This window comes from the organism of the source record quoted next, unplaced genomic scaffold (genome assembly GCF_019419815.1).
Source record: "Pyrus x bretschneideri cultivar Hongxiangsu unplaced genomic scaffold, Pyrus_bretschneideri_v1 Contig104, whole genome shotgun sequence".
Taxonomy (NCBI): Eukaryota; Viridiplantae; Streptophyta; class Magnoliopsida; order Rosales; family Rosaceae; genus Pyrus; species Pyrus x bretschneideri.
Window position 1 is genome coordinate 1060031 of NW_025999396.1, and position 72089 is coordinate 1132119.

At 37.7% G+C, this 72089-nt stretch overlaps 5 protein-coding genes across 12 annotated transcripts in view; 1 reads left to right on the top strand and 4 right to left on the bottom strand.

The window, feature by feature from the left end:
* LOC103960050 (EPIDERMAL PATTERNING FACTOR-like protein 1) overlaps nt 1-1549 on the bottom strand; it is a 10176-nt gene extending 8627 nt beyond the window's left edge. Inside the window, exons 1-2 of the mRNA XM_048571271.1 lie at nt 743-1549; nt 327-507 (exon numbers count right to left, since the gene is read on the bottom strand). Coding sequence (XP_048427228.1) covers nt 327-507; nt 743-862 — 301 coding nt within the window. The 5' untranslated portion in view covers nt 863-1549. The remainder of the gene's footprint in view (nt 1-326; nt 508-742) is intronic.
* Nucleotides 1550-24764: 23215 nt separating this feature from the next.
* Nucleotides 24765-29118, top strand: LOC103960053 (F-box protein FBW2). 2 transcript variants are annotated; one of them, XM_009372442.3, is made up of 3 exons: nt 24765-24940; nt 25261-25575; nt 28284-29118. In XM_009372442.3, exons 2-3 carry the CDS (start codon nt 25268-25270, stop codon nt 28912-28914), a joined length of 939 nt encoding a protein of 312 aa, XP_009370717.2. In that variant the 5' UTR covers nt 24765-24940; nt 25261-25267; the 3' UTR covers nt 28915-29118. The 2 variants fall into 2 exon arrangements, with proteins under 2 accessions (XP_009370717.2, XP_009370716.2); XM_009372441.3 differs by having other exon boundaries at nt 24767-24940; nt 25257-25575.
* Nucleotides 29119-29784: 666 nt separating this feature from the next.
* On the bottom strand, nt 29785-36723 carry LOC103960052 (receptor-like protein EIX1). 2 transcript variants are annotated; one of them, XM_048571275.1, is made up of 3 exons: nt 35619-36723; nt 30981-33538; nt 29785-30782 (listed from the first exon to the last, which is right to left on the bottom strand). In XM_048571275.1, the coding sequence occupies exons 1-2, from the start codon at nt 36073-36075 to the stop codon at nt 30984-30986; spliced, it is 3012 nt and encodes a 1003-aa protein (XP_048427232.1). In that variant the 5' UTR covers nt 36076-36723; the 3' UTR covers nt 29785-30782; nt 30981-30983. The 2 variants fall into 2 exon arrangements, with proteins under 2 accessions (XP_048427232.1, XP_009370715.3); XM_009372440.3 differs by lacking the exon at nt 35619-36723 and having other exon boundaries at nt 30981-33995.
* Nucleotides 36724-39819: 3096 nt separating this feature from the next.
* Nucleotides 39820-46723, bottom strand: LOC103960051. Of its 6 annotated transcripts, none has more exons than XM_048571297.1 (15): nt 46473-46722; nt 46243-46308; nt 46108-46156; nt 45396-45538; nt 44547-44648; nt 44103-44177; nt 43910-44010; nt 43730-43811; nt 42740-42832; nt 42045-42109; nt 41635-41647; nt 41443-41520; nt 40478-40586; nt 40235-40379; nt 39820-40028 (listed from the first exon to the last, which is right to left on the bottom strand). In XM_048571297.1, exons 1-14 carry the CDS (start codon nt 46596-46598, stop codon nt 40282-40284), a joined length of 1200 nt encoding a protein of 399 aa, XP_048427254.1. In that variant the 5' UTR covers nt 46599-46722; the 3' UTR covers nt 39820-40028; nt 40235-40281. The 6 variants fall into 6 exon arrangements, with proteins under 6 accessions (XP_048427254.1, XP_009370711.2, XP_048427257.1 ...); XM_009372436.3 differs by lacking the exon at nt 39820-40028 and adding an exon at nt 40035-40130; XM_048571300.1 differs by lacking the exon at nt 39820-40028 and having other exon boundaries at nt 40035-40379; nt 44106-44177.
* A 933-nt stretch (nt 46724-47656) lies between these two features.
* LOC103960069 lies at nt 47657-53250 on the bottom strand (the record flags this gene model as incomplete). The annotated part of the gene is given in 5 exon segments (XM_048570994.1): nt 47657-47737; nt 47962-48033; nt 48435-48545; nt 50696-50735; nt 52857-53250. Coding segments are annotated over 5 exon segments (698 nt in total), but the record flags the coding sequence as incomplete, so codon positions are not given.
* Between the last annotated feature and the right edge of the window lie 18839 nt (nt 53251-72089).

Sequence of the window (72089 nt, forward strand, 5' to 3'; positions counted from 1 at the left end):
CTCTCAAACTTTAACCCTTTTATAACAGAAAAGAGATAGAGTTACAATTTTACGTACATTGTAGAATATTAATATTTTTCTAAAGTGAATTTAATTTCTAAAGAATCCCATGAACCCTCTAAAGCAAATTTACAAAATCACATGTCACGAACTAAAAGAAGAAAACTCAGAGTGTACAAATTAAAATCAAACCCATCTCTTTTAATTTCGACATGAAAATTTCCAATTAATTAATTTAACTTTGAATTATATCTAGGGGTTGAAGAAGTTGTCACCACAGTGGCATTTCCAACCCAGAGGCTTGTAATTGGAGTACTTGTTGGTACCTGGATGAGATGGGTCAAAGAACATCATGGACATGGTTCGGGTCATGCCCGGTTCGATCTGCCGGTCGTGGCTGGGCATGGTGGGCACTTGAACCGCCATGCATGGGTGGCACTCGTTGCACTTGTTGTGGCAGCTTGGTGGTTTGGATCCTAGCCTGGTTTTCTCCTCAAATAACATTCCCTGCACAATAATTTGCACAACATTAATTAAATAGTTATTAATTAAGTATGACTTTATTTTGTTTCAATTCAAAATAATATCAAAATAAAAGGTTGTTTGATAATTATTTCGTTTTCAATTTTTTCTTTCGTAACTGAAATGAAAACTAAAAATTTTGTCGGTTTTCAAACAAATGAAAAGTGAAACAATATTCAAACGGGCCAAAGTTAACTGGAGGGTAAATATTTATGCTTACCCGAAGAGAAGGCAGATGAGTAGTAAAACAAGAGGCGGCTGGAATTGAAGAGATAAGAAAATGCAGAAGCATGATGGCTCTGGGGACTTTGAAAAGAAGATAAAGGGAGTAATTATTCATGGTAGTTAAAATATTTTATGCATATCATGTCACCATGAAGTCGTCACCCAGATTAGAACCCTAGCTTCCAGGAATACAATATAATGTTGAATTCCCACTAGCTAATTTCTGAGAAATTAACTTCCAACACAACAAGCAAATGAGAGAGAGAGAGAGAGGGAGAGAGGGAGGTTTTGGGTTAAATTTGTGATGGGGGTGGATAAAAGGAATGAGCAGGAGGTGAATAAATGGGGGGTGGTGGCGGTGGTGGTGGAGGTCAGTTATGGGGGGTTCTGACCACAACGTGAGAGAGAGAGAGAGAGAGAGAGAGAGAGAGAGAGAGAGAGAGAGAGAGAGAAAGGCGCAGAGGGGAGGCAGAGTAGTGAAAGGAACAATACGAAAAGGAAAACAAATTTGGGAGAATCAACATTAGAATCAAGGACCCTTTATTTACTGTGGTATCAGGTCTAACTGGTTTTATTCGCAGCTGGGAAGTGAGTAGGAGTGACTTGCAGTAAATACAAACTAGGGTTGTGGGTTAAAAACAAAAAGAAAGGAGGCAGTAGTTATACCAGTTACATTGAACATTTAATGAGGTTTGACTGCTGTTAAAACTCAGCTGGGTGAGGTTCATAAGAGGAACTCCACCGTTACTTGTTGTCTTGAAGATAGACAACTCACTTCACTCTCTTCCCTCCTTAAAACACTCTAGTCACTCAGGCAATTGATCCAAGGCGAGTCCTATAGAGAAGTCAAACAATAATCATCTAATCCAGTGCCCTGCTTATGTGACGTAAAGTTGACATCATCATGACATCATCCACAATTTAAAATATTAAAAATTATAGAAATTATAAATAAAATGAAATAAAAAAATAATAAATAATAAAAAAATAACAAATTTGATTAAAAATAGGGTTCTTTAGATATAGACCCTTAGAACATTTATTTTATGGACAAAAACTCACCTAGTTATAAACTTCCAAATAAAACCCAAATTTGAAAATGATTGCTAAGTAGAAAAGTAATTGACCTATTATTACAAGATAATTACAATTTGTACCACAATATTCAAAATAAATCAATAAATTTAATTACTCACCTTAATTACAATGAATAAATAGTTATTACACATATTATTACCCTTAATATATATATATATATGTGGATACAAATTTCCACCTTCTTCTTGGACAAAATTGCACCTACGAAACAATTAACACCTTAGGTCAAGTGACACATCTCGACCGAGCTCAGGACATGCTGGCCGTCACGTGGAAGTGACGTAACCATGTGCACAGTGCGGAAGCTAATAAATAATAATAAAAGTACGAATAAATAAATACCAGCTATACACAAAGTAAGAACATACATGTGCAAGCGAAAGTGTGAAAACAAAGTTCAGAGCACGAAGACCTAATGCAATCCAGGAGAAACAACACTACATAAACACACCCAAAGGTGGTCCTACACTGGTGATATTCTGTCAGATATGCCAGGAAAATCCTCTGGGGAGCCACCGCAAGTGCTAACCAACTAAAACCTGGAGGGGCGCAAAACAAAAAGTGTGAGTGGGCAAAAACAAAGCTTTTCAAAAACCATTTCAAAAACAAAGTTCTAACCCCTCGCCGTAAAACCTGTATACTTCCCAGAAAATAGAATATACACATATATATAAATCATGCTCGGAAATATGCCATGCCAAATGCCTCGATATAAAATGCAAGTACTCAGGTAATGCCAAACAATGCCATGTAATCTGTCAGCCGAAGTCACCTAACGTGACCTGTACGGCTGAATCTAGAGCTCAAATCTCCAACTCACTAACTATACCTGCACACGAGTCGGAACCACCTAAAGTGGTCTGTACGACAGGACTGGGTGTATAATAAGTACTCTCAAGTGCTATGATCATGTGAAGGCTGGGCGAATAATCGCGGGTCACCTACGAGTCGGAACCACCTAAAGTGGTCTGTACGACAGGACTGTGCACCTAACTTGGATCCAAGATGAGTGTGTGGTGCGGGAGGTGAACATCACGTGAAGGACTGTGCCCAACTCTTGGCGGGAGCACTAACACCTGGGGTGCAAGTTATAAGCTCTCTAAGCATCTCAAATCACTACTGAACATAAACATAAACCATAACTCACCTGGTACTTACATGTGCGTTTGTAGCACCAACATATATATCTATACCTATGCAACTAATAATGCATAATTAAATGGCAAACACAATGCATGGCATAAAAGCGTATAAATGTTTCATGTCACTTTCTAGGAAAAACATAAGTATATAGGTATATACGGAAAACCAAAAGCCCACTCACTGATATGTAAAAGGGTGGCAACCCCCTTGCCTCGAGTGACCGCGCTTGTCCTTGGGATAGGTCTTACCTTTATGCGAAACAACTATAAATACGTTAATTTTAAAACACATAACCAACCATACGAAATAACTTCTCATACAAAGCTCAAATGGGGTGTATGAATACACCAACATGATCTACTCAACCTCAGGAACATCCCCATATTTTTAGAAAAATTTTCCGACGCCGCACGCGCCCCCACGCGCAGGCACGTGCCTAGCACACTAATGGCGTCAGTTAACGCCGTCAGGAATATTCCGTTAAATCTGATGGAATCCGTTAACGCCGTTAGAAATATTCCGTCCAAACTGACGGAATATTCCATTGTCTTCTTCGGCCAAACTCCGGTGCCGGAAAACCGAGAAATTTTTAAAACCTTGTATCTTCTTCGTTTTTCAACCAAATTTCACAAAATTGGTACCAAAATGAAGCTTACAACAAGAGGAACAAATCCATACCACTTTCAAGTACTAAAACCCACGGAATTTTGCCGGGAAAACACCACCAACTCCGGCCAACCTTGTAACTCACGATCCCGACATCCAAAACCTTCAAACGAACCACCCCGAGCTTCCTAAGGACCTCACCAAGCTTCCTACAAGCTTGAAATTCCCAAAAACACAAGAATTAACGTGTGCATGAACAGTGACCAAAATCGGGGATCCCGAGTTCGACGTGAAAACAAAGGTATCCTTACCTGAAATGGGTATGGTTGAACTCTTAAGGACCTCACGAGCACGAATATGTAGTTTGTTTCCTCGATCTGCGAAGGTTTCAATGGTTTTGGTTGTCGTCCGTACAAAAGGATAGGAAAGGGAGAGTAAGAGAGAGGGTGAATGTGGGGGTGTGTGTGTGGTCCAAACTCCACCAACCAAGCCCAAAAATGACCACACAACGAAACAAACATACCAGGGGCAAAAACATCATTTCACCCCTATGGTACGAAAAGTCCGAGATGGGCTGTCACAACCTACCCACCTTAATAAAATTTCATCCCGAAATTCAAAACAACCACTCACAGCAACCACTAACGATCAAAGAACAACTGAGGATACAAATCTCTCATCTGATCTTCAGTTTCCCAAGTAGCCTCCTCCACGAAATGATTCCTCCACAAAACTTTCACCACATTCACTGTCTTGTTCCTTAGAACCTTTTCTTTCCAATCTAGAATCGTCACTGGTTCCTCATCATAAGTCAGATCCAGATTAATTTCCAAGGGTTGAGGAGGGATCACATGAGACGGATCTGCAACATAATGTCGAATCATGGACATGTGAAAAACATTATGTACTTTAGCCAGCTCAGTAGGCAACTTCAGCCTGTAAGCTACCTCACCAACTCGCTCGGTGATCATGTACGGTCCAATATACCTGGGGCTCAGCTTACCTTTCTTTCCAAACCGTACAACACCTCTCCATGATGAAAGCTTCAGAAATACCCAATCGCCAACCTCATACACTCTGTTAGTAGCATGCCGATCTGCTAAACTTTTTTGCCGATCATGGGCCGCCTTCAAGTTAGACTTGATTACCTGAACATTTTGAGTAGTCTCCTCAACAATATCTGGGTCCACCAAAACTCTTTCTCCGACCTCTGACCAACACAAGGGTGTGCGACAAGATCTACCATATAACGCCTCAAATGGTGCTATGCCGATACTCGAATGAAAGCTGTTGTTGTAGGCAATTTCCATTAAATCCAACCGCTTTTGCCAAGCATCACCAAACTGTAACACCGAAGATCACAACATATCCTCCAACGTCTGAATGGTTCTCTCTGACTGTTTGTCCGTCTGAGGATGATATGCCGTACTATAAAGTAGTCTCGTACCCAACGCTTCTTGAAACGCTAACCAAAATTTAGATGTAAATCTTGGATCACGATCCGAGACAATACTCACAGGGACACCATGGTACTTCACGATCTTCGAGATGAACAACTCAGCTAATCGACCCAAAGAATACTTCTCCCTCACTGGAATGAAATGTGCTGACTTAGTAAGCCGATCAACAATCACCCAAATGCCTTCAAAACCATTATGTGTACGCGGAAGCTTGTACACAAAATCCATAGTAATGTTTTCCCATTTCCACTCTGGAACGGGAAGCGGCTGCAACAACCCAAACGACTTTTTCCTTTCCGCTTTAACTTGCTGGCAAATAGCACACCTACTCACATACTCAGCTATCTCCCTCTTCATACCCGACCAATAATAAAATGGTCGAATGGTATGATACATTTTAGTACCTCCTGGATGCATAGCATAAGCCGAGATATGTGCTTTATCGAGAATTGCTTTCTTTAAATCCAAATTATTAGGCACAAACATCCTATCCTCCTGCATCAACATGCCATCCGAATCACGAACTCTGAGGTCTCTCCTCCTCCCATGATCTCGAGCTTGGATTAATTCTTGAGTTTCCTCATCAGCTACCTGAGCTTCAAGCACCCGATCAACTAAAATTGGCCTAACTTGAAAATTAGCAAGTAAAGCCACCTCTCGATCTTCTGCCTCCAAACTCACTCCCGTAGATCTTAAATCTGCCAGAAAAGGAATGCGACTAGCATACAACGCATTGATACGGCCCTGAGACTTCCTGCTAAGTGCATCAGCCACTACATTTGCATAACCAGGGTGATAATCAATCGTGCAGTCATAATCACTAAGCAGCTCCATCCACCTCCGCTGACGAAAATTAGGATCCCTCTGCGTAAAAAGATACTGAAGACTCTTATGATCTGTAAAGATCTTACATTTCTCTCCATAAAGGTAATGTCTCCACAACTTCAACGCAAAAATAATGGCTGCTAACTCCAAATTATGTGTAGGGTAATTCAACTCATGAGGTTTCAATTGTCGTGAAGCGTAAGCAATTACCCTGCCATGCTGCATCAACACACATCCCAGACTATTCAAAAAAGCATCACTATAGACCTCGAAATCACCACTATCGTTCGAGAGCGCCAAAACAGGTGCATGAGTGAGACGATACTTCAACTGCTGGAAACTCTGCTTACACTTATCATCCCACTCAAATTTAACGTTTTTCCTCATTAACCTCGTCAGTGGTAAAGCAATCACAGAAAAATCTTTAACAAACCGTCGATAATACCCTGCTAAACCAAGGAAACTCCTCACCTCAGTGACGGTTTGCAGTTGCTCCCATTTCTCCACAGCTACCACCTTTTGAGGATCCACCAAAATACCCTGAACTGAAATGACGTGCCCCAAAAATGCAACTTGGTCTAACCAAAACTGGCACTTGCTAAACTTAGCATACAATTGGTGTTCCCTCAACCTTTTCAACACCAAAGTAAGATGTCGAACATGCTCCGCTTTAGATTTAGAGTACACCAGAATGTCGTCAATGAAAACAATAACAAACCTATCCAAATATGGCTGGAATACTCGGTTCATCAAATCCATAAAAGCAGCTAGTGCATTCGTCAAACCAAATGGCATAACCAGAAACTCGTAATGACCATAACGAGTCCTGAAAGTCGTCTTAGGAACATCATCCCTACTAATCTTCAGCTGATACTATCTAGACCTCAAGTCAATCTTGGAGAATACACAAGCACCTCTAAGCTGATCAAATAAATCATCAATACGCGGCAACGGATAACGGTTCTTAATCGTTACCTGATTCAATTGCCGGTAATCAATACATAGCCTCAAAGTTTCGTCTTTCTTCCTCATAAACAACACTGGAGCTCCCCAAGGTGAAGTACTAGGCTGAATAAAACCCTTATCCACTAATTCCTACAACTGAACTTTCAATTCCCTCAACTCAGTAGGAGCCATACAATAAGGAGTCAGGGAAATAGGATTAGTACCTGGAAGCAAATCAATGGTGAACTCTATGTCTCGATCTGGCGGCAAACCAAGTAAATCCTCAGGGAAAACATCAGGAAAATGTTTGACTACTCTTACATCCTCCACACTACTAGGAACAACATCATCCAACACCACATGAGCCAAGTACCCCTGGCAACCTTTAGATAACAACTTTTTCGCTCGTATAGCAGAAATAACACCATGTCTCACCCCACTCTGCTCGCCCACAAAAGTAACCACAGGTAATCCAGGACAATGGAAAGTAACTATTTTCCCATAACAATCAATATTGGCACGATTGAAATGCAACCAATTCGTGCCCAGAATCACATCAAAGTCAATAATATCCAACGGGATAAGATCAGCTGGCATAATAACATCCTCCACCCTCACTGGACATCCTGGGTACACACAATTTACAATACATCTCTCCCCTCTAGGCATAGCAAACTCTAAATCATACCCTAGAGGTGTAGGGTAAGATTGCGTCACTTGAGCAAATGTATGAGAAATCACAGAATGTGTAGCACCATAGTCAATTAATACTCTAGCAAAATAACCAAGGATATTTAACATACGCATGATTAAGTCTGGATTGTTTCGAGCGTCCTGCAGAGAAATGTTATGAATACGCCCCTGGGTCTGCTACCGTCCACCACGACCTCTACTCATTTGGCCACCACGACTCTGTGTACCACGCCCTTGACTGGGCTGACCAGACTGCCTCGAAGACCCTGCACTACTCGTAGCAATCTCCCCCTGCTGAGACTGCCCTCCCTGAAACCACTCAGACCCACCTGCTGGAATTGGAGGATACAGCATATAGCCACCAGAATACTGGGGATAACCACCCTAAGCATATGGATCCTGGGGATATTGATACTGTCCCGGGGCATAAGGAACAGCATCGCCCTGAGAGTAATAGGCACCACCTCGACCCGTCTGCCCATAACTACCAGGACCAGGAACCTGTTGGATCGGTGCAGGTGATGGCAAAAAAGTCTGTTGGGGCCTCTGCTGACTCTGGGGACAATTTGCAGCCCGATGTCCCATCTACCCACAAGTAAAGCAACCACCACTGCCTCGCCTACACTCACCAAAATGTCGATTATTACACCTGAGGCAAACTGGGGCCTTACCTCTACCAGCATCACCCTGTCTCTGACCTCTAACACCACCAGCAAACCTACCACCATGACCCTGACCAGTGGCACTAAAACCACCGCTAGAAGAGTTAGAACTAGTGCCACCCCTCTTAAAGTTCTAGGTCCTACGAGGTCCGAGCAATGCCTGACCCTTGCCCTTATTATCTTTCCTCTGGTTACCGTCTTTCTCTTCCTCCTCACTCTCGCTAGGCATGTTCTCTGAATCCTCAATTCTTAACAGAATCTCATAAAACTCCTGGTAGGTGTCACAAGGGGTAGTGGTTGCCATCGAACGCCACTTCTTCTTAGTGCCCAACCGGAAATGACGAAGCATCTCCGCTGGATTGCCAGCAACATTCGGATGATAGCGAGACAGGTCAGTAAACCTCTGATAGTAATCGTTTGCTGTCAACTTCCCCTGTCTCAACTCAGTGAATTCCTGCTTTTTGCGGTCAATATACTCAGGAGGCACAAACCTTCTCTTGAACAACTCTCTGAATACATCTCATTTAGTCCTCTCCGCTGGAGATAAACGACGAACCTCCTGCTCTCACCAGCATGCAAAATCTTTACCCAAAAACCACAATGTCATCTCAACCCACTTCTCAACAGGGAGATTCCCTGATTATGCAGAACACGAAAGGTCTTCTCAATATGTTCTAGCCACCGTTCTGCACCCTCAAAGCCCTCGTGGCCCTCGAATTTATCCAACTTCAGATTGTACATAGTCTCCAGAAGAGTCCTCTGGGGAGGGCGGAGCACCGACTGAATAGCTGTAGTGATAACTTCCCCCAGCTGAGCTACATCGGGGAAACTAGGCCCAGCCGAGCGACGTGGTTCCCGACGAGGCGGCATAATTCTGACAAAAGACACCAAAACCATTAGAATACTCACAAAAGTACAGGACTGCCAAATCTAGGTTCTGATACCAAACTGACACATCCCGACCAAGATCAGGGCATGCTGGTCGTCACGTTGGTCGTCACGTGGAAGTGACGTAACCATATGCACAATGCGGAAGCTAATAAATAATAATAAAAGTACGAATAAATAAAAACCAGCTATACACAAAGTAAAAACATACATGTGCAAGCAAAAGTGTGAAAACAAAGTTCACAGCATGAAGACCTAATGCAGTCTGGGAGAAACAACACTACATAAACACATCCAAAGGTAGTCCTACACTGGTGATAATCTGTCAGATATGCCAGGAAAATCCTCTGGGGAGCCACCGCAAGTGTTAGCCAACTAGAACCTGGAGGGGCGCAAAACAGAAAGCGTGAGTGGGCAAAAACAAAGCTTTTCAAAAACCATTTCAAAAACAAAGTTCTAACCCCTCGCCGAAAATATGCCATGCCAAATGCCTCGATATAAAATGCAAGTACTCAGGTAATGCCAAACAATGCCATGTAATCTGTCAGCCGGAGTCACCTAACGTGACCTGTACGGCTGAATCTAGAGCTCAAATCTCCAACTCACTAACTATACCTGCACACGAGTCAGAACCACCTAAAGTGGTCTGTACGACAAGACTGGGTGTATAATAAGTACGCTCAAGTGCTACGATCACGTGAAGGCTGGGCGAATAATCGCGGGTCACCTACGAGTCGGAACCACCTAAAGTGGTATGTACGACAGGACTGTGCACCTAACTTGGATCTAAGATGAGCGTGTGGTGCGGGAGGTGAACATCACGTGAAGGACTATGCCCAACTCTGGGCGGGAGCACTAATACCGGGGGTGCAGGTTATGAGCTCTCTAAGCATCTCAAATCACTACTGAACATAAATATAAACCATAACTCACCTGGTACTTACCTGTGCGTCCGCAGCACCAACATATATATCTATACCTATGCAACTAATAATGCATAATTAAATGGCAAACACAATGCATGGCATAAAAGCGTATAAACGTTTCATGTCACTTTCTGGGAAAAACATAAGTATATAGGTATATACGGAAAACCAAAAGCCCACTCACTGATATGTAGAAGGGTCGTAACCCCCTTGCCTCGAGTGAGTGCACTCGTCCTCGGGATAGGTCTCACCTATATGCGAAACAACTATAAATACATTAATTTTAAAGTACATAACCAACCATACGAGATAACTTCTCATACAAAGCTTAAATGGGGTGTATGAATACACCAACATGATCTACTCAACCTCAGGAACATCCCCATATTTTTAGAAAAATTTTCCGACGTCGCACGCACCCCCACGTGCAGGCCAAGGCACGGCCACACGCGCCGCCCACGCGCAGGCACGTGCCTGGCACACTGACGGCGTCAGTTAACGCCGTCAGGAATATTCCGTTAACTCTGACGGAATCCGTTAACGCCGTTAGGAATATTCCATCCAAACTGACAGAATATTCCGTCTTCTTCTCCGGCCAAACTCCGGCATCGTCGCCGATGCCGGAAAATCGGAAAATTTTTAAAACCTTGTACCTTCTTTGTTTTTCAACCAAATTTCACAAAATTGGTACAAAAATGAAGCTTACAACAAGAGAAACAAATCCATACCACTTTCAAGTACTAAAACCCACAGAATCTCGCCGCGAAAACACCACCAACTCCAGCCAAACTTGTAACTCACGATCCCGACGTCCAAAACCTTCAAACGAACCACCCCGAGCCTCCTAAGAACCTCACCAAGCTTCCTACAAGCTTGAAATTCCCAAAAACACAAGAATTAATGTGTGTATGAACAGTGACCAAAATCGGGGATCCCGAGTTCGACGTGAAAACGAAGGTATCCTTACCTGAAATGGGTATGGTTGAACTACTAAGGACCTCAGGAGCACGAATATGTAATTTGTTTCCTCGATCTGTGAAGGTTTCAATGGTTTTGGTTGTCGTCCGTACAAAAGGATAGGAAAGGGAGTGAGAGAGACTCGGGATAGGGCAGAAAGAGAGGGTGAGTGTGGGGGTGTGTGTGTGGTCCAAACTCCATCAACCAAGCCCAAAAATGACCACACAATGAAACAAACATACTAGGGGCAAAACCATCATTTCACCCTTATGGTACGAAAAGTCCAGGACGGGCTGTCACATCAAGACCAATAGCTTCACACGCCCATGATGAATAAGGGTGGGGGGGGCTTTGGTCGAAGAACCTCTGATACCAAAGTTAGAATTTTGAGGGAAAAGTGTTTCGAGAATTTAGAGAATTTTGCAAGAGTTGAACTTGTGTAACTCACAATTCATTAGCTAATTAATGAATTAATTGAGTAATAAATCAATTAATTAGCCAATTAATATAATTTGAAATAAATAATTTGGGACTTACTTTGTGGGGAGGATTTGATAAGGATGGATGAAAGAGGTTTTGAATAATTACATATTTTGATCACTTTTGACCTTGATTGAATTGTGATTATCCGCTACTTGCGTGTACAAGCTTTGGTATGCCTCGAGGGTAATTTTATCTTTTTCATCCAAGAGTCCACGTGTCGCCTCTGTAATTTTCTTGATTATTTCTTACTCCACAATATACACACGTTCAAATGTATATAGTACTACCATAAGCTCTCTCTCTCTCTCTCTCTCTCTCTCTATGTATATATGTTCACACACACACACACACGTACACACATATGCACAGTACTGGATATATGTTCAAACATATTATACTAATTAATCTACCTATATGTAAATTTATCATGAGCAACTAACATATATTTTGTAGGTAAATTAATGTTGAATCAAATAACATTCTTTTTTGGCACATATTATTATTATAAGATATATGTACAAATAATAGGTAAATTAATTTTGAATCAAATAAAATTTCTTTATTTTGTAAGTAAATTAATTTTGAATCAAATAACATTCTTCATTATGTAGATATTTTATTTTGTATGTATCATCTATTGGGCACATTTTATTATTATATGTACAAATAATAGGTAAACTAGTATTGAATAAAAAAATATTATCTTTTATGTAGGTACATTATTTTGCATGTATTTTGCATTTAGGTTTGCTTTATTATATAGGTAAATTATTTTGCTTTTTTTAAGCTTCTAACATTTTTAATTTTGAATAGTAGGTGCACTGAATCAAAAAGCATTTTTTTTGTTGGTAAATTGTTTCGCATGAATTTTTACGATATCAGACATGTTTTTCTTGTTATATATGTGTGTGTGTGCGTGTATGAAATAATTTACCTACATTTATTTGTAAAATATAATTTGATTGACTAAACTAAGCATGTATTATTACATATATTAGGCATTTTTTATTGTTATTATATATTAAGCAATAAATTTATTATTTTTTTATTTTTGTAAAATCATTAAATCTTCCTTATAATCTGTATAGAAATAATTGTGTATATCAAATGTCACATCCCGGCCCAGGGTGGACCACTTCCCAGGCCCGTTCCACCACCGTAGCACGATATTGTCCGCTTTGGGCCCTGACCACACCCTCACGGTTTTGTTTTTGGGAACTCATACGAGAACTTCCCGATGGGTCATCCATCTTGGGATTGCTCAAGCCCCCTTCTCGCTTAACTTCGGAGTTCCCATGGAACCCGAAGCCAGTGAGCTCCCAAAAGGCCTCGTGCTAGGTAGGGATGGGAATATACATATAAGGATCACTCCCCTGGGCGATGTGGGATGTCACAGTCCACCCCCCTTAGGGGCCCGACGTCCTCGTCGGCACACCACGATCAGGGTTAGGCTCTGATACCAAATTGTCACATCCCGGCCCGAGGTGGACCACTTCCCGGGCCCGCTCTACCACCGTAGCACGATATTGTCCGTTTTGGGCCCCGACCATGCCCTCACAGTTTTGTTTCTGGGAACTCACACGAGAACTTCCCGATGGGTCACCCATCCTGGGATTGCTCAAGCCCCTTTCTCGCTTAACTTCGGAGTTCCCATGGAACTCGAAGCCAGTGAGCTCCCAAAAGGCCTCGTGCTAGGTAGGGATGGGAATATACATATAAGGATCACTCCCCTGGGCGATGTGGGATGTCACATCAAATGTTCAAACAGGGGTATTTTAGGCATCAAAAATTTTTAAATGTGTAAAGTCTAATTTAATTAATGAATGAATGATATTATTCTCACCCCCAATGTTTTATCTTCACACCCACCTTTTAATGAATTTTTTAATTACAAATTTGTCCATTTACAAAAAGACTAATAAGGACATTAAACTTTTTTTTTTTTTTTTTTTTTTTGCTTAGTTTAAATAAAAAGACAGAAAAAATAAAAAAAAGAAAAAGGTTGGGCATGGGAGACAATTTGTCTACCTTAAACCCTAACTCATATATTTTCATCTCCTTTCATTCAGAGAAAGTAAACAAATAGCAATGGACTTAGAAGATGACATTTTTATTGAACAGGCCGGTAGAAGATGATGCTTCTACGGATGAGGTAGAAGATTATGTATCCATTGAAAAGATAGAAGAATAATTTATGTGTAGGTCATTTGAATTTGTCCATCGTATTTTTAAATTTGTCGTTGTCGAATTCTTTTGAATTTGAATACCTCTGTCGTTTCCATTTGAATTTACAGACCTTAGTGGTTTTCATTTACATATTATTTGTTATATTTTTTAAGAGACAATTTTACAATTTCATATGTACGTATATATTAAAGGTTATTTTGGGAATAATAGTGTGTGGGAAAATAGCATTTTAATTTTTTAACTTTTTAAGATGGGTAGGATTATAATGTGGATGGGAAAATAAGACAATGGGGTGGGTCTAGTAGCTCTCTTAATGAATTTGCTGATGTGGAATCTAGTCAATGGGTTTTATTAGAGTAAAAAGCTTATGTCGGGTTTTATGTGGAGAAAATTAATTTTTAGGGGCTAAAGTCATATTTTCAGTTAAAAATATAAAAAATTATAATTTTTTCTATAAATACTTAACCATGTTCTTTGTCACATCCCGGCCCGGGCTCCCACCGCATCCCGAGCTCGACTCCACCGTAGCACGATATTGTCCGCTTTGGGCCCCTACCACGCCCTCACGGTTTTGTTTCTAGGAACTTACAGGAGAACTTCCCAGTGGGTCACCCATCGTGGGAGTGCTCTCGCGTGCTACTCGCTTAACTTCGAAGTTCCCATGGAACCCAAAGCCAGTGAGCTCCTAAAATGCCTTGTGCTAGGTAGAGATGGAATTCTAGCAGCAGAATTTTGTATCAACGAGGATTTGTGGTACTTTTCAGTACAAATGTCTTCTTATAATGGTATAATCATTATATTACCTTACTTTACTATACCTATGCTCTGTATCACACATAAATGGGTTCAAACCCGCTCACCGCACACTCGTGTATTTAGGCACTTTCAGATTTTTATTTATTCACATTTTATACATTATCACACTTTATGACTTTGTCACCTTCCAGGTGTCGCCCAACACCACTCGATTCGGGGTCTTAGTGGACATTCCGGTTCGGGGTGTGTCATTCTTCCACTTTACACTACATTTTAATATTTTCAAATACTTTCAACCAATATTTCATTATTATCCAAAAATAAAAATAAGTTATCTTTTATTATTTTATAAAAATAAAAAATACTAATATTTTAATATGAATTGCTTGGGCTATTCAGTTTAGGGTTCATTGCAGGCAATTATTGTTCATTTAAGGGGATTGAGTTGCCTATTACCCAAAGAGGCCTTTCTACATTGGAAGTGCTCTAAAAGAGAAACACTCATGTATCATGTAGTGCGGTCGTTCAAGTGTTATAATATGAGTGAAAGATAGAGCTTATATGTCTAGTATGAAAGAATGATGAATGTCAATGTATGAAAGAATGAATTAGTAATACCACAAAGCAATCTCCATTTTTTTTTAATTGTTTATTTTATTACAAATAGTATTATTAATCTAAGTTATACTAAAAGATAAAATGAATTTAAACTCGAAACGTATTGAGCTAAAGTTAAATACTCTAATCACCGGGGCAATTCAATGCACTACTTGTTAATAGAAGTTTTTATGTTCACTATGATTATGTCCACAGAATGACTCATGAATGTGAATCTTAATCAAAACCTTTAATATTTATAAGGTCTTTTAGCCAAAATGGTCACTTTGGTCTCTAAGATTTAAAATTGATAAAAATGATCCCTGAGTTTGTCTACTGTAAATCATTTTGGTACTTTAGTGAAAAATGTCCGTTAAATAAGATCAAAATGACAAAAATACCCTCAAATTTTCTTAAATTATTTTGGCAACATGATTGAGATTGAAGGGCGTCGCAATATTCAGCATATCTCAATAGCACTCAACATGAAGTGTTGGCATTATTTAAAATTGGTCTCAACATAACTCATAAAGAATTACTGCAACTTATTCAAACTCATAAAAAGTCGAACTAAAAAAACTAAACCCTAGCAATAATGAAAAGAATCCACTTATTGACATGACGAGTTGTTTGAGGAGACATATATTAGCCACATCTAATAAGGGAATGACACATGGACTTTAAGCTCAATATGACAGTTTGGTTTTGCCCTTTGATGTCGTAAGTAGACCATAGGGTACTACAAAGGACCTAATATCTACATGCCCTATAGGTATTGGGCCTTCGGGTCAGTTACGTATCAAGGAGCCTTCTGGGCCCATGATATGTCTTGCTACCGCGGCATGCCAAGTCCAAGGTGGTAGGAAGCCAACTTTTTGAAGTCTTCACTTGGGTGTCCAGCACTACCACTGTTCTAAAAACCCCCGCCTAGCCATCTAGGCGTTAGGCGACTGACCACTGCCTCAATTAATGCCTAGACGTTTGAAAATTAAGAAAGGGCGCCTAGCCCTCCCAAACCCGCCTAGGTTGCGACTCACTTAGGTAGAAAATATAGATAACTTTCATTTTGCATTTATTTTTTAATAAATTGTAAGAGACTTGTTGAATACTTTAATGAGCACATATTATATGCTCGTTCCCCATGTTTTCATTATGTTCTAATGCTTCATAATATATGTGTCATTCTATTTTGTAGTTTATGATGAAATTATATATATATTAAGTATAAACAGACACTTATTACATGAAGTATAATCGATTTAGTCAAATCTGCCTAGTCCGCCTAAGCGCCCGCCTATCCGCCTAGGTGCTAGGCCCCAGCTCGCCGTCCGACTAGTGCATAACATCTTTTAGAACCTTGGGCGCAACTGAGCAATTATCAACTAGAGTCCTCTGGGACCATTCGTAAGGTGCATGTAGAGACTTGTCTACATCACTCTAGCAGAACATAGCGGTCTGCTTAGTATGGCATGCAGCCTCCCCTTCAGCTGCCTACGAGGGTTCATTCCTATAAATAGCCAAGTCTAACAAGGAAATCAATAATCGCCGCTTATTGCTCAGAATTTTCTTTGTTATAGTTCCTTTGGCAGACACCATTTTATTTGAGTCAATAAGGCTAACGATGTTTCTTGTTTAGTAAGTGGAGTTTGACAATTCAACTTTGGACGAAATTCGCATCCGCACTGTCGTTGATGTCAACCATGAGGTGGACACCGCCATGAAAATAGAGAATACCGAAATAGCCAAGCACAACTCAAACTCCCATGACAACCAAGTCAGTAACTTGACATAACCCCTCATAACAATTTGCATGCATAGCTAGAGTTAGAAAATCAACCGAAGGTGATATGCTTAAAAGAAAAAAACAGAAATGAAGATGAAAGAGGATGAGGAAATGGGGGTGAATGGGAGAAAGTTATGAATGAGAAATGATAAACGCACACCGATTGCCTTATTTTACACTTATTTTAATTTACACCAATTGATTTCGTTTGATTTATTCAATTTAATAACTATGTTATAAAAGGGTTAAAGTTTGAGAGATAACCTTTTAAGTGGTAGGTGCAAGGTAGATGTAAAATGCCACACAAAAACTATAGCACAGACAGATAATAAAAGGCAGAGGAATATATAATGTTATTGATATTTCTCTCTTGTATTTCTTCTTCATCTTATTATCTGTTACATGCGAGTGCTCTATTTATAGAGCAACTCGAACTGATGCAGTTAATGCATCTTGAAATTTAAAATGTGCCTCTGACACTTTCATTCAGCATGGGCATTGAAAACTTTGCCCATGCAGATGACTTTAGCTTTGTGGGTGCAGATGACTTTAGCTTTGTGGGTGCAGATAACTTTAGCTTTGTGGGCATTCATTGCCAACAGAAGTTTGAGACTTTTCAACACTCCCCCTTGGATGCCCACATATCAACATGAGTTGCCTCGTTAAAACCTTGCTTGGAAAAACCCAGTGGGAAAAAACCATAGCGAAGGAAAAAGAGTACAACTTTTCCTGGATCGTTGATATAGTGTCAAGTATGCTTATGTTGCCTCGTTAAAACCTTGATAGGAAAAACCCAGTGGGAAAAATCCTAATCGAAGGAAAAAGAGTACAACAAGCATGTATCATGGATACTCCCCCTGATATGTTTCTCCTCCTGATTCCGCATTTTCCAAATTTAGCTGTTTGGTAAGTCGACGTAATCCGATGCCTTGCACTAACTTCTGAAATGTGCACTTTGGTAGAGATTTGGTGAACAAGTCTGCCAGATTTTCATTTGAACGGATTTGTCTGACTTCAATAACTTTAGCCTTCTGAAGCTCATGAGCACTGAAAAACTTTGGAGATATGTGTTTAGTCTTATCGCCCTTGATGAATCCTTCCTTCATTTGGGCAACACAGGCTGCATTATCTTCATGGATGACAGTTGGATTGTCTGTCTTCGAAGTTAGACCACATGAATTCCGGATATGATGGATCATTGATCTTAACCAAGAACATTCACGACTTGCTTCATGTAAAGCAAGTATTTCTGAATGATTTGAAGATGTAGCAACTAATGTTTGCTTGGTTGAGCGCCATGAGATTGCTGTATCTCCATTCTTAAACACATATCCAGTTTGTGAGCGGGCTTTATGCGGATCAGAGAGGAAGCCAGCATCTGCATATCCAACAAGGACCTGGTCATCTGTGGAGTTCTTTGAGTAGAAGAGACCCATGTCTGTTGTCCCACGAAGGTATCGCAATACATCTTTGATACCCTTCCAATGACGAATTGTTGGAGCAGAGCTATACCTTGCTAACAAATTAACTGAAAAAGCTATATCTGGTCTAGTACATTGTGCTAAATACAACAAAGCACCTACTGCACTCAAATATGGTACTTCTGGACCAAGGACCAGCTCATCATCTTCTTTTGGACGAAATGGATCTTTCTTAATGTCCAAAGAACGAACAACCATTGGCGTGCTTAGTGGATAAGCCTTGTCCATACCAAATCGCTTCAGAATTTTTTCAATGTAAGCTGATTGGTGGACCAAAATTCCACTAGCACAATGCTCGATCTGCAGGCCGAGACAATATTTTGTTTTTCCAAGGTCTTTCATTTCAAATTCGCTTTTCAGATATTCAGCAGTTTTATTGAGCTCTTCAGGAGTCCCAACTAGATTCATATCATCAACATATACTGCCACTATAGCGAATCCAGAATTGGATTTCTTAATGAACACACAAGGGCAAATAACATTGTTGATATACCCTTCTTTACTCAAATACTCACTGAGACGATTATACCACATTCGTCCAGATTGCTTCAGACCATACAATGATCGCCTTAATTTGATCGAGAGCATACCTCGTGGTTTATTACTTGTTTCAGGCAACTTAAGTCCTTCTGGGACTTTCATATAGATGTCAGTATCTAATTCTCCATATAGATACGCAGTGATGACATCCATAAGTCGCATGTCAAGTCTTTCTGAAACCACTAAACTTATTAAGTAACGGAACGTAATTGCGTCCATTACAGGAGAGTATGTCTCCTCATAATCAATTCCAGGTCTTTGAGAAAAACCTTGTGCAACGAGTCGTGCTTTGTATCTTGCGATCTCGTTTTTCTCATTGCGTTTCCTTGTGAATACCCATTTGTAACCCACGGGGTTTACACTAGGCGGGGTTTGGACTACTGGTCCAAAAACATTCCGCTTTTCCAAGGAATTTAATTCTGCCTGGATTGCATCTTTCCACTTAGGCCAATCCTGTCTCTGTTTGCATTCATCAACAGAGCGGGGCTCAATATCATCACTTAAGATGATTTCAGTGGCTACTGCAAATGCAAACATATCATCAATGATTATTTCATTCCGATCCCACAATTCATTTGTACATGCATAATTTATGGAGATTTCTTTGCTTTCATGTATTTTTGTCTCTTCAGGGACAGATGTCTCATCAAGGACATTTTCTTTTTCTGGAAGTCCAGAATTATGAATTGTGGATGTATCATTCATTTTCTCTTCCTGAATGACTTCATTTGGATTCAGTTGTGCCCTCGACTTTCTCTTTCGAGGAGCTGAATCTTTTGAACCTGGGGGTCTACCACGCTTCAGGCGTGCACCAGATGAATCATTTGCTGCCACTTTATTTTGTCCAACAGGGACATCAATTCTTGCAGGTGCATTTGCAGCTGGTATATTTGATTTTGTCACTTTCATAGCATCATTAAATGCATCTGGCATTTGATTGGCAATGCTTTGAAGATGAACGATCCTTCTCACTTCATTTTCACATTGAATGTTGCGAGGATCAAAATGAGACAAGGTGGGAACAACCCATGTCAGCTCTTTCCGTTCTTCTGGAACGGTCTTTTCTCCCCCTAACAACGGGAAAATTGTCTCATCAAAATGACAATCAGCAAAACGAGCTGTAAACATATCACCTGTCAAGGGTTCCAAATATCTAATGATAGATGGTGAATCAAAACCCACGTAAATTCCCAGTCTACGCTGAGGTCCCATTTTAGTGCGTTGCAGCGGTGCAATAGGCACATAAACAGCACAACCAAAAACTCGTAAATGGGAAATGTTGGGCTGATGTCCAAACACGAGTTGTACTGAAGAGTATTGATGGTTGGCTATAGGTCTCAATCGAACCAATGATGCAGCATGTAGGATGGCATGTCCCCAAGCAGAGACTGGCAATTTGGTTTTCATGAGCAGAGTGCGAGCTATTAACTGAAGCCGCTTAATCAATGCTTCTGCTAAACCATTTTGAGTATGGACATGAGGAACAGGGTGTTCAACATCAATGCCCAATGTCATGCAATAATCATCAAAGGTTTGAGACGTAAATTCACCAGCATTATCAAGTCGGATTGACTTAATGGGATAATCTGGGAACTGCGCTCGTAACTTAATTATTTGAGCAAGAAGTCTCGCAAAGGCTACATTCCGAGTAGACAAGAGACAAACATGTGACCATCGGGTAGATGCATCAACCAAAACCATAAAATATCGAAATGGTCCACATGATGGTTGAATAGGCCCACAAATATCCCCTTGAATTCTTTGCAGAAATGATGGGGATTCAGCATCAACCTTTAATTGTGATGGTCTAATTACCAACTTCCCTTGAGAACAAGCTTTGCAAGGGATATCATTTGAGGCAGCAATGTGTCTGCTCACTAATGGATGTCCATTAGAGTTGGTAATGATCCTACGCATCATGGTAGATCCTGGATGACCCAGACGGTCATGCCAAAGCATGTAAATCTTTGAATCAATGAACTTCTGGTTCATGACAGTATGTGATTCAATTGTCCTTATGTATGTATAATATAATCCACTCGACATACCACGCAACTTCTCCAATATACGCTTCTGGGTATCATTGGAGGTAATGCATAGATATTCCACATTTTCTTCACTTTTTGTTTCAATGTGGTATCCATTTAGACGTATGTCTTTGAAACTCAACAAATTTCGAGTAGATCGAGTAGCATACAATGCATTATGTATGGACAATATTGTTCCATTTGGTAACATAATCTGGGCTTGCCCTGAACCTTGAATTACATCTGAAGGTCCTGATATTGTTGTTACCCCTACTCTTGTAGGTATTAAGCTTGAGAAATACTTTCGATCACGAAGTATTGTATGTGTGGTTGCACTGTCTGCAAGACAAATATCTCCACCATTTCTCATGTTCTGAGAATAACCACAGTTTTTATCCATGCTCTCTGAGTAAGAGAATCAGAATTAAAAGCAAGTTATAACAAGAAAATTTACATGCCACTTTTATTGAATCTGAGAATACTACAAGTTCAGCATAATAAAAGTACATTAATGATTCAATCGGACCGATATACTTCATTTCCCCTTTCTACAATATAGTCTGAAACATCTAGATGAGTTGTGTTCAACTGCCCTGATAAGTCAAACACTGGATCAGGTATATCCATTGGTCTAGCCTGGTCGAGAAAGTTAGTCTCGACACCCTTCTCCTTGAGGGAGGCTTGATACAGATCCACTAGATGTTTTGGGGTACGACAAGTACGCGCCCAATGCCCATTGCCACCACACCTATGGCAGGCTCCTTCAGAGTTTCTAGGAGCATTGTTCATATGAGCTTTGCCTTTGTGGCGATTCACATTTTTGAAGCTCGGGCCTGAATTATTCCTGGGGACTTGGTTATGAAACTGAACTCCATGGTTCTTGCCTTTCCTATTCCATCGACCTCGCTTGTGACCACGTCCTCGTTTATGATTATCACCACCAGAGGATGTGGTGTTCACTCCGAGGGAAGCAGCATTCACTTCTGGGAATGGTGCAGATCCAGTAGGTCGGGAATGATGGTTTTTCATCAGGAGCTCATCATTCTGTTCAGCTACTAAGAGCACAGATATCAGCTGGTTGTACTCAGTGTAGCCTCGCGCTCTATACTGCTGCTGCAGGAGCACGTTGGAGGCATGAAATGTGCTGAGAGTCTTTTCCAGCATATGCTCCTCAGTAATAATATCCCCACAGAGCTTCATCTGAGAGGTAATTCTGAACAATGCAGAATTGTATTCTGCCACTGACTTGAAGTCTTGAATCCTTAGATGAGTCCACTCATATCGGGCCCTTGGAAGAATCACCGTTGTCTGGTGATTGTATCTGCTTCTCAAGGCATTCCAGAGAGCTAACGGATCTTCAACCGTTAAGTACTCGCTCTTTAGCGCCTCATCAAGATGGCGGCGAATGAAAATCATGGCCTTTGCCCGATCTTGAGAGGATGAGTTGCTCTCTTCCCTGATGGTATCTCCAAGATTCCCTGCTTCCAGATGGATCTTGGTATCCAGTACCCAAGTCAGGTAATTCTTCCCGGTAATATCCAGGGCAGCAAATTCAAGCTTTGCCAAGTTCGCCATTTTCTTTTCTGAAAGAAAATGAGATGTGTAAGAACTTGCAATAATATGTATTCCTGGAGGAATATGATGTTAGAACTTCTGGTTCTTACAAATTTTTTTCATTTTGATCTTCAGGCCAAAATGATAAGCACTCGAAACTTCTGGCTCGAGATTTTCAGGGTGAATGAGGAGGGCGATTGTACCGCACCATTCTCATTGAAATAATGTAATATAGAATGGGCGATTATTCCGCACCACTCAAGTAACAGGAAATTTAAATATGCAGAGCAGCGTGGGCGATTATACCGCACCACATAAAAAAAATTGCAGTAAAATTAAACAGCAGGTAAATTCAAATATGCAGGGTAGGGTGTGCGATTATACCGCTCCACCTAAAAATTGCAGTAAAATTAAATCTGCAGTCCAAGATAGGCGATGATACCGCACCGTCTTGGATCGCAGTAAGATTAAATTTGCAGTTCAAGATGGGCGATTGTACCGCACCATCTTGGATTGCAGTAGAATTAACACAAATAAATACTAGGTTAGTAATCAATCTCTACACCAAACAAGTAATCAAAGATGTATGTAACCGTTAGTTGGAGAACTATGAGCAGGCATGGAGCAAACAACTCGTCGCGAGGGTACACGGCGCAGTTGAGGCAGATGAAGAAGATAAACAGTAAAAACCTTAAAGGAAACATTTTTTTTTCTTTCGTTCGTTCGGTGAAGAGAGATGAGAGAATAAATATATTTAGAGACTCGTGCTGATAACGTGTTATAAAAGGGTTAAAGTTTGAGAGATAACCTTTTAAGTGGTAGGTGCAAGGTAGATGTAAAATGCCACACAAAAACTATAGCACAGACAGATAATAAAAGGCAGAGGAATATATAATGTTATTGATATTTCTCTCTTGTATTTCTTCTTCATCTTATTATCTGTTACATGCGAGTGCTCTATTTATAGAGCAACTCGAACTGATGCAGTTAATGCATCTTGAAATTTAAAATGTGCCTCTGACACTTTCATTCAGCATGGGCATTGAAAACTTTGCCCATGCAGATGACTTTAGCTTTGTGGGTGCAGATGACTTTAGCTTTGTGGGTGCAGATAACTTTAGCTTTGTGGGCATTCATTGCCAACAGAAGTTTGAGACTTTTCAACAAACTAGATATAGAGAAGGGTTTATAAAAAGTTAAAAAGTGTGTGAAAATCAACTCTCCTTGAAAACTTGCCATGAAAACTTGAAAAAGAGGAGAGAAACAGAAGTATGGAGAAAAAGTAGAGGAAGAGAAAGCAGAAGGAAGGTGGAAGTTGCCGCCGAGCCCCAAAGCCATAACTTCAGATGAAGCCATAACTTGTGATTCAATAATTCAGTCAAAGTTTATAACTTGTGGTCCAATAATTCAGTATGTAGACTTTATTAGACTTGACTATCTTAACTAAAACTCATAACCTATGTTTAGTAATATGTAGGCCTAATTTAAAGAGTAATATTACATTTACTATCTAGTTGTATTATTACTTATACAATCTCTTTAATGGAGGTAAAGCCTATCAATACATGTGAGTTTTATCTCTTTTAGAAAGATTGTACAGAAGATCGTACAAATAGATAACAAAAATATCATTTTTGTAATTTAAATGAGAATATTTATTACGTTTCCATAAATAATGCTAACCCAATATACTGGTCCTTGTTACAAATTCATGAGTTGGTGAAGGACCACCATGCAACTCTTCGAATTGACTTTTATGCAGCTTTTGCACTAAATCTTTGTTGTTAGTGTTTGTAACTTACCTATATGTTGTAAATGCTAGTATTCAATATCATGTCCTTTTTCTCTATACTTATTCTTCTTTTTTCTCAAACGATAAATTTTACTAAATTAGATATTAGATTAGTTACCGATGGAATTTGAACCCACATCATCATGTAAGAACTCAACACCTTTCCACTACTGTGGTAAAATGTCACTTGATTTTATCTATACTTTTTCATTGGTTTTATAACAGTTGACTTATTATTTTCAAGTTTTTAATTATTTAATATTTTAATTAATTTTTTTTCCAACGGTGAATTCGGTCGGGTAGTCTTTCTCTTCAATATTTTGTGTTCCAGTTTAGATAATTCCTTCAATTAGTGTGATTTAGAGTAAAAATATCATTTGTGTTATATTTTGAAATTATTTTATAATTTTTTTCTATAATTGATGTGGCACCATGATATTATTGGTGTGCAACGTGACCATGCAAATATAATTTTAGCGAAAGAATGAGATTGATTTGTTACACTAAATTTCAAAACCGACATTGATCAATTTTAATTTAAGTACCAAGCTAAGGAGTTAATTTCAGCACTCTTGTGATTAAACAGTTATTTAATATTTGATATTAAAAAAAAAGTTTTTATGGCAAACGAATCCATTTTTGTATTTCTATCTCAGACGCTCAATAATTAATTCTAGCCGTAAAAGCTTCTCTGTCTGACTCTGACTCCCAAACCCCTTGATGATTTGATCTGAGTCCTCAGAGGCGGATGAACTTGCATCCTTGGAGATCCAAGAACTCCGATAACCTTGTAATCTTCTGATTTCGTGTTATTTAATTTTATTTGTTCATTTTATTGGTTCGTTCTCTTCCTTTTTCTTTGTGAATTTCTGTTTCTTTTACTTTCATCCAACCATTTTATACGCACTTGTTGAATAAATTGTATGAATTTTCCTTTAGGGTTTCTTACTTGGCCTTTTCCATGGCATGTTAGGTGTTGAAATCAGAATTTCTTTTAGTTTTATGGTGTTGGGTTTGTCTAATTTTGGCATGGATTTGTTAATGCATAAGGAGATTTGGGTTTTGTTAGTTGCTTCAAATTAACCCTTTGTTTTTGTGATTGCAAGAAAGGAATTAAATGGAGGAGGACAGTGAATTTCGGCGATGGGACGAGCTCATACCTGATGCACTTGGGCTAATATTTAGGAATCTAACCCTTCAAGAGACACTCACTGTAATCCCAAGGGTGTGCAAGTCATGGGGAAGAGCAGTGTCTGGACCTTATTGCTGGCAGGAGATAGACATTGCGGAATGGAGCAAATTTCGTCCGCCAGAGACCATTACGCGAATGCTGCAAATGCTGGTCATAAGAAGCTCAGGTTCACTCCGAAAGCTCTGCGTTGCTGGCCTTCCCAATGACCAGACTTTCTCCTTTATTGCTGATCAGTAAGTAGTACAAACTTACATTATCAATACAGCTCTTAGTTTCCATTTTTCAGATCAGTTTTAGTATAGTGACTATATTATATAGTTAATTTGCTTGATTGTATATGTTAGAATTCGTCATCACCACTTATCTCTCTCAGAATTATTTTAAGGGTGCGTTTGGGATGCTTGATTTCAGATTTAGGGATTTAGTTAATGCTTAAAGTATATGGTTTAATTGCTTAAAGTATATGGTTTAGTATATCACAAATACGTTAATGTTTATTTGTATGAGAATAAAAAGAAGAATACATGGTTTTAAATGATTTATCGTATTAATCTGAATTCATTTTGAACATATCGTCTCGAGTTATTTCAAATAAATGTTATCTACTACGTTTATAGGTTTTTTAAAACTAATATTGCTTTACTTGCAAATACAAATCCGCTCTAAAATCCTTCAATTCCCAAATTCCAAATTAACCCTTTTTATTTACTCCATGATGTGGAACGCAACATTGTCTTTCCATCTGTTTCCCAGTATGTGTAGCTTATGCGTGGGGTTGGTGTGAGTGATATGCCACATAAATAGGCATGTGATGGAGTGAAAAATTATTTGGTAGGGAGTAGTTCTTCACCTCAATGTTTGGATACAACTGAAAAGTCCGCAGTTTAGAAGACGTGCAGCTTCTAAAGGTGGACTGGTGATCAATCTCCTGGTTTTTATATAGGAGCTGATGCACCATTGTGTTTCGTATGAGCAGTGAGTGCTGTGTAAAAGTGAGGTCTAACTTAGTGAGTAACCAACTATTTGAGAAGGCATTCCAAAGTGCTTGAGGTCTGATGTAAAATTGAGGGGTCTCCCATGTCTGTATGCTGGTGTGTCGTAGTGTTAACATCAGGCCTTGCTTGCTTGTATGCATTTGTATTATGTGTTTTTTTAGTAATGATGTTTTAGATGTTTCAATGGATGATTATCCATCTTTTGGATTCAGATTTACTTGCTGACAAATCTAATGTAGAAATTTAATGGAAAATGCCTCAAAAGAATATAAAAACAGAAACGACATGATGTTGTAGCCATTAGAAAGAATTTGCTTGTCCATTTCAAAGCAAGATGTGACATATTATTCAGTGTTCTATCATGCAAAATCTCTTTTTTGGGAAACTTTGGAATTTGATTCTACAATTAGCAAGGGAAGGACAGTTATCTATGAGTTGATAGCCAATGGAGACCCCTTAAGTCCTCTCTTTGTAGAGGAGATCAGTAGAATATTTAAACAATCTCAAGGATGTCCAAGGGAAACCCCCTCCGCCTCTTATTGAAGTAAATAGAGAATTCAGGTTTCGAATTAGGATTGCTAAATCTTAAATTCAAAGTTAACCATGATCTTCAGTTGCTAAATTATGTAAGAAAAATGTTATGATATTGGAACTTCATGCTTTAAGTTTAGTGCTTGTAAAATTCAGTTTACTTTGCATGACGTTTGGCTTATAACAGCTTGCAATAGACGGCAAGCCAATATTGATAAAATTAAATCTGGGATATTAGCTTCATAAGGCTCTTGGCATGGAGGTTCCAGAGATTGCCTTTAGGGATCAGAAGATTAAACTGAGTTGACTTAAGCATACTTTTCTACCTAGAGGTCAAAATTTAATCATAAACGTGCCGAGATGGATTAGGTAGGTTAGAGCATATATGCTCTATTTTGTAGGATCAAATCAATGATGGTACCCAGTGCTAGACATTTCCTGTTTTGTCGCTCTTACTTGTCCCTTTTGATGGAAACTTGAAAGATTGATAGTTATTCTTGGGAGCTGTAGTTCTAACTCATTTTTATGACTAATTTATCTCAGGTGCCAGTATAAACAGTTTGGCTTATGCTTTCATGTTAAGTTATATTATTGGTTTGTTTAAATTGTCAATTTGTTTAATTTATATATTTGTTTGTTCATTTTTTTATTTGTTCTTAGCAGTTCTAAACTTAAAGCATGAAGTATTAATATCATAACGTTTCTATAATTTAGCAACTGAAGATTATGGTTAACTTTGAATTTAAGGTTTATCAATCCTAATTTGACTGTTTAAATATTTTACTGATCTCCTATTCAAAGAGAGAATTTAAGATGGACCATAACTTAGGTTGTTCCAAGATGATATTCGCAATACGAATACAAATGTCGTTATAATAATATAGCTGAAGATCACCATGAAAAACACCTTGTAGGCTTAAATGGGAACACCTCATAACCACACCTTGCCTCAAGAACTCTTAAAAGGCCTTCTCGCACACTGCACTACACCTCACTTGTATGTTTTTTACATGCTACAAGCTCATGCATGAAAAAGTGGACCGATAGTTTTTATATAGGTTATTTAGTAGCCAACCTCGAGGTTAATTGTTGAGCAACCTGGCTAATCTACTAAATCAGGAAGTTACAACCATCTAAACTGATCATTTAACTTTCCCAGTTGTTTTCTTAATCATGATTTACCTGTTTTATTTTTATTTTTTTTTGGAATACTCAGTGTAGCTGGTTGCAATTTCCTTCAACCTTTGCATGATGTCAGTATATCATTTTAATTTCTTACGTTCTTCAGCATAATATTTGGCTAACTATCATATTCTTGTAGTTTAAACCGATAATCTGTTGATGTGTTCATCTTTGTTATATTTTATTTCTTCAGTATATTTTTTAAATGAAAAAATAATAATTCTGTTTGCTAGTGCCAAATCTCTTCGGACACTGCAGCTGCCAAGAAGTGAAATAAGTGATTCCATAGTGGAACAGGTTGCTGCAAGGCTCTCTTCCGTAACTTTCTTGGATGTAAGCTACTGCAAAACTATTGGAGGCCCTGCACTTGAGGCATTTGGGAAGCATTGTAGACATCTCAGAAAGTTGCAGAGATGCATGTACGGATGGGAGGTACTTGACAAGGTTTCTCAAGATGACGAGGCCCTTGCAATAGCGGCCACAATGCCAAAACTCAAGCACCTTGAGATACTCTGTCTGCATGTTAGTACAGAAGCTGTGCGTCAGATACTCTTGAACTGCCCTGAGCTCCAGTTATTAGATGTGCGAGGGTGCTATAGTGTGAAACTTGACGAAAAGTTTGTCAAGAAATTCTCGGGGCTGAAGCTGGTGGGACCAGGTTCCGACAATGCGGGCTGGGATGATTGTTCAGATTACTCAGTTTCTTCTGGCTACTTAGCATGGGATGTAATGGATGATGATTTTGACGAAGAGATGTTAGATGAGGCTTGGGAAGACGACCTTAGTATGGAGGATGTAGAAATGAGGTTCTATGATGGTTTTTATCTCGATAATGGTGGGTTCGATTGGCCCCTATCTCCATGAATTTTCTTGATGGAGTGTTTTGATGGAGTTTTGGAGGAGGTTAGGGGTTTAACCTGGTGTAAGTAATGTTGTTTTTCCTACTAATAATTGGCGTGAAACTTCCATGTGTATGTTTCTGCAACCATGTTGTACTCGGTGTTATAGTATCTTTGTATGTCAATGCATGTGAAATATGTGAAGCTTTGTAGGTTTTGTTTTGTCGAATATATATGTGTTCACACGAATAAATTTGACCACCATGCTTGGTAGCAAACGAAGCCACCTTGTGAGTAGCAAAATTACCTTCCCGCGGAACGAACCCGAACTTAACAAAATCAAAACGCATGTCTAAAGAATCAATATCAAACAGCACTCCTTCTAGCAGTGCATCCCGGTCCATTTGTCTATTAATCATACGAATCAACGGTTGGGAGTCGGACTCCACCTCTGTGCGGCCGCAATTTCTGCAAAACAGCAGTGCTGGCCTCACGGATAGAATGAGAATATCTAATCTAATCGATCCATCTCGTGGTCGAAATGCATGGTGGGGAGGTTGGGTTTGGTGGCTGCAGTGGTAGATTGGGGGAGGATGCTGAAGGGTTTCATCAGCTATGGTGCCTTTAATTTTTCAGTTTTTTTTTTTTTTTTTTTGTAAAAATCAATTCTATGTGAAGTAATAATATTAAATTTACAGTTAAGTAAAAGAACACGTGTCAACAAATTAGAAAGAAGACATAGAGGAGACACATTGTCTCTTGTTATTAACTCGGTTCGAGAATGATTTTGTTGATAATTTAAACGCGGCTAACTAAGTCATTAATTAAATAAAGCTTTCGAGTCCCAAATTACTTGGTAACAAATGCCTAAAGCCTTCCAATGCAAAAACAAGGATAAACATAATAACAAAGTATAAATAAATTAAATAAAGTTTTCCATTAATGTAACAGGATAAATAACTTATATGCACATTAGCACCCCAAATATCCACTCTCGACATTAAAACACAACGAACGAAATATACACAATCGCAGCATTTAGACAGAACAAGGCCCGACGGGGACACCCGAAGGGGATTACTATGTCAATCCCTGGTCTTGAATGGGATGGCTCTGATGACTATCTGATGGTAGCGCAGCAAGTGCAGCTCCGATGAATGGTCCGACCCAGAAGATCCACTGCAAACACAACAAAATCATTGAAGAATATGGTCCTTATTTTATTTTTCTAACATTGCGCAGCCGAACCGATGCATTATTGAGGGCTCTGTGTACGAAAATCCAATTTCCATTACATTATTGCAATGCTGCATGCATCGTCTGTCATGCTAATTGCCCAATTGGTGCACTCGATAACCTCATGTTTTACGTTGGCTGAAGGTGGCAATGAGAATTAATGAATGATGAGAATAGTCAATTAAACCAGTAGTGAGCTCTTACGCCAATCAGATTTTAATAATTCGAATTGTTTTTCTCGGTTGTCAAGATAATGCGGTCTGATCAGACTTGAATCGTAAAGAATCAACAATTGATGATGTGAGATATATTGATTGAATTATCTGTTAATGTAATGTATGATGTTCTCAATGTTAATGTATCCATTCTTTTATTGAATTATCTGTCTATTTGTTCTCTTTGTAACTTGATTAATAAGTTCTTGCAAGTTTGTCAAAGAAATTTATTGAAAATGATCAACTGGTACACTTAGTAAAAGAGGATGAAGAGAACCTAATTAACCCCTTAAAGATAATTCAAGTAACGTCATTGCAAAAACAAAAAGGCCACTAAATTAAACACAACACTTTCACTAAATTATAACTTCAAATTGCACTCTTCAATCTCCTTCTTCTCCAGTTTAAAGGGAGCATTGCTTACCAACGGTAGATGCACAAGCTAAAAAGATTAAAAAAAACCACGACATATATTAGTAATAATTTAAAGACAATTGTAGAGACCAAAATGATATTAACCATGATGGCAATTATGCCATATCATTATACTGCAGTTTTCTGTATAAAAGTGCACTTAGCCAGTTGTACTAATAGACTCAAAACTGCAATAATATTATTCATTGTGTGGAAGAGTACTTACAGTTTACCCATCAATCGCTCTTCGTCGCCTGATCAACGCCACCCTCACATAAAGCCAATCGTACACACAGCTCAAGAACTTGTAGTATGTGTATCTCCATGACCTGATGAATATCAAACTCCCACAAACTCCCCAAAATCCAACAACAAAACCAAATGCCAAACTCAAGTAAAATCCTGTTGTTATAAGCCCATCATTCTCTTTAACTTGATCCCCAAACATTGGTTGCTCCTTGGGACTTGTTTCCTCAGGAGAGCACAACTGTTGAAGTGGAATCCCACAAAGCAGAGGATTTCCAGCAAAATCAGATGGATCATAGGTTTGGAGCTGAGTCCCCATTGGAATTTTTCCAGACAGGTTGTTGTTTGACAAGTCCAAATCACCAAGACCATATATTTGAAAAAGGCTTGTTGGTATTCCACCATATATGTGGTTTCTTGACAGATCAAGGGACTCTAAGGACTCCAACTTCCCGATTGTTGGAGTTATTTGACCTGTTAAATTGTTTCTTGACAAGTTTAAAGAAACCAACCCCACAAGATCAGTGATTTCCCTAGGAATCTCCCCCGTTAATTGGTTACTCGACAGATGAATACACTTTACAAGCCCCAGAGTACTTTTGTATTTGGACATTATGCCTTTCCATATCAAGGATGCTTCCTCAAAATAACCTGATTGTCCGCCAAGTGACATATCATAGGTATGAAAAATAGTTAGACTTGAACTTCCTTTTGTAGCCAAATTAGTCAAATTGTTGACGCATTTGGGTATAGTTCCAGATATGTTATTCATCGAAAAATCCAGAATTTGAATGTTTCTCATATTACACAATTGTAGTGGAATGCTTCCATAGAAGTGATTAGAACGGAGGATAAGGATGGCCAAATTTGGAAGTCCAACCCCTAACCATTTAGGTATCAAACCTGATAAGTTATTTTCTCCAACATCAAAAACACTGAGTCTGGTAAGGTTCTTCAAGGATGAAGGCAATTCCCCCACAAGCCCATTCTTGTTTAACTTCAGCGTTTGAATAGAAGGTAAAGAGCCCATTGTGGTAGGAATTTTCCCAAAAAGAGCATTATCACTCAAATCAAGAAAGGCAAGATTTTCTAAACGTGACCAACAATTAGGAAGTTGTTCGTACAAATTGTTACTTGAGAGATCAAGAGAGACTAAACGACTAACCTTGTTCGGAGTCTTTGGACACATGAAAGAATTTAACCCTGAAAGCTTATTGTTGGAGAGATCTAGAGATATCACTGTGGAAAGGAATGAAGGGACTGGACTTTCCAATCGGTTCCAACTCAAATTCACTTTACTATAGTAAGATGAGGGAAACTCAAATCTTGAATTTGGAATTGTTCCTCTAATTTGGTTGTTGGAAAGATCTATAAAATTTATAGGATTCTGATGCGACAGAGGGCTCCATAACCAACTTGGAAGGATATCAAATATTCCTGCATTAGAAATATCAAGGTGCTGATAACTTTTTTGAGTTTGAAGCCATTTTGGAAAATGTGGACCCACCATGCAAGAGCTCAAATAAATGGAAACCAATTGGAAAGGAGGAGTCCAATTAGAACTGAAGCTTAAAGATACTGAGGTATTGGACATATCCAAATTCCTTAATCTGGAGAGATTGGAGAAGTGGCTTTCTGAAACCACACCTTCCAAAGCATTCGTACCAAGGTAGATACCCTCGAGCCTAGACATATGCCCAATGCTTTCAGGTATTGTTCCACTCAATTGATTGTAAGGGAGAACTAATTCTTTCAATGATGAAAATTTTGTGAGATTAGGAATTGATCCAGAAAGATGATTGCCTGAGAGGACCAGAGTCTCTAATGAGTTCTGATCAGGGCATGCAGACATTAATATTTGAACCAACCAAGAAAGTTGTCCACTCAAATTGTTGCCCATAAGGTACAATTCTTGCAAATTACATAACCCGGAAAATGATTGTGGAATCCCTCCTTCAATTTGGTTTTCAGAGAGTTCAAGATGAACAAGGCTGGCATTGTATTTGGATAACCACACAAATATGGAAGAAGATGAAGAAAATGGGATTTGGTTGGAACTGAGATCTACATGAGCAAGAGATCTAGTAGAATTTATGTTAAAAAGAGTACTGGAATGAATTAGAGGAGAAGGAAGACTGCAATAAGACAGAGACAAGTTTGTAAGTTTAGGGAGCTTAGTAACTGCTTCCATCCAGTCAGGAACATTACTGAGATTGGTATCACTCAGGTCTAAATACTTTAAAGCAGAAAGATGGGGCAGCCATGAATTCATATTTTCTACATTAGCAAAGTTATTGGAACCGAGATCAAGATATTGCAAGTGGGTAAGGTTTCCGATCTGAGTTGGAATTCGGCCACCAAAAGAAGCAAAAGAGAGATCGAGGAATCTTAAGTTGGAAAGAGAACAAATGAAATCTGGAATTTGGCTTCCATTGAAGTTAATCCATGAAAGGTCCAAATATTTCAAATGTTGCAACTCAATCAGTTTAGGACTCATCATCTTACCTTGCAAATAATAATAGACATCTTTATGGTCACCTTTGTGTTGAAGTGAGTAAGCTTTATCCATATGTTTAACTCCAAGATCAAGTTGAGTAACATGGTTGGTTCGGTTGCTGCAGTGGACGCCAAGCCATTTGCAACAATCTTGCTTGCGTTCTTCTCTTCCCCACGAGGAGATGAGATTGTAGTCATCAATCAGACCTTGTTTGAAAGCAAGCAGTGCTTCCCTTTCACTCTCTATGCACCTCGTCACCACTCGGCGGCCAATTGCTCCGAAATTGAAAGAAACATTGTTGAATCCAGAGGATAGGGAAGGGTTGAAACATTGTAGAAAAAGTAGCAACACAATGGAAGTATGAAAGAGTTTCTTCAAGCACCTGATTCCGTCATTCTCCATCTTACTTCAACGAAATCAAGGCAAAGACGATTGAAGAATGAAGAAGAAGTGTACAATCAGATTTGATTTAGGAGCACAATGAAATCTGCGAGTTTATTATAAGGCTGGGTGAGTACGTAGTAGCTCACAAAACAATCCACACACTGAGTTGTCTTGACTCAAATGGTCAAGTATGGTGCATGTGTGAGTGGACCACCTACTTTTGTGTAGGTAAGTGTAGTAATTAGAGGATGACCCGTCTCTCCAAAATAATGACAAAGCCTGCAACAATCAACACAATTCCCCGTTGATTGTTTCATTCTGTTTACATTTTAGAAGTCTTTGTTTTTTGTGGAATTAGAAAACAACATAGGCGTAATTCACGTTATTTGGACCAAGCTAAAAAGCACGGAAACCGTCTCAACTATTGAGAGAACAAATTTACATTTATTTTCCAAACAAGTTGCAAATAGTCATAATGCGTAATTCATGTTATTTGGACTAGACTAAAATACACGGAAAATGCCTCGACTTTTGAAAGACAAATTCACATTTTTTTTTTCCAAACAAATTGCAAACAGTCAAAAATCGTTTTGGAGGATAAGAGGAAGGATGAATGACTCCCACAAAATAGATAATTCTTCTCCACTTTTATGTCATTTATCTTAATCACGCTTCAAAGTAAATTACAAGTTGAGAACAACAGGGACCAACAAACCACAATTTCCACGATGCAAGGGGAAATCCATGCGATAGTTCAAGGTTATTGACTCAAATGGTCAAGTATGGAACATGTGTGAGTGGACCTCCTACTTTTCTGTAGGTAGGTGTAGTAATTAGAGGATGACTCGTCTCTCCAAAATAATGACAAAGTCTGCAACAATCAACACAATTCCGCGTGATTGTTTCGTTCTATTTACGTTTTAGAAGTCCTTTTGCTTTTTGTGGAATTAGAAAACAACATAAAAGCGCGTAATTCACGTTATTTGGACCAAGCTAAAAAACGCGGAAACCGTCTCAATTCTTGAGACAAAAAATTTATATTTATTTTCCAAACAAGTTGCAAACAGTCAGAATGCGTAATTCACGTTATTTGAACCGGGCTAAAATACACGAAAAACGCCTCAACTCTTGAGAGACAAATTCACATTTATTTCCAAACAAGTTGCAAACCGTCAAAAGTCATTTTGGAGGATATGAGGAAGGATGAATAACTCCCACAAAATAGATGATTATTCTCCACTTTCGTTTGTCATTTGTCTTAATCACGCTTCAAAGTAAATTACAAGTTGAGAACAAAAGGGACCAACAAACCAAAATTTCCACGATACAAGTGGAAATCCATGCGATAGTTCAAGGATATTGACTTAAATGGTCAAGTGTGGAACATGTGTGAGTGGACCAGCTACTTTTCTATGGGTAGGTGTAGTAATTAGAGGATGACTTGTCTCTCCAAAATAATGACAAAGCCTGCAACAATCAACACAAAAATCGTTTTGAAGGATAAGAGGAAGGATGAATGACTCCCACAAAATAGATGATTCTTTTCCACTTTTGTTTGTTATTTGTCTTAATCACCCTTCAAAGTAAATTACAAATTGAGAACAACAGGGACCAACAAATCAAAATTTCTACAATGCAAGTGGAAATGCACGCTTCATGCGATACTTCAAGGCTATTGATAGCAAGTTATTGATAGCAAATTCTAGAAATGAAAATAATAGATATCTTTATGGTCACCTTTGTGTTGAAGTGAGTAAGCTTTATCCATATGTTTAACTCCAAGATCAAGTTGAGTAACATGGTTGGTTCGGTTGCTGCAGTGGACGCCAAGCCATTTGCAACAATCTTGCTTGCGTTCTTCTCTTCCCCACGAGGAGATGAGATTGTAGTCATCAATCAGACCTTGTTTGAAAGCAAGCAGTGCTTCCCTTTCACTCTCTATGCACCTCGTCACCACTCGGCGGCCAATTGCTCCGAAATTGAAAGAAACATTGTTGAATCCAGAGGATAGGGAAGGGTTGAAACATTGTAGAAAAAGTAGCAACACAATGGAAGTATGGAAGAGTTTCTTCAAGCACCTGATTCCGTCATTTATTTCCAAACAAATTGCAAAACGTATTAGAGGATAAGAGGAATGAGGAAGGATGAATGACTCCCACAAGATAGATGATTCTTCTACACTTTCGTTTTTCATTTGTCTTAATCACGCTTCAAAGTAAATTACTAATCATGCTTCAAAGTAAATTACAAGTTGAGGATAATAGGCACCTGCAAACCAAAATTTCAACAATGTAAGTGGAATTGTATTGTCTTGTCTTGGACCCGGTACGATACTCCATGCGATACTTCAAGGTTATTGACAGCAAGTTCTCAAGAGTTCCGGTATTTCGAATAATTACACTGCAACTAACTAGGGTCTTTACAAATTTAGTCTTGGCGTTATTAGATTAGAAGACACACAAAAACTGACCGACTTAAATGTATTTGCATAGAAATTATGCTAAATTGTTGTTAGTGAAGAATCATCACTGCCATTTGATCAAGACAATACTTATGGTCTTTTAGCGACAACAGTTCCTTGCGTTTTATTCATTTGTGACTGTTTGTTTATTGTATAATTATTGTTAATGTGAGGGCTTCAAGACTCGCTTGAGGAATTTTAGCTACCGTGACAATAGTCCGTAGAATGTTGTATGATTTTGAAATTATACTGCACAAAATCGGTGACAGCAATGAACTACACTTTGATTTTAATATCATCACTGGTAAAAAAGCACTAGTTTCTGACGGTGGATCAGCTTATGAAATGATAAGACATGCTGATGCACACACATTAATGGAACGCATACAACACACATTCAATAGCCGGATTCTTTCTGTCATATCTATCCATTCACCATGAGAGTCGAACCAAGACGTCAAGGTGGTGGTATGTCAAGCCTATTACCCGACGCCATGTGTTTTAACTTGCTCACATGACATAACGTGATTTGGTTGGAAAACAGTCACCTTGGCGTCCCAGTTAGATGGTTGTTCTCCATTGATATGTTCTACACTGTCCCCTTATTTACCAGCATAGAAGTTCTACCATCTACGATAAATATGGTATGATTGATACCTAATGATTTATTAGAAATGAACCAAGCTCTATAACAATTGAATTGCCATACTGCAAAATAGTTAGAGAGAAGTACCGATGGACCAAGAGTTGTTGTCGCACCTTAAAACCAAGTGGCTAACATTTCGAACGCTGGAAACATCTATTATTTAGTATGGGATTACAAAAGACGTTACAAGTGGTCTGGAAGGATAAGCAGTTCATAAAAATACACAAACTGGAAAACGGAAAATGCAGCATTCATAAACCGTGATTTCACAAATGTATAGCATTTCATCGACCATAAATGGATGCAAATGAGAAGTACCTAAGAATCATTTCCAATACACTAGGCTAATACTTGATCAAAAGCTAGAGCAAATCAGTAAAAATCTCAGGAGGCTAACTGACCAAAATTATTATCAGAAGACGGCATTTTGAGTTACCAGGAACCTCCTCCTGCTCTGAATCTCTCCTGCGCTTCAGCTGCCTTGTCCTCTTGCAATTGCCTTACAAGCTGAATAATATGGTGATATTCGATTGTCACATCCGGAACAACTTTTTTGTGTTCCTTTTTTTTATCATTTTATTCAAGACTATAATAGGAAGTATGAAATTCATCCATTGTGAATGAACCTAAAGAAAACTTAGGTGCCACAATAAAAGAACAAACAAAACATATGGAAAAGAATTTAGATACCACTGATGACCAAAATAGATTTTAAGTATAAACACGGGCTAACAAGTTTTTTGACCTATTTACTTCACTATAATATTTTTTTCCTCTCTTCTTCATCCCTCTCGAACAAAACGAATCATGAAATCATAATATCTAACCATCTAACTGAAGGAAGATTTGTGAAAAACAAGTTCATTTGAGCAACATCAACAACATGCAATTAACAATTAAAAGGCGGAATCATGTTTATATGCACTCAAAAACAAAACTTAACCCATGAACTTCAAAGCCTAGTAGATAGGTGAACCAAAACTCAACTCAAAACAAAGTGAGTTGAGAAATCAATACCTTTGTAGATTCCTCTTTGCCTAAGCAAAGGCTAATCACCCCAAGAGAGGGCCTTCATTCCTTGCATCTTAGATCCATGGATTTGGATGGATGAAAAGGTTTCTCCAAGTTCCCAAAATTGAGAACCTCTAAGTCTCCACACCAAGGCATATTGTAGAAGAAATGAGTGACCTTGAGGAAGTAAGATTGCTAGATGTTTTCCTCAAGGGTGGCCGGCCTCTTTGAGAGCAAAGGGAGGTTTGTGTTCTCATCTTTACTCCTAAGAAAACCCTAAGGATGAAATAGTTATAAAGATGTCTTTATACCACCTCACAATGGAGTGGCAAACTTGCAATTAAGCCAAGTTCACTACCCTCCTCTAAATGGCCGGCCATATGGGATTTATTGGGCTATTTGGGCCTTTGTGAATCATTATTCATTAAGTTGTCATACAACTTAAGTCAATGGACTTGATGTTCGAAGCCCAGTGGGCCTTAAGGTCCAAAACTATCCCGAGGTCTTTTAATGAACTTATTCGTTTGATTAATAATCATATTAATTAATCCTTGCCATAAATAATTAAACCATTTAATTATTCTTACTCATCTCCGTTGAATCTTCAATCTCTACCTTACACGGTGTACGATCCATTAGGTTCCTTTTAGCGAGGCAGTGGGCGATTCAAACTCTTTCAAATCGATTGTGAATTGAAACTTACTTTCAATTCTCCCATTAGTGATAATACACTTTTAGGGTTTCCACAAACCATGGTTGACGCCTAGCAGCATGTCATGGTTACCCAAGCTAATCAGAAGAGGTGGAGAACCTATTCAGTTTTAGGATTACAAATGCAATACGGTCTTTCTCTAATACAATACTCTTGACCACATTGTTTGGTTTGATAGTTTATTCATGTCTACTATCCAATGTGAGTCTTGTGCTTATATGATTACCTTGAATGTAATTTGGAACACATTCCTAAATTTCATTCATACTTTGGCCAAAGATTCTTAATCATATCATAAAGTATTCTCCCTCAAACAGTTTGAAGGTTAGAGATCCCTTGTTGCGCATTTACTTGCCTCCATGGCTAAGTGGCTTAACCCCAACGATGCCGTGGACACCCTCCTGATGGAGTGACTTTGACATAATCAAAGATTAAGGACCTAACCACAAGACAATTGTGATGCCTCAGGTCAAAAGACTAATTTGCATTATCCCAACCATGAGTTCTCATGTGACATGAATATGAGAACTCTTCGTTGATCGTGTTCAGTGAGCTCATTCTCTATTGAGCACCTACGTACTTGTCTTGATGTCACACACACCAATGACTCGAGACTAGTCACTCTCCCTGAGAGAAGACATAGCACGTACTGATCTTAACGGACTGTCAATGCCCAATTGACAATCCTATGATCAGGAACGTTTAGGATGTGTCAACGAAAGAATGGTCTCATGAATCTAACTTCTTTAGATCGCATTCTTCCAATCACATATTCCTTGGACTTATCGTTTAAGCATATAACATTTATATGAGACGGCTCAAACAATAATCTTTGCCCTTTACATTTAAACTACATTAGTTTGAAATGTCCGTAAAAGCCTCAGCAACAATGGCAGAGCGAAAAACCAATTTTCCCACACCCCCAACTCGCTTTAAGATCCCAGCAAAGTCTCTTAACACCTATCCAAATCCACCAACCCTAGTCTTTGAGTTCCAAGCACCAATCTGCTCATTATATTTGGATATATTACTTTCTTTTCTTGTTTTTGTTCCAAATGAAGCACAAGACATGGAGAGAGGGAAGATCAAGTCTCAATTGATCTACACATTTAAGCTAAAAAGTCTCAACTACTTCCGAATTATTCAAACGCTAAACGGTGCCAACAATTTCCATATAAGATAGAAGTCGCATCACCGCCGTTTAAGAGAATCTTCCTTGCAATCGATTGTATTGTATGACCACGTGATGAAAGAGAGAGACACAAGGTGACATACCAATTGAACCTTTCCAGGCGATTATCTTTCTAATTTAACAACCTAGAAAAATGGAAAACCTCAGTTAGGTACTAAAGATTGCAGCAGATCCGAGTTCCAACGGTAAGCCAGTTTTACATCAAGTATTCTTTTTTGTTCAAATATCTACAAAGCAGAAAACCAGTTGAGCAAATGTAGTTTCAGTAGAAGGAAACTGAAAAAACGACGAAACAAAGAAGCAAAATTTGCATAACAAAACAGAGGAAAACCTGTAATGCTGACACTGAACCAAAATCCAGACTGGTTTTACAATTTCTTATCTCTGATCTAACATATTGGATCGATAAAATTCCCCGTCTAGTATTAGAGGTGGTATACTCCATGCTCCGAGTGGATGTGCAGACGCACTCCCTCCTGAGAAATTCAAATTTCACAACGATCAATGAAACCTGACAGAAAACAAATAAGGATGCAGTTTCACATGTGGTAAAATTAGACAGCAGAAAAGCTACCCTCTTTAGTTGCTTCTACACATCTTCTCTGGTAATTCAAGGACAGCTGTGGATCGAGCCTTTTCAGTAAATTGTTGTACTTATCTTCAGCCTCAGCTATATATTTTGCCTGAAGCAGTAAATAATGGTAGGTGTTTGTGAGAGGAAAAAAATAAAGACTGCTGTCAAATTTATTTCGAATTTGACAAAACTCCGATTTAAGTAGAAGCTTAACATCATGACAGGAAGATATTAAAGCTAAACGATATAGCAACAACATTGTGCCAAGAACCAACCATATAAAACCTTTCTATCATTCTCTCAGTCTACTGGAATTAAAGCTTATACATCTAAGGCTGCTGCTGTATGTGTAAGAATACCAAAGATCGATTAAAAAACAAGAAGGCTTACTAATAAATGTTAGCCTTGATAAAAGTCATTGGATTTGTAGTTCTCCATTGATATCTCTAAGGATCTGACCCATATCAACTTGACTTGGTTCTGATTTCTCTGGATTTTTTTAACAATACCGAGTCAGGGTCTTTCCTAACTGTACAGAATAGGGTAAGACCCTTCATTTGTTTTTTGTGCTCCTTTGGACCTCTTCTTAGATAGATAATTGCAAGGTTACCTAGGTTCCTCTTCTTGTACTCAAAGGGAATCGGCCAAAACGAAGGTCGATAGGTGTCCATGTATAGCTCAGTGCCTAAGAAAAGTTGCAATCATTGACCGAGTTGATTGAACTGAATCCTTTTTTAATTGTATACTTTTACTGAGATCAGAGCTACAGATGCATTATGAGAAACCAAGAGCCTCAGCTCAGGTGGTCTGAAGCTGTGGTATTGCTCGGTACGGTTGTTCAATCTCCAATCCACAACACCCCCCCCCCCCCGCACACACACAAACCAAGAAGAGAAAAAGAAAGAAATCGTTTCATTTACTAAATAAAGAAAACAGTGCGAAAGTGAAACGCTTGGCAAACTCACCAGCACAGTTGGTGCAGAAGCTCCATACATTTTGACAAACATGCGCAAAATATTGAAACTATTTTCTATTACATCCTCCTGCATGAGGAACCAATAAGGACAAATAAAAATGGGAGGGGATAACTGTAACCGGAAAAATAAATGGGGCAGGATACTTAAACGGTTATAAACTCTGCAAATTAAAGAGCTCACCTCATAGTCAAACCTGCAAAATCATCCTGTCAACTCAATGGCAAATGATACTGATGATGTGCTTGCAACAAAAAATTTATCAGTAATAATGACATTAGTTGTCCGCTAATAACAGATAAAGGTAGATGTCAAGTAGCAGAGCACTAAGTATTCCTCGAGAGACAGGACATAGAAACACACGTTGGAATATGTTCATGCATAAGTTTCAAGAAGCTTCACAGGTATTTAGCAAATGCAACGTAACAAAGATACAGTCTAGGACAAGAAAATATTCCACCTACATGGAGTTACAAATGGAAAGGAACTCAAACATTAATCACGCTATAAGGGGAAATAATGACCACTTAGACCTATAAGATGTATTAGGACAGTTGACTGAAAAATAAAACAAAAGCATGAAGGGTACTCACAGATCATCAGCTACCTCAACTAGGAATTCTGAGATTGATAAAAATTCCATATGCAGCTCATCAACCTTAATTACAGATTCAAAGGAGAACACAGTTAACCAAACGAAATATGCGTGTTAAACATAGGTGAGGCCAAAAGAATAAGCTACACCAAAGAGACAAAAAAACAGCAATTAAAGGTTTGGGACCACTTTGGCACGAGAAGTGATGTGTTTGTGTGTGTGTGGCGGTGGCCGTGGTGGGGGTATTTTTACTACCTTGTATTTGATTTTATTATTGATAGATTTGATAAATCTTTGAGAAGCTAAACTGTTGAAAATGAAACACTGAAAATTTATTCCTTCTTTTCCATTTTGTTCTTTTTACAAACAGAGGCTTAAGAACATCTAATTGAATTGACAAAACATTGTAAAGATAACATGAATTCGTCTGTTTATCAAAAGACAAACCAAGTCCTATGATCTTACGCCTCAATACAGGGAAAAACATCCATGCCACAATTTTGTTCAATTTAAGAATGACATACAGTGAAAATATTTATTTATGAACAATTTAAATGTCATCAACGAAATTGACATGGACACACAGATACATAAATATGCATACGCTACATGTAAACACAGATATACAAAGAAAAGCAATCTAAAATCAGCATAAGGTTATTCACTATGAAAATGGATACAAAGCTACTATACCTCTTCACCCCTCAACCGGTACAGTAAAAGATTCAGCACACGGTAATCAAAGGATTTCAGATGAATTGCCTTTACGACATCTTCAACAACTATCTGCATTCCAATTTTTATCATCAGCTTAAAAATGAAACCTTGAACATGCCTATGCTTCACTGCTATATAATTCCTATAAATTGAATGAACCTACAATGAGTTTCTACAAGTACAAAATTTATAACCAGTAAACCCTCAATACCTCAAATTAAAAGTGAAAATTAAACAAGAGAAGTACAATCTGTAGTTATATCAACTTAGTGACTTTTGCAGTGGCAACAAGATGCAGGAGGTTGGTACTTGAAACAATTGGGTCTTTGTACAGGACAATCCAAGGTTTGGATGTGTCAAGTCAGCTACTTATTAAGCCAATAAACTAAAATAATATAAGTTATATTTAACTTCACAAAACTACTGAATCAGACACTGTTGAGATAGGTGGCTGAGAATGGAAAAGTTTTGCCCTATTAATTTAGAGTTAGAAAAACATAGATATTTTTAAAATTACGTGGTGCTGCATTGCCTTGCTTGTCAATGCAAATTAAACGAGACTATATTCTCTCAAAGCAGGTATGTTCATAGGCACAATGGGGTGACTCGAATGTACCCCGAGCAATCAAATCTTTTCTCATCTCCCTTGGTTCTCTCTTTCAGTTTCTTCTTATTGCTATATGCTACTTTTGAAACCAAGGAGACCTGTTATACATCATTTTAGAGTAAAAGTCCTATTCTATGTTACTTTGAAATGAGTTACCAGCTAAAATTATCGACCCTAGATTAGTGGTTCAACAACCTTTTGCACCGTCATAACATTACATAACCTACACGTAACGAATGCAACAGAACAACAGTTTGTTTTTTTTACGAGAAATTTCTGCACCACATTCTGATAAGCATTTCTAAAAACATATTGAAAAAAAAAATTAAAAAATTAATAACATGGGATAATATCCGTACCTCCATTTTATTCATCAGTGCATAACAAAGCTTTCTTTCCAGCGCCCAATACTCTTCTCCAGATTTAAACTCATCTTGCATCCTGATTCCATTAAACAGAAGTGCAATAAACAAGATAAGTTCAGAGTTCTTTAATCTTCCCCCAAGAAAAGAATAAAATCAGAAAGCACAATGCAGTACCTCTTTGTCAAAAGGCCATGACATTCAAGTACACATGACAGTGGTCTGAATGGCGCACCTTTAAATGAACTTGCACACCGAGCAATTAGCCACTGACCTTCCTGCATCCCAAAAGACATTTGGTCAAGTAAAAGTTACTTAGTTAAAATAATTTTGTGACTACTTCTCCCAAGTTCTTAGCAGTTAGCACTACCACCTCAGTTCCTCTTTCTGAAATGGTCATTTCACTGCTTGCTGCATGAAGTGTCTTCTCATTCAAAGCATCAAGCTGTAATAATGAAACCATGATGGTAAGAGAAAGCAACAAAAGGGAAGGAATATAGAAACTCAACAACCAGAGATCAAGTGGTGACAACTCTATTCATCATACCGTTGCACTATGAATAATTCAAGGTTGGAATTTCTTAAAAAATAAAAAATAAAAACAATCACTATTTTCAAAGTAGTCCTTTTTTCAAAACGTTACGAACAAGAAGAACGTCCGACAAGTTCAATAACATTACCATTCTGGAAGCTGCTTTGATTCATCACTTCCCCTTTTGGGAAAAAACAAGAACAGAACAAAGAGAACCTTTTGCTTGTAAAGAAAAAGGGAAAAAAATAACACGGAATTTCATTGCACAACTGTGATTACTACCTGATAAATGTAACTTTCTGTGAATGAAAGCATAGGTAGATATTGGAATATTGACTGTGGTTTGTTTATATCCATTCCATGGAACATAAAATAAGATCTGCACTGAAAAAAAATGAGTTTAAGATTACAACACCACCTGACCGAATTATTTTATAGTTGACAATTGACACACATTGATGGTGAATTTTTGCCAGAAGGCATACAATTGTATGTAGGGGGAACGATAACTGGTAGCATACAACTATACTGCTGCAAAATCTGACTACTGTATCAGCTTTTCAGAGACATAAATAGTAAGATATACATAATGTTCAATTATGGGTTAAGTGATATATCAGAAACTTATGAAGGGAGCACATGAAATTATTGCATACCTTGAAAATTGTATCAATTGACTATTTACCACAGAACGTCGTACTAAAACTCCTACTTTAAGAAACATTTAATTTTCTTATAACAAAAAAGGTGGTAAATGAGGTTGTTGATCTAAGTTTCTAGATGACTTTACCTTCAAAAACTGAGATAAAATATAAGATATGCATATAATACTATCAGATATACATATAATCTGCATTCTCCATGGGCAACCAAATTGCCCAGTAAAAATTTGATTCGGAAAGTAAAAGTTGAAGATTGGTAAACTTTACATGTTAGCTTTACTACTAAGAAATCTGCAATTAGTCATTCCTTCATCCTACAACTCAGTGCTCACTAATTAATATTCATTGCATGAAATATTGCCTAATCCAACACATACAAATATAAATACATATAATATATATACATACATATATATAGATATAGATATATATGATGTAGGATCTATCTTCAACAACAAAGCCTGCTTACAAAATCTTCAAGGGTAGAATTTGCTCGTTGCATTGCATCCAGTCCAACCATAGCCATCTCTTCAAAATCAGTGTGCAATGAACTAGACTCCAGCTTATGGGCACAGTCAAGCTGCAAAGCATTTTCACAATTTTCTCCATGGCCTGCAAAAATACAAAAGCATAGATCATACTATATTGTTGTTTTTTTTATTTTTTTTTATTTTATTTTTTTGCCAAAGCTATTGTAATACGTGAAGGAACTTGTATATACTTATATAAAGGACTTCTATACCTAAAGTAAAAGAGGCGATGTCCCAAACAAAATTAGGCAAATCAGCTCATAGAGAATGAGCATCAAGAAGAAGACCGAAAGGTCATAAGACAACGTAACTTAGGTGGAACCAAAATCAAAAATACAAAGATCACATATTCACACTTACGATTGCACTCACAATGCTAATACTCAAAACCCCATAAAAATGCAACACTGGGAGAATGGTAATTCTCTCCACGCGTTCCTTTCCCAATTACACCTTTCAGAAGCATAAATGTACAAAAAGTGTAAACCCTATCTTGGCAAAACCAAACCAGCACGAAATAATGTTGAGCACGCGCACCTAATGAACCCATTAACCTGCTCCAATAATCAGATTATCTTTCAAAATATCGGATCCTATTAACGCAACGGAAATCAATTAAGTGTCGAATTCACAATGTACGGGGGTGTTTACCTTTGCCGGTAATGCATTTGGATGCTTCCTTGAGAAATGCAGCAGAAATCTGTGAAACAAGTAAAATAAGCACACCCTATTTCTGATGATATCCAAAAGTTAAACAAAATCAGATAATCATAATACAGTGCTTACCTTTGGCGTATATTCTGAAACCAAACTGCACTTTTTCCCCAAATCAAGCTCTCCACATGGTTGTACCTTTTGCCATACCATTTCCAAAAATAAAATTAATCACAAAATTAATAAAATTTAGTTCCTACGTAAAATTAAGCAAAACAATTATATTAAAAACTAAAGGTGAATAATTGAATTTAAAACTTGAAAATTAAAAATGTTGGAAGGAACAAAAGTTGGAAGAATACCAGGAAGAGGATGAGCTTGGCGAGAAAGGAACTCGAGTCGTCATGCGACGACGTCGTTACAAGGCCTCGAGATTGTAAAAACGTCAGCATTCTCTGGACATCTTCCAGTTTCCTCAATTCGTCCATCTCTTTCGCACTTAAATTCTCTCTGGAAGTAGCGGACTAGTATTCTCTGTACTTGCAGGGCTTCGTGAACTGCCACCCGCGCTAGAAGAAGGCTGCTCATACGGCGTCGTAAAGAACTTGCAATGAACAATACAAATAAGAAGAACTTAAAAATTAGGGGTGGGCCCCCTCTCTTTAATAAAATAATACATTTTAAAAAACCACTTTAGTTGATTGACCAAAAGAAATGAATCGTTTATTTATTTACCATAATTTAATGCTAAATGCCCTTAGTTTTATTGAATTGATTTTTTTTTTGTTTGCAAAGATGATCTTTACATAATGATTTATAAAATGATTGGTTACTGGTTTCACTTATAAGCACAAAGTTCTATGACTCATCCACAGAATTTTGAGTATAAATTCATATTGATCCTTGTGTAGTCTAGTATTATCCATAAAGAAAAAAAAAATAAGGAATGTATGATAACTTTGTTGTGATAAAAGCTATTTTTGTATTGTAGTGCTAATAACTATTCTCGCGTATTACTCTTTTTATGTATATAAATTTCTTGAAGTGGAGAGTGTTGGTGTAGCTTGGGCTGATACTAGCAAAAGGGACGTGGTGGGAAAATTTGGGCCATGATATGTCAAGATAAAACTAGGTAAATTGGGCATTGGTCCACTTGAGTATTGCACTAGTGGTTGAGTTCAGGACCAGCACTCATTTCTCTCATCTCTGCGTCTAACCAAAAAGAGAATTAAAATTAAAAACGAAATGATCATCAAACGCCTCAAAGTTTGACCCAGGTAAGCCTCACACTAACCGATATAGGGGCCAAACATTCTGAGATAATCAGGTTTTGAAGATTTGGTTAGAAGCCGACAACACTACACGAGACCAAGATGAACCTGCAAACCAGAAATATATGAACTGTGACAAGAAATAGGATGACTGCACAGCTGACAATTACAGAACACGAGCGAGGGGAAATTACATTCCTACCTTATTCCTACAATTGTACGCTCAAATGGTTGCACTTCTGTTTTACAGTTATACTTTCTTTGTTGATTATCCTTTACCACCCAGCACTGCATACATCCAGCAAGCCTAAGAAACTTTTCTCCTGGCTGAAAACCCGATAGCCCCCGTGACAAAGCTGCATCGACAATTGTTTGAGAGGAATACAGACCCACGTATTTGGCTTGTGATTAACAATGTTGGAATACTGATTACATGAGAATTTGTGGCTTCAAAATCCTTGGGAAGTCTGCATTGCTTCCATCCGAAGACTATTTGGTGGGCTTCCTTCTGTTTTGAATCCTCCTCGCTTGAATTAGGTACTAACCGTACTATGGTGGTACTTTGTTCATGGTTGCGTACCTGTCTACTTTCCCGAACCTTCCCAGAAGTCACAATTGCAAGAATTAGCTCAAGTTGTTTTTGCTGCTGCTCCTGCATATGACAATTGGTGAAACGTTCGGCCTCAATGGGAAAATAAAACGGAGCACCTAACAACGTATCTTCACAGACCAAGAACTATTAAATCGGACCTCACAATAAATAAATATTTTTTTGCTAACCAAGGGAATTCATGACAGATTTGAAAAGAAAATAAGTGTCCAATCACAAACAGATGGAAACACTCAGAAAGTCCATTAACCTTGGCATTTTAGCTGTAGAAGGGATAATAACCAAACTAATCAACGATTTTTTCTACCAGCTGAATCACTAATGGAAGTTAATATATTATTCCCAAAATCATTGAAAACAGTCAATTCTCAAGTTTACATACTGAAGAAACCTGAAAACTCTACATTCTGTTTATCCACCACCCGGGAATGGAGAACACTCACCTGCATAGCCAGCAAAAACTTTTGAATTTCTCCAAGCTCCTTTTCCAAAATGTCTTCTTGTGCTGCTAATGCTCGAGTGGCCTAAGAATTCTTTTGAGCCAAAGCTGCAGTCTTCAGAAACAACAAACTAGTTAGATGATGTACAAGATAAGCATCTTGCAATATTATCTGATATCATTACCCACACTATCTTGCATCTGCCAGTAGGTGTCCAAAGTTCCTTAAACATGTTCTAATCAGCTGCAAAATGGTCTACAGTTCGACAAAATTATTTCAGGAGCTACAATAGATTCAACAGAACCAAATTCCAAGTTCTTCACTGGGTTCTGACTTTGAGTCTTTGAGTGTCTTTGTTTGCATGGATATGAACTTCGACATTCCACAATGATTAATGGTCATGCAGGGAAAGGAGAACAATTCGTCCCTTTTTTTTTTGGGAGTTTTAACGAAACACTCTCAATACTGTTCACTTTTAACGAAAAACCATATTTTTACCTTTTCCTGGTACTATTCACTACACTTTTATTTGTCATTTTTCATTAAAACTAAAGTTTTTTTGAACTTTTCGTCAGTTTTCGCTTTTTTTTTTTTTTTTTTTTTTTGGATGTGGGGAGAGAGTAGCTAAAAAGCCTGAAAATATGATTTGGTCACCAGGCAAACATACTGATGACGATGAAATGGGTTGCCTCTTTTACTTGTACAGATCACCACAGAACTAGGGAATTCTGAATAGCTGTTATTATTTTACAGATCTCTTTTATTATTCTTCATGAAAAGAATCCTAGCATATTCAGCAGTTGGGCCAAGCATATACCCATACACGACAATCTTCCTTTGTTTATAACCGTTACTCATACTTGATTGGGAACATGCTAAGTATCCACTAGAATACAGTTACCATACAGATATTACATCCAATGTTATCTGCCCTAAAAATTTCAAGGGACCAAAATTGAGTAAATAACATATACCAGATGCCATATGTTCAAAGAGATATTAGCTTCTTTTTTCCCTTTTTTCTTTGGGGGGCAGTTAGGAGAGTCTTGAACTCAGGAGCACTTTTGTGCAGAGACTCTAAGAGATATACAAGTACTGCAAAACTATAACCTGCCCAGAAAATAAACATGTACCTGAAATCGTAGGCACATGCCAATATTATCATTCACACAAACTTATTGCAATGTGCCAAAACTAGCCTGATGCAAGTTAGAATGATGGACTTCACCCTTATTTTGCGCTTAATGATGACAGAAACAAACAAAGGCGTTAAACAAACAGGGAATGACGGGTTTCCACAAGTAACTTCAAATTTTGACTTAAATGATAACCAATTAATCAATGAAAGTGGTGGCGATTATAGACAGAATAAAACCAACAAGGGTGTGGTGATGTAATACACAAAATTTAGACACCCTTCGAACAAGGAGTTTAATCCTACTGAGCTATAACGAACATATTCTAACCATGTTACCTTCCAATAATAAAAATAACCAATCTCAATCTTTTTAAGATACTTCACATTTATGGGCATTGTATTGAACATTTGGGTGGAGAAAACTCAATCAATTGGACACAGACAGATGAAAGATCCAAAAGTGAGCATATACTATAATTTCCACAATTTGACAAATAACAAAATGAGTTATTCAGAAACCAACAGCACAAAGCTCCCAATCAAATAGTCACTAACTTAACCATATACTGTGTATCACATATTCTTGTATTCCCTCAGAGGTTAGTCTATGTAGGGAACTTGAAAAGTAACAGATAACTCAATCGATACAACTATTAAATGTGCAATCAAGGTATATTCCATCGCATTGGAGCTATGACATTTTGGGTTCGTATCAAGTACTAGTCAAGAGTAACTCAAAAGGTTTAGTTTAGTATGTAAGATAACCAAAAATTAAACCAATACACACACTAATCATGTCATATTGGAGTTACTACGTGTTAGTTATGAACAGAAACTCAAACAAAACTATAACCTCATATCATTTTTGCCTTTGTACTAAACTATAATCAACCTTAACCCACTAAACTATAATCAAACACTCTTATCAAATTTATACATTTCCCGTGAGAAAGGCAAATTTCTAAAGCAAGCAATTTACATTCCAACTAGAAAGGCAAATTCTCGTAAAAAAATTCAAGTATTTTCTTTTTTATATCAAACAGTAGTTCTCCGAAAAGGTCGTGTACATTAAAATAAACAGAAAACTGTATGCCAAACTCATGAATCATCCAAAATTTGAAATTACCTCGGCAATGGGCTCCTTCAAAGCCTTACGGTAAGGTCATCTCCAACCGAAGGGTCCAGATGGCCGAAAATAACCCGAAAACCGTCTCCAACAGAGGGCTAAGCTAGAGGGCTCTGGAATCTGAGAGGGTCCCACGGAATCGGAGAGGGCTAGAGGGTTGGAGGGCTGGCTAGAAAATTCAATTTTCCTATCGGTTATAACCGACATGAATGCTTAAGAAAAAAATTCAAATGCAACGGCTAGCTGACGTCAGCTAGCCGTTGCATTTGAATTTTTTTTTATATAGTTTTATTATTATTTTTTATTTACAAAATTTTTTCTATAACTTCTATTTTTAATATTTTTTTTAAATTCTATTTTTTTCTATAACTTTTATTTTACAAAATTTGTTTCATATTTTTTTTAAATTATATTTTTTTCTTATAACTTCCTAAGCCATTATACAACATTAAATTAAATTAAGTAACATGAAACAACATTAAACAATATGAAATAACATTAAATAACATTAACCAACATACAAATTATACAACATAAAAAAAAAACATTTAACAACATGAAACTTAAACAACATTTTAAAAAACATTTAACAACATAAAACTTAAACGCCTACTCCGTGTTTCTTTTGGCCCAAAGATGTGCAACAAGATCATGTTGTAGGTACTTGTTTGTGGCACGAGAACGTATCATTCTATAGCGCCTCATGTAATCATTTATAGAGATACTACCAGTTCTTGGATTAAAAGGCAAATTAGGCCTATCATATATTTTTGCACGAGACCTTCTTGACCTATTTGGATCTTCTTGGTCATCATCGGACTCTCCATCAATATACCCATCTTGCTTATCCTCCACTATCATATTGTGTAATTTGATGCAAGACATCATGATGGAGTCCAAATTTTCTCGATTCCACCCTCTTGCCGGTTCGCTAATAATCTTCCACCGTGCTTGTAGAATACCAAGAACTGTAATGTTATTTTGGGATCCAGGGACTCCAAAGAAAGCATGCCAAATTCATGTGTCATATGAGGCAACCGCCTCTAACACAACAATTGGCTTTCTCGACCTTTCGCTAAAGCCTCCTTGCCATCCGATGTGACAGTTCTTCCAATCCCAATGCATGCAATCTAATGACTCTATCATGCCCAAAAACCCACGGTCTTCAGCTTTGCGAAGGAGTCGATTCAGATCTTCTTGATTTGGCTCGCGGAGGTACTCGTCTTTGTGAACTTGAACAATTGTGTCATGGAATTGTTGAAGAATATCAAGGCATGTAGACTCAAACATACCATGGGTTTCATCCATCGAATCAGCTGGGGAGCCATAGGCCATCATTCGAAGTGCAACAGTAACCTTCTGATGAGGTGAGAAACCAGGGCGGCCTGCTCTGTCTCGCTTATGTCGAAAGTATGGATTGACTTGCTGGACATCACGAAGTAAACACTCGAAGACATGACGCCTCATCCGGAAGCAACGTCTGAAATCCTCTTCTGTGTACACCGAGTTGGGGTTGAAGTAGTTGTTCATCAAATTGGCATGCGACATCACTCTGTTTCGTGGTTTGTAAGAACGACCAGCAATAGAGCCACCTCATTGAGGCTATTCCTCAATTGGCTGACACACCATGGCTGCTGCTATGTTTTGTTTGTTGCACCTTACTTGAACTTCTTCATCAGACTCCTCATCTTCTCATCTCATTTGCGCCCATTTTGTTTCCAATTTGGAATTGGATGAGGACCCCCAGTTGGAATCTGAAGAGGATCCAAAGTTGGAATTCATTGCAAACTTGAATTGAAAAAGATTGAATTGAAAGAGATTGAATTGAAATAGATTGAATTCAAAGTTGTGTGAATTATAGCCCAATATCCACCCTATTTATAGCAAAAGAAAATTTCAAATCCAACGGATAGCTGACATCACTTAGTCGTTGGATTTGAATTTAAGTTGTAGTTTTTAAATAATAAATTATGTTTGGCCCTATGGCCCTAAGTTGGAGACGGTTTTTTGTGGCAGCGTTAAAACGAGCCCTCTAGCCCTCTGTTGGAGACGGAGGCAAATATGGCCATGTACTGTTCATTAAAATATTAATATCTTGAAGAATCTTTGAGGGCCAGAGGGTTAAAACGAGCCATCTGGTCAGCCCTCGGTTAGAGATGGCTTAACCCAAAACCTTATCCCCAATTTCTCAAGTTGCCTTGACAAGACCCAAATGATTGTGGCCAAGCTCCTCAAATCCTCCTCCAATTTCTCAATTCTCTCAAACAAATTCACCTCTATCCCGCCCTTCACCGACTCCCTGCATATCCGCCTCCATTGCAGCCACCGAATCCACGCCCCAATCCCAACAGCCATTACCAATGCCAGGGCCCCAAACACTAAACCCCAGTTCCCCATTGCCACAAAAGATGTCTTCTTTAAGCTCATAGCCGTGCAATTCACAACGAAACCCATCGAAACAACCGCCGATGACGCAATGCACAAAAACTCTGCAATCGATAAGAAATAGTCCAAATTGAAAGCACCACTGACGGAGTCGTTTGGTTGCAGAGCGGCTTCGAAATTGTAAACTCGGAGATGAAATTGATGGCAACTAAAAGTTTGGGGATTCACGGGATTGTGGTTTGAGCTTGGGAAACGCCGGCGAGTGGTGATTGGGAGAGAGAGAATGGCGAGGGTTTTGGGAAAAGAAGCGTTGGTGATGTAAAGGGCAAATCGAGCTCGAGAAGGTGGATTTACAAAGAGCTAGTGGCAAGTGAATGACATTGTTTTGGGGAGGTAGGTTGCTCTATGATTATGCGATTAGGTTCAGTTAGGGTTTTGGATTTTGGTCCATTTGATGTTGCAGAGAGAAAGAGGAGAAAGAGAAAAGGACAAAGCATTGGCGATACGTTCGATAACAGCAAGGAGGTAAGAATTTTGCCGACAATGAAGGTGCCAAACAAATGACCCAACAATGTGGAACCGATGCGAACCAACAATGTGGAAGATTATTTCATGGTGAAGTCCTACCCCTAAATGATGTCAATGAAAGTGTGAATTTTACAGACAATGAAAGTGTCGAACAAATGACCCCAACTTCTTCTTTTGCAAGGCTACCGGGTAGAGATAAGGAAAAGGAAGCGAAGAGAAAAAGGAAGTCCCAAGATCCAATATGTGCATAATTTGCTAGCGAAATGGTAAGATTAAACGAAAACCATATCTTTCGGCAAGAAGAATCGGCCCAAATGCGTTTGGCCATGAAGGAAGAAGGGGATATGGAGCAAGAAAGGTTCGAAGTTAATTTGATGATGGAAGACCTCAACAAATACACTCCATAGAGGAAGAAATACTTACATGGTAAGCAAAATGACATTTTACGAATGAGTATATTTCAAGATGATGATTCATCTCAAGACTATCACCCAAGTCCATCACCAAGTCAAGATGGTGGATATCATTATTAAGTTTACGTAGTTTATGAGTTTTCGATGGTATTAAGTTTATGTGGTTTATTAATTGTCATTTGTATTAAGTTTATGTGGTTTATTGAATGCCGTTTGTATTAAGTTTATGTGGTTTATCATGATTTTCATGTATTGATTTAGTGATTTTTGAAAATTTATCGGAATTTAAATATTTTTAGGTTAAAATGTTCATATAATTAATTTAGGATAGTCTAAATAATTTTTTTTAAGTTAATTTAAAAAAAATAGCCTTAATTCATTATTTGATAATCTCGGGCTAAAATTTTAGGCCATAAGGGTTAGAGTAGAAAAACTGTTTCTAAGCTAAAACCTAAATTTTTTGGACTAAATATTTTTAGGTTTTAGGTCACCATTGGAGATAGTCTTACAAAGGCCCCAGAGCTATTCACCATTTAATTCATCCAGTGACAGTAACTGCACTTAATGAACAGTAATTGTCTTTTGCATCTCTATCCCTACACTGAATAGCCCTAGCAATAGGCAATAAAATATTAGTATTTTTTTTATTTATAAAATAATACAAAATAATTTTATTTGTAATTTCGGATAAGATTTTTATTCGTTCTTGTTGTGACACGTGTCATTATCCGAAAAGACAATTATTGGTGATGGATTTCGATAAGATTTTTATCCAATGCCATCGTGCCACATGTCGTTACCTTTTTAGAATCGTTGAGAATAGATTTCTGATAAGATTTTTAACCAATCACGTTGCGTCACGTGTCACAATCTGTTTAAAATCTTTGAGAATAGATTTCGATCAGATTTTAACTAATGACGACATGCCACGGGGCATTATTTACAACCTAATCCTTTCTGAATCCTCCATATAATCCACCATCCATTCTAAAAAATCTCACACCAATTTTCTAAAGATCTCTATCATTATTCATAATTTCTGCTTCCTTCTTCACCCAAATCAAAATATGTATCATTATTCATAGTTTCTACTTTCTTCTTACAATGTCTTCTTCTTTAAGGATGATGTGGGAAATCGATCACCAAGAGGAAGAATTGTTTAACCAATCAGAAGGAATGTTCAATCTCCAGGTGGCTCAAAATGAGATGGAAGAGGATGAGGAGCGTAGAAGGAGAGATGACGAAGCAAGAATGGCAAGAGCCTCACATTCCCGTCAAGTCATCCAAGTTATGGCTCAGATCTACAGGCCCAGCCGTTCAGTAAACCTTGATAGAAGCAGGCAACGACGAGGTACGGATCTCTTGGACGATTATTTTGTCCGTAACAGTGCATTCCTTGATACGTACTTTAGACGTTGTTTTAGAATGGAATGACATTTGTTCAACAAAATCATGATTGCTGTTTGCAACCATGATTCTTGCTTTGTGCAAAACAATGATGCTTTTGGTGTTATGGGTCTCCTTCCTGAGTAAAAAATTATAGTTGCCTTGTGGATGATTGCATATGGAGCATTTGCAGACCAAGTGGATAAGATAGCGAGGATGGGGAAATCAACCATTCTTGAGTCCTTGATAAGGTTTTGCAGAGCAATCGAATTTATCTACACTATAGAGTACCTCCGGAGACGTACTGAGATGGACTTGCAAAGGCTTCTGAAGAAGGCCGAGATGCGAGGTTTTCCTAGAATGATTGGAAGCATCGACTATATGCACTGGACTTGAAAAAACTGTTCAAGTGCATGGCAAGGCACTTATGGGGACAGAAAATGAGCAAAAAGTATCATTTGGAGGTGGTGACATCTTTTGATACATAGATTTGGCACGCCATTTTTGGAGTTCGAGAGCTCAAAATGGCCTCAATGTTCTTACCCAATCCCCAATGTTCAATGATGTTCTGCAAGGAAAAGCACCAAGAGTCATATACTAAGTCAACAGACATAAGTACTACGGGCCATACTACCTAGTAGATGGCATTTACCCAAGGTGGTCATCGTTTGTCAAAACAGTGTCACGACCTCGAAGTGCAAAGGAAAAACACTTTGCAAGCTGTCAAGAGGGGTGCAAGAAGGATGTGGAGCATTGTTTTGGTATCCTCTAAGCTCACTGGGCGATTGTCAAGGGTACTGTCAGAATGTTTGATTTAGAGTCACTTCGATCCATCATGATGATGTGCATCATTCTTCACAACATGATTGTGGAAGATGAGTACGATTATGATGTCGTTGATGAATATGAGCCAAACGCGATGAACAATTTCAAAACACAAATATATTGTGCTCATGAAACCACCGAAGAACCCGTGCAACACGAGCCATTAGAAAAGGATGGACGTTATGAAGGAAAATTTGTGAAAAACATGTTCATTTAAGCAACATCAATAGCATGCAATTAACAATTAAAGGCGGAATCATGCTTGTATGCACTTAAAACAAAACATTTACCCATGAAATTCAAAGCCTAGTAGATAGGTGAACCAAGACTCAACTCAAAACAAAGTGAGTTGAGAAATCAATACCTTTGTAGATTCCTCTTTGCATAAGCAAAGGCTAATCACCCAAAGAGAGGGCCTTCATTCCTTGCATCTTGGATCCATGGATTTGGATGGATGAAAAGGTTTCTCCAAGTTCCCAAAATTGAGAACCTCCAAGTCTCCACACCAAGGTATATTGTAGAAGAAATGAGTGACCTAGAGGAAGTAAGATTGCTAGCTATTCCCCTCTAGATTGGCCGGCCTCTTTGAGAGCAAAGGGAGGTTTGTGTTCTCATCTTTACTCCCTAGAAAACCCTAAGGATGAAATGGCTATAAAGATGTCTTTATACCACCTCACAATGGAGTGGCAAACTTGCAATTGAGCCAAGTTCACTACCCTCCTCTAAATGGCCGGCCTATGGGGATTAATTGGGCTATTTGGGCCTTTGTGAATCATTATTCATTAAGTTGTCATACAACTTAAGTCAATGGACTTGACGTTCGAAGCCCATTGGGCCTTAAGGTCCAAAACTATCCCGAGGTCTTCAACGAACTTATTCGTTTGATTAATAATCATATTAATTAATCCTTGCCATAAATAATTAAACCATTTAATTATTCTTACTCATCTCCGTTGAATCTTCAAACTCTACCTTACACGGTGTACGATCCATTAGGTTCCTTTTAGCGAGGCAGTGGGCGATTCAAACTCTTTCAAATCGATTGTGAATTGAAACTTACTTTCAATTCTCCCGTTAGTGATAATACACTTTTAGGGCTTCCACAAACCATGAGTGACACCTAGCAGCATATCATGGTTACCCAAGCTAATCAGAAGAGGTGGAGAACCTATTCAGTTTAGGATTACAAATGCAATACGATCTTTCTCTAATACAATACTCTTGACCACATTGTTTGGTTTGATAGTTTATTCATGTCTACTATCCAATGTGAATCTTGTACTTATATGATTACCTTGAATGTGATCTGGAACGCATTCCAACATCTCATTCATACTCTGGCCAGAGATTCCAAATCATATCATAGAGTATTCTCCCTCAAATAGTTTGAAGGTTAGAGATCCCTTGTTGCGCATTCACTTGCCTCCATGGCTAAGTGGCTTAACCCCAACGATGCCGTGGACACCCTGATAGAGTGACGTTGACATAATCAAAGATTAAGGACCTAACCACAAGACAACTGTGATGCCTCAGGTCAAAAGACTAATTTGCATTATCCCAACCATGAGTTCTCATGTGACATGAATATGAGAACTCTTCGTTGATCGTGTTCAGTGAACTCATTCTCTATTGAGCACCTACGTACTTGTCTTGATGTCACACACACCAATGACTCGAGACTAGTCACTCTCCCTGAGAGAAGACATAGCACGTACTGATCTTAACGGACTGTCAATGCCCAATTGACAATCCTATGATCAGGAACGTTTAGGATGTGTCAACGAAAGAATGGTCTCATGAATCTAACTTCTTTAGATCGCATTCTTCCAATCACATATTCCTTGGACTTATCGTTTAAGCATATAACATTTATATTAGACGGCTCAAACAATAATCTTTGCCCTTTACATTTAAACTACATTAGTTTGAAATGATCTACATTAGTTTGAAATGTCCGTAAAGTATCATCATATGATTGGTTTTAGGGCACATTTCCAACAATCTCCCACTTGCACTAGAGCCAATCAGCTTAGTCATCATTGATGATACCTCTTCTGTAATTCATTTCATAAATGGCTGAGTAGTAGGCCTAAACAATGGATATCTATATGTTATCCATAGAAGCAACCTTGAGAATAACGACGTCACCATTATACATGATTCTCAATCATGTGGTTCAGTCTCTCATTTGAGTTCGGACCTTGATGAGACCTTGATTACCTGGCTTGAGCTATCGCCCCATTAGTGTCATACACTTTCTGGTTAGAACCGAATGAAGAGTTCATGAATGAACTTTCCCATCCAAACAACAATGTTGTAAGCTTCTATATGGCAATATATTTTGCATACATGATAGAACACATTAAAGTCATTTACTTTTAACGTTTCCACCCAAATATCTCTTTAGTCATAATAAAGAGATATCTCTTTATCATTTCATTCATAATGAAGGGATATTCTATGATGGATTAGATTCATAATCTAATACATTTACGCTTCCATTACGTTACTCTAATTCTTCCTCATTCTTGAGGAATCCATCCTTAGTATTTCTTAAATACCTAAGGATTCACTTGACAGTTGCCATGGTTCTGATCCTGGGCTTGCACTGATATCGTCTTGTACCGTTCTAGGTACGACTTATATCAATGTTTTCATACAATATGAAATACATAAATCACCTTTCTGCGTATGCGTAAAGGATTCTATTTACGCATTATTTCTTTGGGAGTCAAAGGGTACATTCCCTTTGAGAAGAACAACTTCCTAGTCTCAATAGAATTGTCATTCTAATTGAAGTTTATCATCATATGAGAAACTTCCTAGCATCTCTTGTCTATTTTAGGGATTGATATAATCCAATTATATCTTGAAATCTATCATTATAGATTTCCATCCCATGTATATAGACTATGTCTCCCATATACATTCTATCATTTATAGAATGTTTAAAGTCATAACTTTAACAATGAAGAATTCCTTTCATTTTCAAAATTAATATATATAATGTATATATATTCAAATTTATGAATATGATCAACTCCCACTAATCTTTTGTAAACCTAGTAAACAAAAGATTCATTTACATCTTTATGAGAAATCAAACAATTGATCTTTTCTCATAAGACGCTTATGGCTCCCACTAGCTTGCTAAGATCCATGATGGATGGATCTTCTTACAACTAACATGTCTTAGAATTATATATATCATATATATATATGGGTAATTGACAATGTCCAATGAACTAAATCTTATTTATGTTCATTCTTCTCCTAATGGAGAAATTCATTATCTTATGATGCTACTTTCCTTGATATTTTTCAAGGAAATTAATCTAAAGTGTTACCTTTTCCTTGGATCAAATCTAAGGAGGTAAATACTTTAGACGTCTTACTCATCTACTTACATTTCTTGAATTCTTTGAAACCTTTTGCAAAGTATTCGGACTTATGTTTATTCAAAATAAACTATAGTCCAACCGAGAGTGATCTTCGGTGAATGTCATACAACATGAGTATTATTATGTTGTGGACAAGTGCCACTAACATCTAAGTGAATTAACCTCAACAACTTTGTGATTCTTTCTTCTTTCCAAAAGAATAAAGATTTGAACATTTCGCCTCTATGCAATTTTAACAAGAAGGTATTGGATCCGGATCTAACGATCCAAAGCATCCATCTATGACCAACTCGTAACTTATGTTTTAGAGGTATCACAACTCAGTTGGGATTAGTCACTACCTTGCAACCTTTTGGGTTTTAAGCATCATCGTATTCTAAACAGTTAAACTACCACATCATCTCTACTATAGAGATAACCAATTAAATTACAATAATCTAATTATTGATTAATAAAGAACAATGTTTTGTCAAACAAAACATTCATCCATCTCTACTATAGTGACGGATTTAAGTTCCTTCAAATTGGAATGTAAAGACAATCTTTAGTATTTTCCAATTTCTTTGGTAGTTCATATGAGGAAGTAAGTACAATCCGCTTTCGCAGAGATCTATATTCGATTCACGTTTGGAATGTGAAGTACTTTCTCTTCTCTCATTAATCTTCTACTTCTTATTAGCACACTTTTACATCAATTGTAAAACATAGTTACTAATACAGAATCATGCATTCAAGTAGAAGAACCAACTGTTGTGAACTTTTCAAGAACATTTTACAACACCTTCGAAAGGTGTGTTCTTGACACTTGCAAGACATTTCTTGCAAATACCCCTTCCAATGTCCATCCTTTCATAAAGAAAGTTTGTTCCCTTGGAGTTATTTTGCCTTCTTCATTTGACTTCCCTTTTGATTACAATAGTCGTGGTCCCTAAACTCCCACTATCTCTCTTGAAACTTATTTCAAATGTGTTATACACATCAAACGATTTGGAGAGCGTGCAGTTATTGTTCACTATATAGTTTACAATAAACTTAGTGAACCATTAGGATAGGGACACAAAGGTGAAGTCCTTGCCTAGTTTCCGTCTCGTTAAGTGGTTTAACACTTCAACACTCAATGATTCAAAATCATCATAAGTCCATATAAATGGACTATTTTTGTCAACCAACCATTATGTTCTAAACATAATAACAAACTTTCAAGAGTTGTTCAAGGCAACTCTCATTTCTTCATACAACAATTTGTAAGTGAAGAATCATGGCACATAAAGTGTCCATGCCCTTGTGCTTACTTCTCAAGTTCCTTGTTCGTGTAACAAAGAGACAAGCACTAGAGTTTGCATTGTCCTCTTCATGGTAGACTTATCTAACATGTTCTTCCATTGATACATTATCAATAGGAAGATTCTGAGGATGAGACTACTTAGGTACTTTTACAATCCATTCAAGACAATCTATGGGATTGTGATACCAAGTTCGGAAACTAAAGCGTTCGGTTTTTCTTTGTCAAGTTTTGGATAGCGTTTGCAAATATATTGGTAAACAAATGCATAACGAATATAAATTGATTGATTTTAAGCTATTTGATCCGGGTCTTTAAATCAATTAGCACCACCCACTATTTTTGGCAAATTCCATATCCCTCATCGGAATTCGAGAGTTTTGGAGGAAACTCTTAGTAGGGTATGGGAGGCTCACCATTACCAAGCCCACCTCACGATGATACGATGTTGGTTAGCAAAAATAATGATGAGAGAATAACGCTTTACTCATTTACAACGTTTGTAATTACCCATCTTGTTTGGCCTCTAGAGAATATTGCCTCACGATGATACGATGTTGGCACTATTGCACTTAGTTAAGCTATTCCCACCATGCTTAGTTTATGTAGGGGTTCAAGAATAACCTCACGATGATACGATGTTGGCTATCCTCGTTGCCTACACTCACCTCATCATATGCGTATAGACTCCTCCTGAGTGTAAGCATGCACTTTGTACTCCCCCATGATAGGGTGAAGCCGGTGTACAAGTCACAAACGATTGAAGCCTACCACGGTGGAAGGCCACGAAGAGATATTCAAAGCATCTCTCGCTTATCAACTTAATATTGATTTGGTTGAGGGTTTTTAGGTCTCATCATATATAAACATACATTTTAATCCAATTAAAACATTTTGGTCCTATTACAACTATTGGTCCATTTGATTGATTTAGTTGTATATAATACTCCCACTAAGCTTTTAAAACGGTTTTTCAAGCAAGAGTATATTATACTACTAACATAAGGTTTGCATTCATTGATGGACTATATAGTTGCCTTAGGGCCTTAGGATGACTATGAACCTTTGATTCGATTCAACACGAGCCTAGTGTTGAATCTCGGTCTAGGGATGGTGATTGATTTTAGTTACGCGTTTAATCACATTAAGGCGTGTTATCTTATTGGGCGTTGGACCCAACTACTCCAATTTCATGCATATCGAATAAAACAAGAAAGGAGTACTTCAAAGTAAATAAGAGCTTATGCTCTTTTACAACAATTGATCAAATCAAATTACTTTAAAGTAAAGAAGAGCTTATGCTCTTTTACAACAATTGATCATATCAAATTACAACCAAAATTTAATCTACACATTCCCATGGTTCAAACAAATTTGAAACGGCCTTTCACATAGCTCAATTATCGTAGGCTAAGGTTCATAATCACCCTTTCTTTAATTAATTAACGCTTTTAACTAATTAAACTTGAATGCAACATTTTCATTTGGTTTTTGTATCCATAGAATTGACTTAAATGGAACTAAATATAATGAAAATCCAATTCTCATTAAAGAGACAAAACAATTTTTGTTCTCATTCTATTTGGGCCATTTTGCAAAAACACAAACTTTTGGGTCAAAATACAAATACACAAAAGTATCAAAACTTTATTTAATTGCACAAAAGCACCCCACTAGAGGGGTGGCCGGCCATAGGATAGTAACATAGAGATTTTTGATAAAAAGAATTTTGTAAGTGGATTTTGGTGGGTGAGATTAAAGATGGTGGGGATGGTTTGAAAAGAAAATATACCTTTGATATAATTAAAAACATTTAATCATTTCTTACCAACAAACATCATCCATCAACTAATATTCAAAATTATATCTTTGACATAATCATCACCCATCAACTAATAATCAAAATTATATCTTTGACATAATCATCACCCATCAACTAATAATCAAAACTTTATGTAAAACATAAAACTTTTGAATCAAAACTTCAAAACTTTTTGTTCTTGATAAGAACTTCAAGAAATATGAAGAACATACATGAAAACTCATAATAGCTCCTTGGATGTTTTCTTTCATCAAAAACTCAAATTTTCACAACTCAAAAGAGGGTTAATATCCTAGGGTACTTAGGGGTTCCAAAAAGCACTTTAAAACCATTTTAACAAGCCTAACATGAACCCAAAAAATCACCCTTTGGATTTGGCCGAAAATCCCAAAACACTTGGCACCAACTTTTAGTTCCATTATTCATGCTCATATGAACTACATCTACAACATTTGAGATGGCACATTTTCTAACAAAATTTACATTCAAAGAAGCAAGAATAAAGCTTGTAACAATTACAACATTCAAATCATAAACTATGAACTACAAAACCCAAAAGGATTCACCAACTACTAGACTTAGGCTCTGATACCACTTGAAGGAAAATTTGTGAAAAACATGTTCATTTAAGCAACATCAATAGCATGCAATTAACAATTAAAGGCGGAATCATGCTTGTATGCACTTAAAACAAAACATTTACCCATGAAATTCAAAGCCTAGTAGATAGGTGAACCAAGACTCAACTCAAAACAAAGTGAGTTGAGAAATCAATACCTTTGTAGATTCCTCTTTGCATAAGCAAAGGCTAATCACCCAAAGAGAGGGCCTTCATTCCTTGCATCTTGGATCCATGGATTTGGATGGATGAAAAGGTTTCTCCAAGTTCCCAAAATTGAGAACCTCCAAGTCTCCACACCAAGGTATATTGTAGAAGAAATGAGTGACCTAGAGGAAGTAAGATTGCTAGCTATTCCCCTCTAGATTGGCCGGCCTCTTTGAGAGCAAAGGGAGGTTTGTGTTCTCATCTTTACTCCCTAGAAAACCCTAAGGATGAAATGGCTATAAAGATGTCTTTATACCACCTCACAATGGAGTGGCAAACTTGCAATTGAGCCAAGTTCACTACCCTCCTCTAAATGGCCGGCCTATGGGGATTAATTGGGCTATTTGGGCCTTTGTGAATCATTATTCATTAAGTTGTCATACAACTTAAGTCAATGGACTTGACGTTCGAAGCCCATTGGGCCTTAAGGTCCAAAACTATCCCGAGGTCTTCAACGAACTTATTCGTTTGATTAATAATCATATTAATTAATCCTTGCCATAAATAATTAAACCATTTAATTATTCTTACTCATCTCCGTTGAATCTTCAAACTCTACCTTACACGGTGTACGATCCATTAGGTTCCTTTTAGCGAGGCAGTGGGCGATTCAAACTCTTTCAAATCGATTGTGAATTGAAACTTACTTTCAATTCTCCCGTTAGTGATAATACACTTTTAGGGCTTCCACAAACCATGAGTGACACCTAGCAGCATATCATGGTTACCCAAGCTAATCAGAAGAGGTGGAGAACCTATTCAGTTTAGGATTACAAATGCAATACGATCTTTCTCTAATACAATACTCTTGACCACATTGTTTGGTTTGATAGTTTATTCATGTCTACTATCCAATGTGAATCTTGTACTTATATGATTACCTTGAATGTGATCTGGAACGCATTCCAACATCTCATTCATACTCTGGCCAGAGATTCCAAATCATATCATAGAGTATTCTCCCTCAAATAGTTTGAAGGTTAGAGATCCCTTGTTGCGCATTCACTTGCCTCCATGGCTAAGTGGCTTAACCCCAACGATGCCGTGGACACCCTGATAGAGTGACGTTGACATAATCAAAGATTAAGGACCTAACCACAAGACAACTGTGATGCCTCAGGTCAAAAGACTAATTTGCATTATCCCAACCATGAGTTCTCATGTGACATGAATATGAGAACTCTTCGTTGATCGTGTTCAGTGAACTCATTCTCTATTGAGCACCTACGTACTTGTCTTGATGTCACACACACCAATGACTCGAGACTAGTCACTCTCCCTGAGAGAAGACATAGCACGTACTGATCTTAACGGACTGTCAATGCCCAATTGACAATCCTATGATCAGGAACGTTTAGGATGTGTCAACGAAAGAATGGTCTCATGAATCTAACTTCTTTAGATCGCATTCTTCCAATCACATATTCCTTGGACTTATCGTTTAAGCATATAACATTTATATTAGACGGCTCAAACAATAATCTTTGCCCTTTACATTTAAACTACATTAGTTTGAAATGATCTACATTAGTTTGAAATGTCCGTAAAGTATCATCATATGATTGGTTTTAGGGCACATTTCCAACACGTTACAATGAAAGGCTCATTCAACGATATACTGCACTTCAGGAGCCATATATGCAAAATGCCCGACAAATTGACTTGATAGAGCACCAGTGGGAATTGAAACAAGCTCAAGATACTTAAGTTCATTTAGTGTGTTTGTTTTTATTTGGTGTGTTTATTTAATTTTATTTGGTGTGTTTTTTAAGTTCATCTAGTGAGTTTTTTTTTTTATTATTTGGTATGTTTATCTAATTTTATTTGGTGTGTTTTTTAAGTTCATTTAGTGAGTTTTTTATTATTTGGTATGTTTATATAATTTTATTTGGTGTGTTTATGTCCTTTGAATAAATATTATCTTAGTTTAAATAAATTACCAAATTAAATAAATATATTCTTCGTTTAAATAAAGGACTCTTTTCAATAAATAAGAAATTACAACACAAAGTGATTGGAAAATTATGGGCTTGTGAATAGAAAATCATCACCTAACCAATTTGTGGTGCTAAGATCATCTTCTCTTGTGGTGCTAGGACCATCTCCTCTTGCTCTCACTTCTCTTGCATGCCTCCTTCGCACAACGTCTGCTTTCTCCGAATTCCAAAAATATTTAGAATTCGGAGACTTCCATTCTAAAGGCGTGTTCATAATGTCACAATCTCGTTGAGCCCTTCTTTCTTCTCTAATCTCTTCCCTTTCTTGCCTAAGTAGCTCTCTTTCTTTCTCATTAGCTTGAAATTCTCTCTCAACAGCTGCAACTTTTACCTCCTCTCTAGCCTTATCAGCCTCAAATTTAGCCATTTCCCGGGCCAAAGTCAATTCACCTTGGCGAGCAAGTTCTTCCATATACTTTGCATAATCATTCTTGGAAGCACTCCCTTTTCCCTTTGAAGCCTTCTTACCTTGAGGCCTAATTGGATAACGGGTCAACCTCGACGCTTGTTCAGGAGGGCGTTTCGGGCACTTCTTCTGTATCATCTTCATGAACATGCGAGGCATGATTGGGCGTAGAGTGTAGAGGGGTGTTGTTCATGAAAACTTCTAGACCGACAGGCACAACTCTGAATTTAGGACAATCTTTGCAATATTCCAACATTCCCACCGGTTTAATGATTTGTTTTTGCTTTTGGTTTTGGCATTATACCAAGCTTGTACTTGAAGGGTCTACACAATGCGGGAGAAGAAATAATTATAATCAAAGTAGGTAATGTAAGTTTGGGTATAGTACAAACAAATAAATAATCTGCTAAATTTTCCCCACTTCGAAGATTACTACTAACTTGTGCCAAGGCGTTTCTCCACATACTAAACGATTGGCTGAGTATTCTCCAACGGCTGGACATCGATTCTTTGGTTCTTTTGCCACTAATTTTCTCAAGATAATTGGCATGAATAAGACTCCACATTTCTCGCAACTACATCTCATTACCCGTAATCGGATCATGAGTAACTTCAACCCAACTAGTTCACAACGTAACATCTTCAATAAGCGTCCAATTCGTACCTACATCATTAGTCATTTTGTTGGAAAAAAAAAATTGGATTGAAACTTTGAGAGAAAGATAGGAATGTGGTTGAAACTAGTTGACAAAATATGAAATTGTGGTGTAAGGTAGAAGATAATGAGAAGGTATTTATAGAAAAGTAAAATCAAAATTTTTTTTTTAATTTTTCAATTTTTATTTTTATTTTTATTAATTTTTTATATTTTTTTAAATTTTTTTAGTCACATAATTAATCTCTGCCGTTGGATTAAAAAAAATTGAATTTCAACACTCCAGATTATGCCACGTGGCACAACGGTAAGATTTTAGAATTTTAAACTATTTTTTTTATTTATAAAGCTAAATAATGTGGACCGTTGATCTCAGATCCAACAGCTGAAATAAAATAGGTTTTAAATTTTTTAACAGTTGGAAATCCAACGGTCCATAAAATGTTTTCGTTGAAATCCAACGGACGTGGGGAAGCCACGTGGCCTCCCCAATGGTAACATTTTAGAAATGCGCCGCGAGCCCCACGTCTAAAACCGTGTCAGACGACGTCCACCCAAGTGCGCTTGAAGCGTACGTGCCTAATGCAAAAAAGAGAGAAAATGTGGCTGACGTCGCCCTAACGTCAGCCTTGCATCATATGCACTCTGGGCTCTCAGGCTAGCGACTCCCCACAGGCCTATCGCTCAGGCCCCCTTTCATCCACACACCTCTGTGGGCTGGAACATGCAGCTCGGGCCATTGGGCTGGTGAGGAAGCCTGTCCATCGGGCTATTTAGCATGGTGGAGGTGTTCTAATTGGCGTGCGAAGAGTGACTAACAAACACGAAGCAATACCTGAAATAAAATGGGCCTCCATTTGGTTTTGAACTTTTCACATTTTTTTAGTTTGTAATAGAAAATTCAACTCGATCAACAAAGTTTATAACTAACAATTTGACTAGCGGATGAGATGTCTGGTCTAATGCATTGAGCTTAATACAATAAAGCACTAATTGCATAAAGGTGTGGAAATTCAGGCTCCATGTAATACCCTGAAATTTTAAATATATGAATATGTGGAGGAAAATCGAAAATAAATCGATTTAGGGTTATGGAAATAGAATTGGGAAATTTTAAAATTTGTTCTAGAAATTATTATAATTTACGTATTTGGATTATTGAGATTTTATGTTATTTTTTTGAGGAATTATATTAATTTACTTGAGTTTAGTTTTAAATTAAACTTGTTACGAAGTTTGACGCTTGGAAATTAATTAATTAAAATTCGTAGACCTTTGGAGGTCACAATTTATATTTTTGAATATAGCTCAATATCACGAATGCGTAGGCGCAAACCATTCGTGAAACGGAGTTATAACGAAGAAGTAATTAACGTTTAAAGTCAGGGATATATTGGTAATTTTAATTCCATTTAGAAGACTCCAGAAATCTAGAGCAATAAGTTGTGCCACATGTGTGGCTGTGATGAAAGGAAAATAAATGATGGACGACTGAGATTGAAAGAAAAGAATAGAAAGGAGGGAAAGGAAGAAGGAAGGAGGGGAGGGTGACCAATAGAAGACGAAAGAAAGGAGGGAAAATGAGAAAAAGAGGGGTGCGAGGACCCCTAACCCGTGAAGAGGCGACCTGACCCGGTCGGTGTTCTTGCCATTTCCGATGGATTTTAACCCTTTTTCTGGCGAATCCCATCAAACCACCACTTGGGAAACTCTCCATAAACTTCCGTCTTCCTATTACACCCTAAAAATCATGAGATTTGACCTTAAAAATTAGGAAAAACACACCGATGGGTGCGGTGGTGATTGTTCGAAATCCACCAAATTGTGAAATAATGTCATCGAATTACCACTACTAGTAGACTCCCCTTGAGGCCTAGAACAAAACCCATGCATTGGTTGGGGTGTCGGAGTTGTTTTGGAGTCAAATCAAGGACACCCAAAAACAAGGGTTTCTGACGGTTCGTGGCCAATTTGAGGGGTTCCCCGGCCAAATTGGACTTGGCTGTAGGTATGAAACTTGCTCCATTCATTGAGATCTACAACCCTATAAAATTTGGTAGTTTTTAGAAATAGTTGAATTTTCTGGCAAGTTGTGGCGACACATGGCCAGGGAGCTAACATTGTGTTTTTATGCAAATTTCGTTATTCTAATTATGCTTTTGAGGTCTATCTACTGTGGTTTGAACATATTCGGATTTGGTTTGAATTTTGGAAATGTGAACTACGAAAGGCTTGCTCCCGCTCAAGGGTACGTAGGCAGTCTAACAGAGGTTAGATGCAGCCTTAAATAATTGAGAATTAATGTTTAGATGGAATTTTGATCTAAGAGAAGGAAATGGTTCTAAATTGGAAGTGAAATTGTATGTTTTGGTAAATGATTAATGGTTATGGATTACGTGGGATGAAGGAAATTATTTGGAGAATGATGAGTAATGAAAGTGAATTTAAAGATATGTTTTGACATTTAAAAAAATATGGATAGTTGTAAGAATTTGAATTATTGACTTAGAGAAATGTGATTAATGGAAATAAATTAACTATGATTGTAAGTTGGGCCTACTATAATTAACTCCCGAAAACATATATTTCGAGGGCGAGGCGTGACACTCCAAAACCTCTTCTTCATCCTTTTAAACTGAAAGGATCTCATTTAGCATTTAGCGTCCGAACAACCATAATTGTCTTATCAAACCCGCACAAGACACACTCCCAAATAGTTGTCTTTACCTTTAGGGAATGTCGCAGTATCTTGAAAATTTGTGAAATAAACCTTAGTTGCGAAATCCTTGAATCTTTCCAAGATGAACAGACCTCACTACGTCACACATGATAGATATGATTGAGAGCTCTTGTCGAGCATATTCAAAATACATGTGGATTTCATCCATAAAAAAAAAAAAGTTAACACCAAGCATATTCCACCATTCTCACATCAGCAAAGATTGAAGTCAAGTTAATCTGATCCCAAGACAACTTTGTCGACCTTTTTACGTAGTCACAATCAAAGTCAACCATCTAGAAGCTTGTTCGAGGAATTGGTATGCACTATCTCATTTGCAACGCTTGTAGTTCTCATGAGGAGTTTTGCCGAACTTAAGGTAATATCATGAAGTATACTTACTTGACCTTAATGTACTCTTTTTTCCTTAGACCAGAAGCATTTTCCCACTAGATTTTTGCTACCTGACGAGGTTTTAACGAGGCACCTATCATAAGCTGGTCATACTCTTATGTGCATTTTCTAGTGCTTATGTCCTGAAGATGTTAAGTATCAACATGTTGCATTAACTAATCTTTTCTCCTCAGACTATGCATTGAACTCATTGGGTTTTACCATAACCAAATTTTGGTGAGACTTACTCCTAGATGCAATCCCCATTACAGACTCGTGTTTGCTATTTGTGCTGATCAAATGAGACGACTTCATCAATTGCTTCTACATTTTCCTAAATATCTAATGCGATATCTACATGAGTATTTACACGTATGGTTGTGTAAATCACTAATAGATTATATTTATGATAGTATAAGATTCTATCTCTTTATGATTGTATTACTTGTAAGGCAAAGAATCTTATCATGTGTACTATAAATAAAGGTACAAGGCATGAAAAATAACATACATGAAATTCCTCAAGCCCTTCTCCATCTTTCTTTGCTGCACTCTCTCTCTCCCTTTAACAATGTAGACCACAACACTAAATTTACTATTAATCCATCAACAATCATATTTATCTCTCTCTGTATACGTGATTAATAGAAAATGAGGAAACTGATGAATGAGATGTCAGATGTATTCTAACATAGTCTTGATTCGTCGAGGTAATCTGTTAGAGCAAAATTGGCAATTCTTGATAAAATGCCTGAGTCTGTAATAGCTTAGATTTGTTACATATTTTCAATTGAAATTGTTTAAGTCTAAGGATGTCTCTCACACTTTCGATGCAAAGATGTTATGTAAACAAGATACTTATTCAGGTACGTGTGCACGCATGCATTCAACTACATTCACCTGTTATCTCATGTTATTGTATTTGGAATAGGACTCTTGACCATTGTGTGTTTTATCTCTTTTAAATGACTTATCCTTTCTATATTAATTATTAAAACACACTTTCAAAAGCAATCTGATTGCATTGGGACTTATCTGATTGCATGTTGGTGGGAGTCATTTGATTACATGGATTGTGTTCTTATCGGTTTGCATCGTGCGGTGCTTTGAGTCTTTATAAGAGATGCCAGAGTCTTGTAGAAGTCAAGCCGCATATGCATGAATATTTGGTTCTTTGTTAAAAGCATTGGCATCAGCTTTGTGTTTTGATAAAATGAAAAATAATTTTTATGTTGCTGCCATCTTGTGGTTTCAATAGCATGCGTGTTTAAAGAGAAAATATTATTTTCATGCTATTTTCATTTAAGTTGTTAATTGAATGTCAATTATGAAAATGTGCCTTGTGATTTTCGTAATTGATTGTTTTTCAAACAAACACTTCATTATATAAACATTCTACATGATCGAGTTAGTATCTTGCAAAGTTCAAGGAAAAGGTGATCGACGATTGCGTTAGTATCAAGCCACTTCAACTCGAAGACCGACGAAAGATCGAGTAGCAAAGCGCGAAGACAAAGCTGCCAACTAGTATGGTTGTCTAGTTGATGAGTTCTTGTAAGTCTTTATGTATTCTTTCTTTCTTAGTGTTTCCTGGCTTGGTAGCCCAAGGATTTTCCCAGTGGTGGGTTTTGCCTCGTTAAATCCTACATCATGTGCGTACTCTTTATATTTATTCTGACTATTTGTGTAGGATTTAGTTTGCATAACTGATTAATTTAAACCTTAATTTGGATTAGTTTTAAGTTAGAATTTATTTATATTTCTAAGTTAAATTAGTACCCATCCTAGAACTTTCATAATCGAATTTGATTATGAATTGATTCATGTTGTTTTCTATTCAAATTTCAGTTTTTCTTAGTCAAATGTACAGAAAGTTGAATTCAACTAACCAGGATGAGTACGTCATTTAAAATTACATCTCCGGATAGAAATTAGAACAACGTAGGTGGATCCCATCGATTTTGGGAATAACATATATGAAAAATGAATTTTCAAGTATGGAATAACAATGAAAATTATTAATGTGCTCTATATCCATTCTTTCTCACTCATCCTCGACTCTTTTGATATACATTTCTTCTCGTCCATTACAAATAATTAAACATGCGCCTAAAAGTGAGAGGAATATCATCGCAAAGTTGGCACAACAAAGAATGAGAAAAAAACTTGAGTTATTTAAGATTTGAGGCAACTAACTTAAGAAAAGCATGTGTCATGTGGCATCTATTGCTTGAGTTCATTCCCCATACGTAGGGGTGCAATTTGGATTGGGTCCTTTCAAACCCGTTCATGTTCAACCTGATTTTAAACCCGAACAAGTTGGTTTTTTTTTTTTAATTTAATTATAGCCCGCCCG

Coding starts and splice junctions, on each gene's coding strand:
- LOC103960053 (XM_009372442.3), top strand. CDS start 25,268: ATGGAGGAGGACAGTGAATTTCGGCGATGGGACGAGCTCATACCTGAT. Junction 25,576..28,283: donor TTCTCCTTTATTGCTGATCA/GTAAGTAGTACA, acceptor TCTGTTTGCTAG/TGCCAAATCTCTTCGGACAC.
- LOC103960052 (XM_048571275.1), bottom strand. CDS start 36,075: ATGAAAAACGAAAGTGTAGAAGAATCATCTATCTTGTGGGAGTCATTC. Junction 33,539..35,618: donor TTACTCACTTCAACACAAAG/GTGACCATAAAG, acceptor TTCAACACAAAG/GTGACCATAAAGATGTCTAT.
- LOC103960051 (XM_048571297.1), bottom strand. CDS start 46,598: ATGGACGAATTGAGGAAACTGGAAGATGTCCAGAGAATGCTGACGTTT. Junction 42,110..42,739: donor ACCGGTTGAGGGGTGAAGAG/GTATAGTAGCTT, acceptor TCTGTAATTAAG/GTTGATGAGCTGCATATGGA. Junction 40,587..41,442: donor CTTCTGCACCAACTGTGCTG/GTGAGTTTGCCA, acceptor TTACTGCTTCAG/GCAAAATATATAGCTGAGGC.